Below are 68,626 nucleotides of genomic sequence, written 5' to 3' on the forward strand. Positions count from 1 at the left end.
ACGAGATTGAATATCGTTAAGTCTTTGGATATTCGAGGGTTAGATCATCTATCTCTTTGCACATATCTCATAGATTAGATCTTAGCTTTTCCATAGATTGGATCTTGGTTTTATTCGTCTTTGCGGTAGAAAATTTATGTTTTCTATGCAACGAACGCAACAGAGGGGCGGCGGTGCCTGATACGTCTCCAACGTACCTATAATTTCTGATGTTCCATGCTTGTTTTATGACAATACTTACATGTTTTGCTTGCACTTTATAATGTTTTTATGCATTTTTCGGAACTAACCTATTAACGAGATGCCGAAGGGCCGCTTGTCGTTTTCTGTTGTTTTTGGTTCCAGAAAGGCTGTTCGGGCAATATTCTTGGAATTTGACGAAACGAAGACCCAACATCTTATTTTTCCCGGAACCTTCCAGAAAGTCGGAGTGGGACCAGAGGGGAGCCCTGGGGGCCCCACACGTGGTGGCGGCGCGGCCCGCGGGGGGCGCGCCCCCTAGTGTGAGGAGGCCCCGTGGACCCTCCGACTCCGACTCTTCGCCTATTTAATCCTTCGTGACCTAAAACATCGATACGGATTGACGCAACACCAGAAAACCTTCCAGAGCCGCCGCCATCGCGAAACTCCAATTCGGGGGACAGAAGTCTCTGTTCCGGCACCCTGCCGGGACGGAGAAGTGCCCCCGGAAGCCATCTCCACCGCCATCTTCACCACCATCGCTGTCTCCATGATGAGGAGGGAGTAGTTCCCCCCCGAGGCTGAGGGCTCTACCGTAGCTATGTGGTTCATCTCTCTCTTTGTGATCTAGTTGAATATCATCTATGTGTTACTCTGGTGATGTTATTAAAGTAGTCTATTCCTCCTTCATGATGTAATGGTGACAGTGTGTGCATCATGTAGTTCTTGGCGTAGGTTATGATTGTAATCTCTTGTAGATTATGGAGTTAACTATTACTATGATAGTATTGATGTGATCTATTCCTCCTTTCATAGTGTGATGGTGACAGTGTGCATGCTATGTTAGTACTTGGTATAATTGCAATGATCTATTATGCACTCTAAGGTTATTTAAATATGAACATCGAATGTTGTGGCGCTTGTTAACTCCGGCTTGAGGGAGCTCCTGTAGCCCTACACAATTAATGGTGTTCATCATCCAACAAGAGAGTGTAGAGTGGTTTTATTATGTGATCAATGTTGAGAGTGTCCACTAGTGAAAGTATGATCCCTAGGCCTTGTTTCCAATACTGCAAACACCGCTTACTTACCGTTCCGCTACATGTTCGTTTATCGCATCTTTACTTCCTGCAATATTACCACCATCTATACCACCCGTATTTTACTATCTCTTCGCCGAACTAGTGCACCTATACATCCGACAAGTGTATTAGGTGTGTTGGGGACACAAGAGACTTCTTGTATCGTGATTGCAGGGTTGCTTGAGAGGGATATCTTTGACCTCTTCCTCCCTGAGTTCGATAAACCTTGGGTGATCCACTTAAGGGAAACTTGCTGCTGTTCTACAAACCTCTGGTCTTGGAGGCCCAACACTGTCTACAAGAATAGAAGCACCCGTAGACATCAAGCACTTTTCTGGCGCCGTTGCCGGGGACGAATCAAGACACTCCATCAAGCCCGTCAACCGCCATCAAACCTCCCACGTCAACCACGCGCCAGTTGTGGACCGTAAGTACTTTTCTGGCGCCGTTGCCAGGGAGGAAAGGTAAAAGGCACTCATACTCCGGTCCCAGGTAACTGAGTACTTTTCTGACGCCGTTGTGTGTGTGCTCGAAGCTATTTCCTTTAGATCCTGCAATTGCATCTTTTTGTTTCTTGTTTTTATTTTCACTAGTTAGGCATAATGGAAAACAACAAAAAAATTGGTGAGCTTTTTAATCTTTTTCCTGAGTTAGAATTGTTTGATGCGAAAATTAAAAAACCTATGGAACCTTATTTGCATACTAGTAGCAATGTTATTAGTATGAATGCAATTACTGCTAATGCTATGGAGAAGTCTAAGCTTGGGGAAGCTAGTTTTTGTGATATTTTTAGCTTCCCATCTTTAGGGGAGAAAATTTGCTCGATAATACTTTATCTCCCATATGCGATAACTCTAATGATGCTTGTGATATTTTAAATCCACCTACCGAAAGTATTCCATATAAAATACCTATGAAAATTATTGAACGTGTTATGGATAACCGCTATGAAGGGGATGGAACTGTCCATCCCGGAGATCATTTACTTGTTTTTGCATGAATTATGCGGGTTATTCAAGTGTGCGGTATCTCTATGGATGAAGTGAAGAAGAAATTATTCTCTATGTCGTTGTCCGGTAAAGCGGCGCATTGGTACAAACTGCTTGAAGGATGGGCATTCTCTTGATTGGAAGGATATTGTGCCTCTATTTTACTCTAAATTCTATCCTCCAAGTGAAATTCACGAAGACCGAAACCGCATATATAATTTCTGGCCTCATGATGGAGAGAGTATTGCTCAAGCATGGGAGAGATTGAAGTCTTTAATGCTCAAATGCCCCAATCATGAGCTTCCCGGTAATATCATCATTGATAATTTCTACGCAAGACTTTCTTTTCAAGATAAAACCTTGTCGGATATCGCTTGTTCCGGATCATTCACGCGCAATAAAGAAGAGTTTAAATGGGACCTTCTTAATCGGATTCAGGAGAACGCCGAAGATTGGGAGAACGACAAAGGTAAAGAGTCGGGTATAAATTATGATTATGAATGCATTGAAACTTTTATGGATACCGATACAATTCGAAATATGAGTGCTACTTATGGTCTTGACTCTCAAGTTGTTGCAAATCTTTATAAAGCTTTTGCCTCTCATTTTGAATTGCCTAGGAAGAATTTTGATAAGTATCATGAACCTTTCAAAGACACTTGCATGGAAAATGAAATTGTTGTTAATGATTGCAGTAAACATCCTCAAACTTTTGAGAATGCTATTTCTTATAAGCATGTTAATTTTTGTGGAATGCATAGACCCTGTGGAATTAATCAAATCGAAGATGAATATTGTATCCACCATATGAATGAAAAAACTAGAAAGTGGTCTAGGGCTCTAGATGATCTTGGTAAAAAAGTTTGTGCCCTCTATCCTTTTATTTGTGAACTTTGCCATAGAGCGGGTCATTTTAATTTTCAATGCTCCTCCAATGATAATTCGAACCCCATGAGTGCTGCAAATTTGTATTGTGATGATAAAATTACTCCTAATCAGCATGATGAACTTACTTTATTTTTGTGGTGTGAAGAGTTATCATGAAAAATCTCTTTGTTACATATGAGTGATCTTGATATTGATGATGTCCTGCATGGGTGTTTTTCTTATTGCATTGATAATTGCCATACAAATACTTACATACAAAATATTTTAGAAGATGACACTTTGGCCAAAATATGATAGGACCGTTGTGTGTTTTGAGCTTATTAATGAAAAGGAGGAATCCTCCCAAGTTTCTTCTATTGTTTTTGAAAATAAATCAGGTTCTGTGGAAAAGCCTCCCTTCAAGCCTCTCCCTCCTAAAGAAGGGAACGAGGAGAAGGAAAAGAAGAAGAAGAAGAAGAAGAAGAAGAAGGAAACGAAGAAGAAGAAGAAGAAGAGGGGGAATAAAAAGAAAGAGGTAACGACATATCCCCGCGTGTATGAGATAACGATAGGTAACCGCAAGTATGTTGCTCCTGATGATTATTATGATAATGAATCTGAGTACAATGATCTTCCTATGCCCTTTACCTACATTAGTGATCATGATTTGAAAGAGCACACTACTTTTGATATTGCAAATCTATGGGAAACTAATTCTGAAAATGATAATGTTAATAATTGCCATAGTATCAGTACTATCCATGCTTCCTCCCATAATGATATAGAAAGCTCTAAGCTTGGGGATGAGGTGTTTGAAAATCCTTTTGCTACTGATCATTATATGTTTGATACATCTCCTTCTAGTAACAATGATGGTATGGATACAGATGAACATACTGAGAAAGATAACTATTCTATTTCTTATGATGACACTGTGCCTCCAATCTTTGATGATTATTATAAAGAATGCTATGATATAGATTATAACTATCCTTATGAAACTTGTCATAGTTATGATTGGATTGCCAAAAACAATTCCCTTAGTATGCAAATTGTTTACCATGTTCAAATTCTTGATAATGATCCTGCTCCAATTACTATTAATGAGAAGAGTTTTTCTTATGCCAAAAATAATGATACTTTTATGCATATGAACCATGATAAGAATGTTTTAAGTGATGGATATATTGTGGATTTCATCAATGATGCTACTTAAAGTTATTATGAGAGAGGGAAACATGGTTATATGCATCTTAATAATATTAAGTTTCCCCTCTTTATGTTGAGAATTTTGAAGTTGCGCTTGTATTGCCTTCTTATGCTTGTCACTTTGTTCTTCATGAATTTATTTGTGTACAAGATTCCTTTTCATAGGAAGTGGGTTAAGCTTAAATGTGTTTTGAATTTGCTTCTTGATGCTCTCTTTTACTTCAACTCTTATTTCTTGTGCGAGCATCGTTAAAATTACTGAGCCCATCTTAATGGCTATAAAGAAAGCACTTCTTGGGAGATAACCCATGTGTTTATTTTACTACAGAAATTTTGTTTTATATTTGAGTCTTGGAAGTTGTTACTACTGTAGCAACCTCTCCTTATCTTTATTTTATTGCATTGTTGTGCCAAGTAAAGTCTTTGATAGCAAGGTTCATACTAGATTTGGATTATTGCGCAGAAACAGATTTCGTCCGTCACGAATTTGGGGAGGGTTCTCCGTAGGTAACTCGAAAAATCTGCCAATTTACGTGCGTGATCCTCGAATATGTACGCAACTTTCATTCAATTTGAGCATTTTCATCTGAGCAAGTCCAGGTGCCTCTAAAAATTCGTCTTTACGGATCGTTCTGTTTTGACAGATTCTGCCTTTTATTTCGCATTGCCTCTTTTGCTGTGTTGGATGGATTTCTTGTTCCATTGACTTCCAGTAGCTTTGGGCAATGTCCAGAAGTGTTAAGAATGATTGTGTCACCTCTGAACATGTGAAATTTTGATTATGCACTAACCCTCTAATGAGTTGTTTCGAGTTTGGTGTGGAGGAAGTTTTCAAGGGTCAAGAGAGGAGGATGATATATGATTAAGAAGAGTGAAAAGTCTAAGCTTGGGGATGCCCCCGTGGTTCATCCCTGCATATTTCAAGAAGACTCAAGCGTCTAAGCTTGGGGATGCCCAAGGTATCCCCTTCTTCATCAACTTATCAGGTTTCTTCTATTGAAACTATATTTTTATTCGGTCACATTGATGTCTACGTTCCCCCTCCTTTCCTGTAGACAGTGTTGGGCCTCCAAGAGCAGAGGTTTGTAGAACAGCAGCAAGTTTTCCCTTAAGTGGATCACCCAAGGTTTATCGAACTCAGGGAGGAAGAGGTCAAAGATATCCCTCTCATGCAACCCCGCAACCACAAAGCAAGAAGTCTCTTGTGTCCCCAACACACCTAATAGGTGCACTAGTTCGGCGAAGAGATAGTGAAATACAGGTGGTATGAATATATATGAGCAGTAGCAACGGTGCCAGAAAATAGCTTGCGGGCGTGTAGTTGATGGTGGTAGTATTGCAGCAGTAGTAACACAACAGTATTTAGGAACAAGGCCTAGGGATTACACTTTCACTAGTGGACACTCTCAACATTGATCACATAACGGAATAGATAAATACATACTCTACACTTTTGTTGGATGATGAACACATTGCGTAGGATTACACGAACCCTCAATGCCGGAGTTAACAAGCTCCACAATAATGCTCATATTTTAGTAACCTTTAGTGTAAGATAGATCAAAAAACTAAACCAAGTACTAACATAGCATGCACACTGTCACCTTCATGCATATGTAGGAGGAATAGATCACATCAATATTATCATAGCAATAGTTAACTTCGCAATCTACAAGAGATCATGATCATAGCATAAACCAAGTACTAACACGGTGCACACACCGTCACCTTTACACACGTGCAGGAGGAATAGAACTACTTTAATAACTTTGCTAGAGTAGCACATAGATAGTAGTGATACAAAACTCATATGAATCTCAATCATGTAAAGCAGCTCATGAGATCATTGTATTGAGGTACATAGGAGAGAGATTAACCACATAGCTACCGGTACAGCCCCGAGCCTCGATGGAGAACTACTCCCTCCTCATGGGAGCAACAGCGGTGATGAAGATGGCGGTGGAGATGGCAGCGGTGTCGATGGAGAAGCCTTCCGGGGGCACTTCCCCGCTCCGGCAGGGTGCCGGAACAGAGACTCCTGTCCCCCAGATCTTGGCTTCGCGATGGCGGCGGCTCTGGAAGGTTTTCCGTATCGTGGTTCTTCGCATCAGGGGTTTCGCGACGGAGGCTTTAAGTAGGCGGAAGGGCAGAGTCGGGGGCCAGACGAGGGGGCCACAGCATAGGGCGGCGCGGGCCCCCCTGGGCCGCGCCGCCACGTGGTGTCGCCACCTCGTGGCCCCACTTCGAATGTTCTCCGGTCTTCTGGAAGCTCCGTGGAAAAATAGGCCCCCGGGTCTTCGTTTCGTCCAATTCCGAGAATATTTCGTTACTAGGATTTCGAAACCAAAAACAGCAGAAAACAGAACCGGCACTTCGGCATCTTGTTAATAGGTTAGTTCCGTAAAATGCACGAATATGACATAAAGTGTGCATAAAACATGTAGGTATCATCAATAATATGGCATAGAACATAAGAAATTATCGATACGTCGGAGACGTATCAAGCATCCCCAAGCTTAGTTCGCTCGTCCCGAGCAGGTAAAACGATAACAAAGATAATTTCTCGAAGTGATATGCCATCATAACCTTGATCATACTATTTGTAAACATATGTAGTGGATGCAGCGATCAAAACAATGATAATGACATGAGTAAACAGGTGAATCATATAGCAAAGACTTTTCATGAATAGTACTTCAAGACAAGTATTAATAAGTCTTGCATAAGAGTTAACTCATAAAGCAATAAATCAAAGTAAAGGTATTGAAGCAACACAAAGGAAGATTAAGTTTCAGCGGTTGCTTTCAACTTGTAACATGTATATCTCATGGATAGTTGTCAACATAGAGTAATATAACAAGTACAATATGCAAGTATGTAGGAATCAATGCACGGTTCACACAAGTGTTTGCTTCTTGAGGTGGAGAGAAATAGGTGAACCGACTCAACATAAAAGTAAAGAGAATGGTCCTTCAAAGAGGAAAGCATCGATTGCTATATTTGTGCTAGAGCTTTTATTTTGAAAACATGAAACAATTTTGTCAACGGTAGTAATAAAGCATATGAGTTATGTACATTATATCTTACAAGTTGCAAGTCTCATGCATAGTATACTAATAGTGCCCGCACCTTGTCCTAATTAACTTAGACTACCGGATCTTTGCAATGCACATGTTTTGACCAAGTGTCACAATGGGGTACCTCCATGTCGCCTGTACAAAGGTCTAAGGAGAAAGCTCGCATTTTGGATTTCTCGCTTTTGATTATTCTCAACTTAAACATCCATACCGGGACAACATGGACAACAGATAATGGACTCCTCTTTAATGCATAAGCATGTGGCAACAATTATTATTCTCATATGAGATTGAGGATATATGTCCAAACCGAAACTTCCACCATGAATCATGGCTTTAGTTAGCGGCCCAAAGTTCTTCTCTAACAATATGCATGCTCCAACCATGAAGGTGGTAGATCTCTCTTGCTTCAGTACAAGACGGACATGCATAGCAACTCACATGATATCCAACAAAGAATAGTTGATGGCGTCCCCGTAAACATGGTTATCGCTCAACAAGCAACTTAATAAGAGATAAAGTGCATAAGTACATATTCAATACCACAATAGTTTTTAAGCTATTTATCCCATGAGCTATATATTGCAAAGGTGAATGATGGAATTTTAAAGGTAGCACTCAAGCAATTTACTTTGGAATGGCGGATAAATACCATGTAGTAGGTAGGTATGGTGGACACAAATGGCATAGTGGTTGGCTCAAGGATTTTGGATGCATGAGAAGTATTCCCTCTCGATACAAGGTTTAGGCTAGCAAGGTTATTTGAAACAAACACAAGGATGAACGGTACAGTAAAAACTCACATAAAAGACATATGGTAAACATTATAAGACTCCATACCGTCTTCCTTGTTGTTCAAAACTCAATACTAGATGTTATCTAGACTCTAGAGAAACCAAATATGCAAACCAAATTAGCAAGCTCTAAGTGTTTCTTCATTAATGGGTGCAAAGTATATGATGCAAGAGCTTAAACATGAGCACAACAATTGCCAAGTATCACATTATCCAAGACATTTTAGCAATTACTACATGTAGCATTTTCCAATTCCAACCATATAACAATTTAACGAAGAGGAAGCTTCGCCATGAACATTAAAAGCTAAGAACACATGTGTTCATACGAACCAGAGGAGCGTGTCTCTCTCCCACACAAGCATGATGTAATCCAATTTATTCAAACACAAACAAAAATAGAAACAAACAAACAGACGCTCCAAGTAAAGTACATAAGATGTGACGGAATAAAAATATAGTTTCAGGGGAGGAACCTGATAATGTTGTCGATGAAGAAGGGGATGCCCAAGGCATCCCCAAGCTTAGACGCTTGAGTCTTCTTGAAATATGCAGGGGTGAACCACCGGGGCATCCCCAAGCTTAGAGCTTTCACTCTCCTTGATCATAGTATATCATCCTCCTCTCTTGACCCTTGAAAACTTCTTCCACACCAAACTTTAAGCAAACTCATTAGAGGGTTAGTGCATAATCAAAAACTCACATGTTCAGAGGTGACACAATCATTCTTAACACTTCCGGACATTGCTCAAAGCTACTGGAAGGTAATGGAACAAAGAAATCCACCCAACACAGCGAAAGAAGCAATGCGAAATAAAAGGCAGAATCTGTCAAAAACAGAACAGTCCGTAAAGACGAATTTTAAAATGGCACCAGACTTGCTCAAATGGAAAAACTCAAAACTAATGAAAGTTGCGTACATATCTGAGGATCACTCACGTAAATTGGCATAATTTTCTGAGTTACCTACAGAGAATTAGACCCAGATTGGTGACAGACGAGCAATGCTGTTTCTGCGCAGCAATCCAAATCTAGCATCAACTTTACCATAGAGACTTTACTTGGCACAAAAACATGATAAGGAGAGGTTGCTACAGTAGTAAACAACTTCCAAGACACAAATATAAAACAAAGTACTGTAGCAAAATAAACACATGGGTTATCTCCCAAGAAGTTCTTTTCTTTATAGCCATTAAGATGGGCTCAGCAGTTTTAATGATGCACTCGCAAGAGATAGTGTGTGAAGCAAAAGAGAGCATCAAGAGGCAAATTCAAAACACATTTAAGCCTAACATGCTTCCTATGCATAGGAATCTTGTAAATAAACAAGTTCATGAAGAGCAAAGTAACAAGCATAGGAAGATAAAACAAGTGTAGCTTCAAAAATTTCAGCACATAGAGAGGCATTTTAGTAACATGAAAATTTCTACAACCATATTTTCCTCTCTCATAATAACTTTCAGTAGCATCATGAGCAAACTCAACAATATAACTATCACATAAAGCATTCTTATCATGAGTCTCATGCATAAAATTATTACTCTCCACATAAGCATAATCAATTTTATCGGTAATAGCGGGAGCAAATTCAACAAAGTAGCTATCATTATTATTCTCATCAAGTGTAGGAGGCATAGTATAATCACAACAAAATTTACTCTCCATAGTAGGTTGTACCAAAAGTCCAATATCATCATAAATAGGAGGCAAAGTATCATCAAAGTAAATTTTCTCCTCAATGCTTGGGGGACTAAAAAGATCATGAAAACCAGCTTCCCCAAGCTTAGAACTTTCTATATCATTATCAACAATGGTGTTCAAAGCGTTCATACTAATATTACTACCAAGCATGCAAATAAGATTCCATAGGTTTTTTAATTTTCGCATCAAACAATCCATGTTTTAAATCAGGAAATAGAATAAGAAGCTCATTGTTGTCCATTATGCCAAACTAGTGTAAACAAGAAACAAAAAGATGCAATTGCAGGATCTAAAGGAAATAGCTTCGAGCACAAACACAATGGCGCCGTAAAAGTACTCGTACTCGGAACCGGAGTATGAGTGCCTTTTACCTTTCCTCCCCGAGCAACGGCGCCAGTAAAATAGCTTGATGTCTACGTTCCCCTCCTTTCCCGTAGACGGTGTTGGGCCTCCAAGAGCGAGAGGTTTGTAGAACAGCAGCAAGTTTTCCCTTAAGTGGATCACCCAAGGTTTATCGAACTCAGGGAGGAAGAGGTCAAAGATATCCCTCTCATGCAACCCCGCAACCACAAAGCAAGAAGTCTCTTGTGTCCCCAACACACCTAATAGGTGCACTAGTTCGGCGAAGAGATAGTGAAATACAGGTGGTATGAATATATATGAGCAGTAGCAACGGTGCCGTAAAATAGCTTGCGGGCGTGTAGTTGATGGTGGTAGTATTGCAGCAGTAGTAACACAAGAAAAACAAGAAACAAGCAGTAGTAACGCAGCAGTATTTAGGAACAAGGCCTAGGGATTACACTTTCACTAGTGGACACTCTCAACATTGATCACATAACAGAATAGATAAATACATACTCTACACTTTTGTTGGATGATGAACACATTGCGTAGGATTACACGAACCCTCAATGCCGGAGTTAACAAGCTCCACAATAATGCTCATATTTTAGTAACCTTTAGTGTAAGATAGATCAAAAGACTAAACCAAGTACTAACATAGCATGCACACCGTCACCTTCATGCATATGTAGGAGGAATAGATCACATCAATATTATCATAGCAATAGTTAACTTCGCAATCTACAAGAGATCATGATCATAGCATAAACCAAGTACTAACACGGTGCACACACTCGTCACCTTTACACACGTGCAGGAGGAATAGAACTACTTTAATAACTTTGCTAGAGTAGCACATAGATAGTAGTGATACAAAACTCATATGAATCTCAATCATGTAAAGCAGACTCATGAGATCATTGTATTGAGGTACATAGGAGAGAGATTAACCACATAGCTACCGGTACAGCCCCGAGCCTCGATGGAGAACTACTCCCTCCTCATGGGAGCAAGCAGCGGTGATGAAGATGGCGGTGGAGATGGCAGCGGTGTCGATGGAGAAGCCTTCCGGGGCACTTCCCCGCTCCGGCGAGGTGCCGGAACAGAGACTCCGTCCCCGGATCTTGGCTTCGCGATGGCGGCGGCTCTGGAAGGTTTTCCGTATCGTGGTTCTTCGCATCAGGGGTTTCGCGACGGAGGCTTTAAGTAGGCGGAAGGGCAGAGTCGGGAGCCTGACGAGGGGGCCACACCATAGGGCGGCGCGGGCCCCCCCTGGGCCGCGCCGCCACGTGGTGTCGCCACCTCGTGGCCCCACTTCGAATGTTCTCCGGTCTTCTGGAAGCTCCGTGGAAAAATAGGCCCCCGGGTCTTCGTTTCGTCCAATTCCGAGAATATTTCGTTACTAGGATTTCGAAACCAAAAACAGCAGAAAACGTGAACCGGCACTTCGGCATCTTGTTAATAGGTTAGTTCCAGAAAATGCACGAATATGACATAAAGTGTGCATAAAACATGTAGGTATCATCAATAATATGGCATAGAACATAAGAAATTATCGATACGTCGGAGACGTATCACACATCTTATGTACTTTACTTGGAGCGTCTGTTGTTTTTGTTTTGTTTGAATAAATTCATGCTTGTGTGGGAGAGAGACACGCTCCGCTGTTGCGTATGAACACTAGTGTTCTTAGCTTTACTTTTAATGTTCATGGCGAAGGTGGAAACTGCTTCGTTCATTGTTATATGGTTGGAAACAGAAAATGCTGCATGTGGTAATTGGTATAATGTCTTGAATAATTTGATACTTGGCAATTGTTGTGCTCATATAGATCATGTTTAAGCTCTTGCATCATGTACTTTATACCCATTAATGAAGAACTACATAGACCTTGTTAAAATTTGGTTTGCATGATTGGTCTCTAGAGTCTAGATATTTTCTGGTTAAGGTGTTTGAACAACAAGGAGACGATGTAAAGTCTTATAATGCTTGCAATATGTTCATATGTGAGTCTTGCTGCACCGTTTTATACTTGAGTTTGCTGCAAACAACCTTGCTAGCCTAGCCTTGTATTGAGAGGAATTCTTCTCGTGCATCCAAATCCTTGAGCCAAAAACTATGCCATTTGTGTCCACCATACCTACCTACCACATGGTATTTCTCTGCCATTACAAAGTACATTACTTGAGTGCTACCTTTAAAATTCTATTCTTTGCCTTTACAATACATAGCTCACGGGAAAATAGCTGTAAAAACTATTGTGGTGAAGAATATGTACTTATGTATCTTATTTCTTAATAAGTTGCTTGTTGAGCGGTAACCATGTTTCTGGGGACGCCATCAACTTTTACACCTTTGTTGAATATCATGTGAGTTGCTATGCATGTTCGTCTTGTCCGAAGTAAGGGCGATTTTCATGATCAAATGGTTTGAGTATGCATATTGTTAGAGAAGAACATTGGGCCGCTAACTAAAGCCATGAATCATGGTGGAAGTTTCAGTTTGGACACAAATCCTCAATCTCTTATGAGAATATTATCTGTTGTTGAATATTTAAGCATTAAAAGAGGAGTCCATTATCTGTTGTCTATGTTGTCCCGGTATGGATGTCTAAGTTGAGAATAATCAAAAGCGAGAAATCCAATGCGAACTTTCTCCTTAGACCTTTGTACAGGCGGCATAGAGGTACCCCTTTGTGACACTTGGTTGAAACATATGTTATGCAATGATAATCCGTGTTAATCCAAGCTAATTAGGACAAGGTGCGGGCACTATTGGTAATCTATGCATGAGGCTTGCAACTTATAGGATATCTTATACATAACGCATATGCTTTATTACTACCGTTGACAAAATTGTTTCTATGTTTTCAAAATAAAAGCTCTAGCACAAAAATAGTAATCCATGCTTCCTCTCGCGAAGGGCCTATCTTCTACTTTATTGTTGAGTCGGCTTACCTATTCTTTCTATCTCGAAGCAAACACTTGTGTCAACTGTGTGCATTGATCCTTACATGTTTACCTATTGCACTTGTTATATTACTTTATGTTGACAACTATCCATGAGATATACATGTTACAAGTTGAAAGCAATTGCTGAAACTTAATCATCCTTTGTGTTGCTTCGAAACCTTTTACTTTGAATCTATTGCTTTATGAGTTAACTCTTATGCAAGACTTATTGATGCTTGTCTTGAAAGTACTATTCATGAAAAGTCTTTGCTATATGATTCAGTTGTTTACTCATTGTCTTCATCATTGCTTCGAATCGCTGCATTCATCTCATATGCTTTACAATAGTATTGATCAAGATTATGATAGCATGTCACTTCAGAAATTATCTTTGTTATCGTTTACCTACTCGAGGGCGAGTAGGAACTAAGCTTGGGGATGCCGATACGTCTCCAACGTACCTATAATTTCCGATGTTCCATGCTTGTTTTATGACAATACTTACATGTTTTGCTTGCACTTTATAATGTTTTTATGCATTCTCCGGAACTAACCTATTAACGAGATGCCGAAGGGCCGCTTGCTGTTTTTCGTTGTTTTTGGTTCCGTAAAGGTTGTTCGGGCAATATTCTCGGAATTCGACGAAACGAAGACCCAACATCTTATTTTTCCCGGAACCTTCCAGAAAGTCAGAGTGGGACCAGAGGGGAGCCCTGGGGGCCCCACACGTGGTGGCGGCGTGGCCCAGAGGGGGGGCGCGCCCCCCTAGTGTGAGGAGGCCCCGTGGCCCCTCCGACTCCGACTCTTCGCCTATTTAAGCCTTCGTGACCTAAAACATCGATACGGATTGACGAAACACCAGAAAACCTTCCAGAGCCGCCGCCATCGCGAAACTCCAATTCGGGGGGACAGAAGTCTCTGTTCCGGCACCCTGCCGGGACGGAGAAGTGCCCCCGGAAGCCATCTCCACCGCCATCTTCACCGCCATCGCTATCTCCATGATGAGAAGGGAGTAGTTCTCCCCCGAGGCTGAGGGCTCTACCGTAGCTATGTGGTTCATCTCTCTCTTTGTGATCTAGTTGAATATCTGAAGGAGATATGCCCTAGAGGCAATAATAAAGTGGTTATTATTTATATCTTTGTGTTTATGATAAATGTTTATATATCATGCTATAATTGTATTAACCGAAACATTAGTACATGTGTGATATGTAGACAACAAAGAAGTCCCTAGTATGTCTCTTAAACTAGCTTGTTGATTAATGGATGATTAGTTTCATAATCATGAACATTGGATGTTATTAATAACAAGGTTATATCATTGTATGAATGATGTAATGGACACACCCAATTAAGCATAGCATAAGATCACGTCATTGAGTTATTTGCTATAAGCTTTCGATACATAGTTACCTAGTCCTTATGACCATGAGATCATGTAAATCACTTATACCGGAAAGGTACTTTGATTACATCAAACGCCACTGCGTAAATGGGTGGTTATAAAGGTGGGATTAAGTATCCGGAAAGTATGAGTTGAGGCACATGGATCAACAATGGGATTTGTCCACCCCGATGACGGATAGATATACTCTGGGCCCTCTCGGTGGAATGTCGTCTAATGTCTTGCAAGCATATGAATAAAGTTCATAAGAGACCACATACCATGGTACGAGTAAAGAGTACTTGTCAGGAGACGAGGTTGAACAAGGTATAGAGTGATACCGATGATCAAACCTTGGACAAGTAAAATATCGCGTGACAAAGGGAATTGGTATCGTATGTGAATGGTTCATTCGATCACCGAAGTCATCGTTGAATATGTGGGAGCCATTATGGATCTCCAGATCCCGCTATTGGTTATTGGTCGGAGTGAGTACTCAACCATGTCCGCATAGTTCACGAACCGTAGGGTGACACACTTAAGGTTTGATGTTGAAATGGTAGAACTTGAATATGGAATGGAGTTCGAATATTTGTTCGGAGTCCCGGATGAGATCCCGGACATCACGAGGAGTTTCGGAATGGTCCGGAGAATAAGATTCATATATAGGAAGTCATATTCCAAGTTTGGAAATGATCCGGTGCATTTATGGCAGGTTCTAGAAGGTTCTAGAAAAGTCCGGAAGAAATCACCATGGAAAGTAGAGTCCCGGAGGGACTCCACCTTGCATGGCCAGCCAACCCAAAGGGGAGGAGTCCAAGGTGGACTCCTCTAGGGTGGCCGGCCAACCCACCACAAGGAAAGGTGGGAGTCCCACCTTGGGTAGGACTCCCTCCTTGAGTAGGTTTCCCACATATGGGAGGTTTTAGTGTTGGGGTCTTATTCGAAGACTTGGACTAGAACTCTTGGGTCTTCCACCTATATAATGAGGGGCATAGGAGAGGGGGCTGGCCACTTCAAGCCTCAGCCTTGGCCCCACCCCTTAGAGGGCCGGCGCCCAACCCCTCTCTCTCCCCAAACCCTAGCGGTCTCTCTCCTCCACCACATCCCGCACGCTTAAGCGAAGCTCCGCCGGATTTCTCCACCACCACCGACACCACGCCGTCGTGCTGTCGGATTCAAGAGGAGCTACTACTTCCGCTGCCCGCTGGAACGGGGAGGTGGACGTCGTCTTCATCAACAACCGAACGTGTGACCGAGTACGGAGGTGCCGCCCGTTCGTGGCGCCGGAAGCGATCGTGATCAAGATCTTCTACGCGCTTTTGCAAGCGGCAAGTGAACGTCTACCGCAGCAACAAGAGCCTCATCTTGTAGGCTTTGGAATCTCTTCAAGGGTGAGACTCGATACCCCCTCGTTGCTACCGTCTTCTAGATTGCATCTTGGCTTGGATTGCGTGTTCGCGGTAGGAATTTTTTTGTTTTCTATGCAACGTTATCCTACAATATCATCTATGTGTTACTCTGGTGATGTTATTAAAGTAGTCTATTCCTCCTTCATGATGTAATGGTGACAGTGTGTGCATCATGTAGTTCTTGGCGTAGGTTATGATTGTAATCTCTTGTAGATTATGGAATTAACTATTACTATGATAGTATTGATGTGATCTATTCCTCCTTTCATAGTGTGATGGTGACAGTGTGCATGCTATGTTAGTACTTGGTATAATTGCAATGATCTATTATGCACTCTAAGGTTATTTAAATATGAACTTCGAATGTTGTGGCGCTTGTTAACTCCGGCTTGAGGGAGCTCCTGTAGCCCTACACAATTAATGGTGTTCATCATCCAACAAGAGAGTGTAGAGTGGTTTTATTATGTGATCAATGTTGAGAGTGTCCACTAGTGAAAGTATGATCCCTAGGCCTTGTTTCCAATACTGCAAACACCGTTTACTTATCGTTCGCTACATGTTCGTTTATCGCATCTTTACTTCCTGCAATATTACCACCATCTATACCACTCGTATTTTACTATCTCTTCGCCGAACTAGTGCACCTATACATCCGACAAGTGTATTAGGTGTGTTGGGGACACAAGAGACTTCTTGTATCGTCATTGCGGGGTTGCTTGAGAGGGATATCTTTGACCTCTTCCTCCCTGAGTTCGATAAACCTTGGGTGATCCACTTAAGGGAAACTTGCTGCTGTTCTACAAACCTTTGCTCTTGGAGGCCCAACACTGTCTACAAGAATAGAAGCACCCGTAGACATCAATGCCGTCGTTGGCAGCGAAGCGATGCAGGTGGAGGTGCTAGGGCATGCTTGTTCGGCCCACATCTGGGCCCATAATGGGGCCCATTTGGGCTGGACGGGCCGTCTACCCCCGTCGCGTCGGCGATGCTCCCTGGAGGCAGAGAAGCGCGGCGGCGGTGGTTGGGTGGCGGCAGTGCTCCGGCCAACCTGCTGCAGTATGGCCGTGAGGACTTTGCGGGTATGTGAGGGCCCGGACGGGCCAGTGTGGGCCTAGTTTGACCTCGCTTCCATGTCCGGCCAGCGACCGCGAAGGCGGTGGAGGTAGTTCCCTCCCGCGTAGCTGAGGTGTTGCTACCCCCGACCTGGCTGCCTCTCTTCTCTACATCTAGGCCCTGCTCTGGTGTCCACATCGAGATGGCAAGGATGACTTCAAGACCGCGGTGGGGTGTGCTGGTGGGTGGCAAGTTAGGTGGAGCACGTCGAATCGTCCGGGTTTGTGGGTTTGGTGGGAGGGAGAAATCCTGGTCGACATGCCCGACACCGACACGGTGACGCTTGCGGGTGTCGTCCTACCTTCCTGAAGGGCGTTGGTTGTCCCTCTTCCCTAATCCGTTCCGTGTATCGGGGGAAACCCTAAGACTAGTCCGGGCAGCAGCGGCGTTATCGTCTCTTTCCTTGTTGAAGGTGTTGCCTGATATGCGGCGCTTCGACGTGCTTGGAGTGTGGTGGAATTCTCCGGAGGGCACAACAGGGGCGAGTCGCCTTTGTTCTTGTCGAGATGCCGGTGTTGGCATTGTTTTCTTTTTTTCTTTCTCTTTTGTTCTTTTGGTCTTTGGTTGTGCTGTGGCCCCAACGTGCTTGTTGTATCGGTTGGTTGCTATATTAATATAGCGGGGTGAAATCCTATTTCGAGGAGTATGGTTTTCCCAGCAACTAATTTTTTTGACACTTTGTCTTCTCCCTTTTCACTTTGAGGGGTCTCCAACCATCATCTTGGGCGTTATTCTCGAATAAATCTATATCACTTAAGCACATGCTTAGTGAACCCTAAGTTTACATAGGTTCTGTGAATGGGCGGTTTAATTTTTTTACGAGATGGGCTTAATAAATGTAAAATAAAACTAGCATTTAATTTGTCAAGCACAAAACCTATGTAAACTAGGGTTCACCTATGTGCAACAACAACTGATACTGAAAGACAAGGAACTATATGATATCAATATATATAATTTTAAGCATGAAAGCTATCACAAAGTAAAGTACATAAGTAAATATCCCGACTATACGAATAACCGATGGGACACGAAGACAACGATGTATCTAAAGTTCACTTACCAAAGTAAGCTAATCTTCGTTGCAGAGGTGTGCAAGCACAATGCCCTTCTAAGCGCTATGATAGCTCATCGTAATCTCCTGGCACTCCTTCACAATGCAAGATGCCACAATCCACTAGGGGATCCTTGAGGTATTCGCCAAACCCTTATAAGTGGAGCTTTCTCCATAACTTAATTGGAGACTCCCAAGTAATCAACTACAAAAGGCTTGAAGCGTGAGAAATCTTCACAACGTAATTGTAGGCCCCTAGTAAACCAAGGTCACAAGTTGTCTAGAATCCAAAGGCCCAAGAGGAACAAGCTCCGGGTACAAGCACCCAATAATAATTATCTCACACACTTTCACTTCCACTAATCACCGTGGAGAGCTCCAACCTATGCACCAAATGCAATGGAAAATCTTTCAGTCCAAAAATCCACCAAATCTACATAAGGTTCGAGGGATTAAGAAAGAAATACCAAAGGAGGAGAACACGAAATTTCTCCAAGATCTTGATTTAAAGGGTTCACATCGTAAAGAGAATGATTTGATTGGTGGAGATGAATATCTAGATCATCTCTCTCTTTACCCTCAAGTAGGTGAAAAAATCATGAAGGGATTGGGAAGAAGGAAAGCTCGCGATGGAAAACAATTGAGGCCAAAAACCTGCTCTAGAACTTTGGGACCGTTGGGGACGAAGACCCCCATAAATAGTCTCCACGAAATACAATCGTTATGGGAGAAAACGCGTAGGCCCATCCAGGATGGCCTAGGCAAGACCATTTCAACTGCCTACAGCAGTCCGCCCCTTGTCTTGGCTCAAGGCTATTTCAGGGCCAAATTCCGGCAAGAAATATAGAGAATATAAATAGGTTCAACTGGACCTGGCCCGGACTAGGGTCGGACCAATATGGCTAGGCAGACACCACAAACCAGAAAGACCGTCGTTTTCACATCTGGGCTTCGAATTTAATGATCTCAGACTCGTTGGAATCACAACAATGAGCTCTACAACATCATGCAGAGATACTTCATAGTACAACCATCGATCAAGATACCGAAATAGGAAAGGTTTGACTTAATTATAACACACTAGTATAGAAAAACCTACTAGGCGCGCACGAGTGGTATATCTCTAAAACCCATACTTCCTTGATTTTCAGAATACATATTTTCCACCGCGCAACCAGTCACATGGTTAAGTTTGAGACCTGATGTTGTCAATCAGATTCTTGAGCAAGATCGCCTTGTAAGAGCACTTGGCGCTCCCCACGGGCAAATCCGGGCTGAATTACCCCCGGATTGGATGAAAGTTTGGCGTGGGGAGCACCGAAATTCCAGCCGTCCCCCCAGCTAGGCGCCCGACGATCGACGTATTTGGCTTTATTTTCACAAATAAACTCACAGTTCAGCGTATTTGACAAATTTTGGCCAATATTTTGACCTATTTTTACAAATAAATGTTACAGTTCAACAAAGAAAGCAAATAATTTAACAAGTTTTGAAAGAAATAAAATGGAAACTATTTGGTGTTGCCTCGAAGCCTCCATATGTGCTCCACCTGATCATCCTGCAGCTGTTGATGCATTGAGGAGTCTCGAATCTCCTAACGCATAGCGATGAACGAAGCCCACGATGCCGACACCTGGTGATTAGGCTGTGCAAGAGGACACTCTCTGTCATATGGTGCAGCTTGCTCGCTCAGAGGAACTGGATACTTTCACTCATTCTTAATAATCATGTTGTGTAAGCACACATAACAGTTCATCACCTCCCACATCTGATCTTTGGACCAAGTCATAGTTGGGAACCAAACTACAGCAAATCTCTGCCGGAGGACACCAAATGCATGCTAGACGTCCTTTCGACAACCTTCTTGTTCCTTGAAAAACTTCGCATGCTTCGGGAGGATGGAGCTTGAGATAGTCTTCACAAATGTTACCCACTTTGGATAGATACCGTCTGCAAGATAGTATCCCTTATTGTAGTGCCGACCATTGATCACAAAGTTAACTGGGGAGCATGACCCTCGACAAGCTTGGAGAAGATCGACGAGCACTGCAAGACGTTGATGTCGTTGTTGGATCCCGGCATACCAAAGAAGGAGTGCCAAATCCAGAGATCCACTGCCTCAAGTACCATAGTGCAACCTTTTTGTGACCCTTGTACATTCCCTACCAGGCAAACATACAGTTTTTCTATTTCCAGTGCATGCAGTCAATGCTTCCAAGCATCCCCGGAAATCCTCGAGCTTCATTGGCAACGAGGATCCGGGCAGTGTCTTCGACAGTGGGTGATCTCAACTAAATGTCCCCGAACACTGCTATCACCGCCCCGCAGAACCAGTAGAAACAATCAAGGGCGGTGGACTCAGCCATCCGAAGATAGTCATCGGCAGCATCACCAGGAGCTCCATATCTCAGCATCCGCATAGCCACCATGCACTTTTGGAGGGGGGAAACCCCTGCCATGCCGGTGCAATCCACCTTGCATCTGAAGTAGGAGTGTAGTCTCGAAGGGCATACACAATTTCCAGGAAGAGCTTTCGGCTCATCCTGAAACGACGCCTAAAAACAGCCTCACCGTGCAATGGATTGTCGGCGAAGTAGTCGGCGTAGAGCATGCAGTAGCTCCCCATTCGCTGCCTCGGCTCGCACTTCCGACGACCTGGTGCCGACCCACCACGTCGACCAATTGCCTTCTCCGCGTACATACCTGACAAGCAAGGTAGGATCAACATGTGCTCCTCTTCTTGTGTGGCGGTTGCCATCTCTTCTTCAAAAAGCTCGGCGAACAGCTGCTCCTCCTTGTTGTCCGAGTCCATGTCCGCCCAGGCAAATGGACGAACACCTGACGGGCGTGGTCGACGCGAGGCGGGACGCGAGGAGTAGCCCGACGGCGGAATATAGGCAGACGGGAGGAGGTCAACGGAATATAGGCTGGTGGGAGGAGGGACGATGGAATATAGGCAACTAGCCGGCGGATTTGCGAGGGGTGGTGTCGGCGGCGAGAGAGCTACGAGAGGGGAGGGGGATTTGCGGCGAGAAAGTGGTGAAGTTCGCGTGTTTTCTCGCCGATAGAGCGGGCCAGTCTCTGCTTTTCTCTTGTCCGGACTCACCGAGCGCACCTCGGAAGACTGGGGATGGCCTGGGCTATGCGGATGGATTTAAGCCCTTTTCCGGAGGAAAACGAGGAACCGGGGGTGCGGCTAGGCCGAATAACGCCGTCCGGATGAAAAAAGGGGTGTCGGAGGCCTCGTCGGGGAGACGGCTGGAGGTAAGAGCATCTCCACTCGTCCCCCCGAACAGGCCCCCGGCGAGCCTTTTTTACATCCGGACGGCGTAAATCGGCCCAGTCGCGCCCCCGGTTCCTCGTTTTCGTCCGGATATGGCCCTTCATCCATCCGGCGAGCCCACGCCATCCCCGGTCTCCCGGGGCGCGCTCGGGGACTCCAGACGAAAGATTTTGGCGCGAAACGTCGTGTGGACCCGCGTAGTCGGCGGCAGGAAAACCAAATACTGTCGATTTTCCCTCCAATTTGCTTGCATATCCCCATTCCCTCCAATTTGCTTGCATATCCCCATTCTCTCCCGCCGAATTTGGCCATTCTCCTCGTCTTCCAGTTCCAGTTCCCGGCGGCGTCTTCTCGTCCACCACCACTCTCCTCCTCGTCCACCACAATGCCGCCGAAGGCGCCGGCGAGGAAGCCGCGGGCGAAGAAGACGAAGCCGCCGGGCATGTCGAACGCCGAGTGGGCGGCGGACGAGAAACGGCGCGACGTGGAAACAAGCGGCAGGGCGGAGAGGGTGAAAAAAGCCGCCGCCAAGAGGGCGGCGGCGGCCCAGGACGAACAAGCGAGGATGATCAGCATGGCCATGAGCGGCGGCGGCGGCATGTTCCCCGACCAATGGCCGACGCAAGGTACAACCAGTTCCCCGTCGTCCTTCTCCCCTTCGGCTGTACTCGCGTCGCCGCCGACCGCCGTGTTCCAAGAGGGCGCCTACGTCCAACCGTCCGGGTCCACGCCGTCGCCGCCCGAGCTTGACGTCGGCGGCGGCGGCCTGTTCGAGGGCACCTCGCCGGCCCTCGCGACGAGGGCCGCTCCCGTTCGGTGCGACGGCGGCGCCGAACGAAGAGGAGATCCACGAGATGATCACCTCCGGCTCCATGGCCGCCGCTGCGAGCCCGGGGTTCTTCATGGCCGCCGCCGCTGCGTGCCCGGGGTTCTTCACGCAAGAGGAGACGAGGGCGACGACAGCTGTGGCGGCGCGCAACGAGCATCGGGAGGATGTTGCCGACGGAAGCCAAGCCATCGAAGAAGAAGACGAGGAAGAAGAAGAGCCAACTCAAGCCGCCGCCAACCTGTCGAAGGGGAAGAAGAAGAGGAAGAAGGACTCGCCGCCCGCCGAACCGCGTATCAAATGGACGCCGAAGGAAGAGGAGTGCCTCGCCGAAGCTTGGATGACCGTGTCCACGAACGGCATAATCGGGGCCAATCGGTCGTTCGACACATGCGGCTTCGAGTGAGGCAGGCGTACGAGGAACGCAAACTCGTCGATCCCTACTTCAAGAAGACGAACATGAACGTGTACCGGGGAGACAAGGCAATGGCCACCCATTGGGGGATCATGCAGACGGCGTGCAACAAATGGCACGGCATACATGAGGAGGTCCACAAACGGCCGATCAGCGGCCACGACTTGGAGCAAAAGGTATGCTCTGTCGACCCTGCATCACCGAGGTGCATCGTCGTTACCTGACCCGTATCACCGTGCTCTTTACCAGCTGCGCGAGCTTTGGACATGTACACGGACGACACCGGCCTGCAGCTCAAGTTCCTCAACGTCTACGCCCGCCTCGAGAACCGGCGAGAAGTGGAAGGAAACTCGCACGACCCTCTCGAAGAGCAAGACCGAGCAAGTACAACCCCGACGCTCCGGCGGCTTGCGCGACGGAAGGGCGCCCGAACTCGGCCGAAGAAGCTCAAAGAGCTCAAACGGACGGACAATCCCGCCGACGGGATGCGGAGCGTCGATCGACAAGTGCTGGACCGACTTGAGGTCGCACGCCGACGGGAGGAACGACAAGTTCGACGGCAGGTGGCGGGAGATGCTCGCCAACCAAGGCGTCCGGATCGCCCTGATGAAGACGACGGCGGCGAAGAAGAGGAACACAGACTTGGCGTTCCTGATGGACGGCGGCGACATGGAACTGATGGACGAGGAGACGAGGAATTGGTACCAGGGCCACCGCAGGGACATCCTCCGAGCCACTCCGGCCAGTCCTTCGTCGTCTCCGCCGGCTCCTACCTCGGCTTCCTCACCATCTACCTCGTCGGCCGACGCGGCCGCTCGACGTCCACCGCCGCTGCTTCCTCGTCGGCTGCCGCAGCCGCTTCGGCCACGACGTGTGAGGAAACTGGTCCGTTGGACACCGCCGTGCCGGCCGGGACCGCCGACGAGCCCGTCTCCGTGTAATTTCCCTCCGATCGCCGATCCGTGGCCGATCCTTTTGCTCCTTTTGCCGATCAACTGGCCGTACTTGTAGCGCGGGACGGCGCTTTGTTTGAATTTAAACTATGTCCGCCGAACTCCGGATGGACGACTGGAAATACGGTACTCCCCACGACTTAATTTCGTCCAATCCAGCAATTCTTTCGTCCGGATTTGGGTGTGGGGAGCGCCAACGAGTGGGATGCTCTAACCCATTAGAGCTCACCCGCTTTCTTTTCTGAATTTCTGATCGCCCCTCTTTGACTCTTCCATCCTTTCCACACCCACGCCGTTTTCTCTCCACCCCTGTCAACCTTCGTCCGCCTCCTCACTCTCCCCTTTGACTGCGCCCTTCTCTCCGCCTCTCTCCTGGCCGCCGTCACCGCACGCGCACCCCGCCCGCGGTTGCACAAGCCTCCCCGGCGGGAGGAAGCAAGAACCCTACCCCGGGCGGCCCCAAGGTGAGGAGGCCTCTGCGCCGCCATTGTCTCCCCCTCCCCCTCTCTCGCGGCGCTTCTCTGGTTTCCCGACGCGTCCGCGGCGATTTCTCCGCCCGAAATGAGGCTTCTTCGGGTTACACGGTGCCGGGGGTAGGGTTTGGGGGCGGGTTTCTTGGCCTTCTCGGTGGGTTCCTCCGGGTCCCCCCTCCGGATTCCGCGGGCTCCGCGAGGTTTTTGTGGGGTTTCTTGATTTTTTTCCTTCTTGCGCCGGCGCTTGGGTTGGCGACATCTCGTTGGGTTCTCGCCCGTCTGGTTCCGTGTTCGCAGTGCTCAAGGGCTGGATTGGATCTTTGGGGGTTTAGATAAACCAAATTGCAAGTTCGATCCAAGATTACTCCGTTAGAACAGTTTATTACTTTCCGCAAGAACACGCATGAAAGAAATTGAGGAATTTACGTTCTTGTTTGGGGGTGGGGGCGAATTACGGAGTTCTAACAAAACCGGGTGATTTTGGCGGTGTGGGCTGCTGCCTGTTCGAAAGGATTATGGAGGGTGCAACAAGACCAGTGCGCTCTCGTTGTTGTTTTTATGTGTGGAGAATTATACTGTATTAAACCTAGTACGGAGTACCAGATCTTGTCGTCAAACGGAATTTACTGTCCACAATCTGAATGCTTCAGATTTTCTGAACATTCATAAATGTATGGTTGAAGTGACCCAAGGCATTGGGTGGGTGGGTCAGCAGTTGAGTTTATCAAAACGGCCCGTTGGATGCGATAATTCTTCTGGCGGGACTTGGTATTCTAGTCAGTATGGTCTAGTCTAGCCTATCTATGTTTCAGGAGCAACTTATGTTTACATTTGCTATCGAAGTGATTCAGTTTTCTTTCAGAGTATCACAAAAAGTACCCTGTATGTTTCTTGGTATTTTAGTCTTGACAAAAGTCTAGAAATTCGCCGCATACATCACTCTGATTGTTACTCGTTTGCTAGTGGTCTAAAATTGCAGCATACCATGACAAATCAGGCTCTAGTTTTTGTCACTGGTTTTTATCCTGTCTGGTTGTGACACAGATTGGTCTGCATTGTAATGTGTACAGCTTAAATGTGTCGGCCTGTTGGAGTCGCCCTTGTGGTGCATGATGTAGACATGTCTTAAATCATGATTGTTTTGACTTAAATTTACCTGAAACCTAGTTATATGCATGATCAACTCATCATATTGCAGATTGTTGAGCTACAATGGGAGTGGCAGGTCACAACGATCCTTTGTTAGGTGAAACAACGTGCGGATCTTTGCTGCAGAAGCTGCAGGTGCTTTGCTCCGCCCCCATTTAATATGCATTGTTTTTCTCCTGCGCTTTAGTAGAGCTAATTTGAACAATGGCAGTACAAGCACCATTTGAACTGATGGGTGTTATTTCAGCTGATATGGGATGAGGTTGGTGAGACCGACGATGATCGCGACAAGATGCTGCTTCAGCTTGAGCAGGAGTGCTTAGATGTTTATAGGAGAAAGGTTGATCAGGCTTCTACTTCCAGGGCACATCTCCTTCAACAACTAGCCAACTCTAGATCCGAGCTTACCAGGCTCCTCTCTTCACTGGGAGAGTTGTCTATTTCTGGTGTCATAATTGTAAGTATCTGGGAATAGCCAAGTCAAATCCATTCCATGTCAACCTAACTCCTGTGTATGCACACGAGTATACTTAGCTGGTACTTGATAGTTTGTCATAGTTCTGCTTTCGAATTTTGAGTTTCTGATAGACCTTTATCTTGAATATAATATATCTCTCCTCAAAAAAGAAAAAAATAATTATCTCTTCCACTTATATAGTGCATGTCTCCTTTCTGCCGATTTACAGCCTGACAAGACAACTGGTACAATCAAGGAACAACTAGCAGCGACATCACCATTCTTGGAACAGCTCTGCAGGAAAAAAGAGAAGAGGGTGAAAGAGTTTGCTGATGTACAACTCCAGATTCAAACAATACGTGGTGAAATTGCAGGGAGTCTACAAGTTGGTGATCACTTGGAAACACCCCATGTTGACGAGGATGATCTTTCAATGAAGAAATTAAATGAATTTCTCTTTGAACTACAGGCACTGCAAAAGGAAAAGGTGCGTATTGGATATTGATTCTGTAGTTTGCTTTGCACAATGTAAGAACCGGTTATTTTGCTGTTCATGTTCCAAGGTTCGAAACCTCAAAGCCTAGAGGAATTATAAGTTTAGCAGTGCACATGTAATTTGCATTTTTCTCAAGTTCTCTTCATATGCCAAGGCTATATATATATAATCTTAATAATCAACAACCCCTTGATGTTTGATGTATAACACCACAGTTATGTATCATTATTAGTGAGCAAAGCAATAGGCTACTGATATAGCTGCTGGCTGTTATTGCAATATATGTACTCTGGAATATGTAAAATATCCTGATTTGATATGGTGTTCTCATCTTCTGTATTGCAGAGTACTAGGCTGCACAAGATTCTCGACTTGGTGAGCTCAGTGCATGACCTTTGTTCTGTCCTTGGGATGGATTTCTTGAACACTGTTACTGAAGTTCACCCTAGCCTCAGTGACTCTGTTGGTGCTGATTCCAAGAGTATTAGTGATGAAACACTATCTAGGCTGTCTAAAATGGTGACTGAACTTAAAGAAGAAAAAGTAAAGAGGCTTGAAAAGGTAAATCCACAGTGAGCCTCTTGTTATTGTATATCTGGTTTTTAGGTGTCTTTGATATGTTTACATGATCCGATTTGATTTCTGATTAAATGCTATGTTCTCATAGATTCAAGCTCTAGCTTCCCAGCTAACTGACCTTTGGAACTTAATGGATACCACTGTGGAGGAACGACAACTTTTTGATCATGTCACTTGCAATATGTCCTCAGCATTGGACAGAGTGACAGCTCCAGGAGCTCTGGCTCTTGATGTAATTGAGCAGGTTAAGATTTCTTTTCTTCTCTCAGTGAGTTGGACTTATTGATGAAGTAACATACTATTGTTCACCAATGTCCTAACATATTTTTGCACTCTACAGGCTCAACTTGAAGTTGAAAGGCTGGATCAGCTAAAAGCCAGTAGGATGAAGGAAATTGCATTCAAAAGGCAGACTGAACTTGAAGATATCTATGCCCAGGCTCATATTGCAATAGATACTAGTGCTGCAAGAGATAGGATACTGGCTGTTATTGATTCTAGTATGTTTGAGCCTTCAGAACTACTGGCCGATATGGAGAGCCAGATACTTAAAGCAAAAGAGGAGGCCTTGAGCAGAAAGGACATACTGGAGAAGGTTGACAGGTGGATGTTAGCATGTGAAGAAGAGAGCTGGCTTGAAGACTATAGCCGGGTATGCAAAATGTGTTACCTTAACTGTTCTCTGTCTTGGTTTTAATGGCTGAAATGGAGAATTTCGTGTTCCTTTAGCATTGTTCTTCTGATTATATTCTGCAATCAACTAGCATTGTTTATCCAGCACTTTTTTTTTTTTACCGTGGACGATTAAATTGATGTTCTCTTATTGGCAGGATGATAACAGATACAGTGCAACTAGAGGCGCACATCTGAACCTTAAACGTGCAGAAAAAGCTCGTCTTTTGGTTAATAAAATTCCAGGTATGTTCTCAAAACTGTTTCTCCATGGGAATTGTATCACATTACATGTGGCGCTCGTAGCTTCCATGATAGTCGATGGGAAGTCAATGCTATTCCTAACATGATTTAACTTTTCATGAACATTGGTGACTGTTTGCTGCAGCTATTGTTGACATGCTGGTGGTGAAGACCCAGGCTTGGGAACAAGAGCACCGCACAGCGTTCACCTACGATGGTGTCGCTCTTCTTGCAATGCTGGATGAGTACAGAATCCTGAGACAGGAAAAAGAGGAAGAGAAGCGGAGAATGAGGGTATTCCTTTATGCCATTCCTTTGTCTTGTATGATAGTTGGTTTTGGTAATAATCTCCACAAATCCCATACTCAACCTTTCTATCTGCCATTCCAGGACCAGAAGAAGATAAACGACCAGCTAGCTGCCGAGCAGGAGAAGCTGTTCGGCTCGAAACCGAGCCCAGCCCGGCCCCAGTCGGCGAAGAAGTTGCCTGGGCCTCGGGCGAACGGCGGCGCGGTGAATGGCACGCCAAACCGGAGGCTATCGGTGCTGCAGAGCGGTGGTAGGTCGGCGAGCCGGGATGGGCGGAGGGAGACAGTCAGGCCGTCGGCGCCTGTGAACTATGTCTCCCTCGCCAAGGATGATGTGGCTTCGCAGGCTTCTTCAACTTGACACACGGCTTCTCGGTGCCAATGTGGCAGAAATATATTTGTGCAGTAGCTGGAAAATTATAGAGCTTAGCTTAGCTTTAGCTGGGTGGAGCGAGTGGAATGATATAGTCGTGGCGGGATTCGCCGTGGTTTGACTGGATGGATGTTCGTCTTGTGTTGTAGATCGAATGCTATGGAAAACTGGGATTGTGCCATATATCTCCTTGCTTTCTGATCTGCATACTTTATTTCGCATCTACATAGTAACTTTTACATTTTACTAGCAATCATCGAAATTTTTAACACCAGGCAACTGGAAAGAAGAGAAAAATCATGGAAACACAAGCGCACACAGCAATCTAGATTTGGATTAAGCTATGTACTGTACATCATTCGTCGAGTGTCTGGGTTTCAGTAATCCGTTGGAGGTTGGCGGGGGTCGTACACATTGGCCTCGGCTTGATGATCCTTCTGCAGCTGCTTCTGCTCTCTCTGCCGCGCCTTCTTGCTCACCTTGATTGATTGATCATGGCACAACGTTTCGCAGTTCTTGGATCAGTACAGGATAATGCTGATCATGGTTGTAAATTTAGGGAATTTGATCGTTACCTTGTGTGATCTCGCTTGGAGACCGTGGTCTGACGCGGCCGCGGCCACCTTCCGGCGCGGCAGGTTCCGGGCACCCCTGGGCCGGTTGTTCTTGCCGGGCCTGTAGCAGCTCAGGCTACCGCTCCGGCCGCCGGCGCTGGAGCCGTCGAAGCTGACGGCGGCGGACACGCTGTTGGACCCGCAGCTCTCCTTCTCCTCGACGGCGGCGACGTCCTGCCGCCTCCTCACCGGCACCACAACCCGCCGCCCGGCCACCGCCGACCCGGCGTCCGTCGCGTTCTTGCTCGCAGAGTCGTCGGCGCCTGGCTCGGCCTGCCGCGTCGCCATCCACCGCTCCAGCCAGCTCCACCCCACGTTGAAGTCCCCCTGCTCCGACCGCGACGACCGCTTCTTCGTGCCGCCGCCGCTCCTCAGCTAGTTGCGACCAAGACGTAGGACACAGATCACCACTAGGCTATGAAACTGAAATTTACACCAGTCGGCCGTCGCCTGATAATTCAGAGCTCCGCCAGTGCAATGTGCGTACCTGCTGGGAGAAGGCGTACGCGAGGGCTCGCTCCCGCCGCGTGGTGGCCTCCATCCTGCTCTGGATCCTCATCCGCAGCACGTTGGAGCTCAGCGTGCTGTCGTCCCACTCCTCCTGCAACGATCAACAAACCAAGTGTCACCACGCTGAACTTGATCTGTGTTGCGACAAACAGCAGTTGTGCGGTACCTTGGCTCTGAAGACCTGCGGTGGCCGCGACTTCTGGCTGGCCCGGTGCTGCGCCGACGGCGTCGGCGACGCGCCGCCGTCGTCGCTCAGCCGGAGGTTGCTGAGGGACTCCCCTACCTGGACCTCCACCGACGCCGCAATGGACGCCGAGGCGGGGGTCGCGGGCTCCTCTTCAGCGTAGCAGCCCTCCTGCCCCGAGCTCCTTCTCAGCACCTCCTGCAACAGCCGCCTCCTTGCCTGCCGACAAGTGGCAAAACGATGAGCAGCTCGACGCAGTTCGTGCTATGAGTGCACAGTTTATTCAGGAACGCACCATGAATCTCCTGAACGCAGACTGGATCAGCCTCGCCGCCTCCTCCTCGCCGACAGGCCTCGTCGACACGCCGTCCTCCACGGCGTGTCCCACAATCCGATGCCGAGGCTCTTCAGGATTGCTGCTGTCCGCACCGACACCGACGTGCTGATCTGCCACCGGAGCTCGAGTCATCGGGCAAGTCTCGAAGCTTCCGGCGGAGACAACCGTCCCGTCATCGTCGTCGTCGTCCTCCTCCTGGTCGACGGCCGCCGCGCCGGCCTCGTCGCCGCAGAGGTACAGCCGGAGAGAGCTCCACCTCCTCTTGCGGTCTCCAGGGCTCCTTTCCTGCAAGAAATTGTTCGCGTGCAACGCCATTGTTGTCATTTCAGGAAATGCAAACCCCAGAAGCTGCTGCCGAGAATGCACTCACGCCGTGGGCGGCGCCGCCGCCCGAGCTACAGGGGCTCTTGGAGAGGACCCTCCGGACAATGCCGCCGGCGAGGCCCATCTCTTGCAGCGTGGCACGCCGCGTCACACTGACAAGGTCGTCACACGCTCACCGGCTGATCCACAGGACGGCGCGTGAGCTGAGCTGTGGCCGTCCCCTTATAGCGAGACTGCGACAGCGGCCGTGGACTGAGCTGAGCAGTTGGGGTAAATCCAAAACAGGCAAAGCTCTCTCTCTGCTGCGTGCTTTGGTCCGGTGCAGCTTTGTGTAAAGGCGCGGGCATTTGATTGGCGGATCCGTGGGGAAGACGAGGGGGAGCACACGCCGCGGTGCGGTGGCCTTGATGATGGCCATCGACGGACCCATGTGTTGGGTTTCTTTTGGGTCTGGCAGAGGAGGCCGAGGCTTTAGAGCTGGAGCCGAGAGCGTCTTGCTCCACAATGCTCTCCCCTTGTTCTAAAAATGTTGATCTAATTAACTCGGGAAGGAAGAGGTTACCAAAAGAAACGGGGTTCCGCTACGGTCACAGATCAGCTTGCATCCTAGATCATCAGTATGCATCGCTATACATTATTGTGCAATATAAGGATGTCGGCAACTAGGGTTCCCCTGCCTCCCGCCGGCGCAGCCACCAACCTACCTCGTCTCCGGTGGCATTGGATCTAAGAAGGTGTGGTGGATCCCGGTCCTTGTCGGCGGGAGGGATCTATTTTTGGTTGTTTTGATTTCCTTGGTTCGTTTAGGGTTTGTATCCTAATCAGAAATGCGTGGCGATGGCGACTCCCTGAAGATGGAATAAAACCCTCCCCGTCTAACCTTCGCGTTTCAGTGATGCGTCTAGCTTCGTAGGAGGTAATATGTGGACTCTATGGTTGCATTTATGCTAAGGACTAAATTGGGGTCAATCTTTCTAACGAACCTGATGGTTATACATGGATCATGACAACGAGTCCACGACCACGGGTCATTTTACTGTTAAGTCCGTGTACAAGGTGTTACTTAACCCACATTCATAATAAATGTTGAAAACTTAGTATAAAAATTGTTCTAACTCATTACAAAATTCTTAACACTTATTACGGATTGAAGGGAGTACAATTTTTTTTGTTGCTAAAATAAATTGGCAAGGCTGTAAAAGAAATGTTTTTTGTGACTCTGAGGAGACCATTGAGCATTTGCTTCTTAGTTGCCCTTTCGCTCGTATTGTATGGCGTATTGTGTATGATAACTACAACATCACACCTCTAACTAACATTACCAATGTGCTTTGGAATTGGTTAAATGGTGCTGATAAGAATGATAAGGCTAGAATGGGCATTGGTGTTTCAGCTCTATGTTCTATCTATTTGGACATGTAGAGACAACACTACTTTTTATTTTTAACAAGATGAAAGTACCAAGAATGATATCTTCAACAACATTGTTTCATCCATCTGTTTGCAAAATTTCGCTGGGGTCAATCGACCCCAACACTTGTTAATACGGCCATCCAGATGTTAAGAGTTGGAAACCCCACCTCCGTTCGCATTGACTGACTGCAACTATCAGTTGATTTATGATCATGGAATTACAGAACTGACAGTCGAACCACCTTTGTCGACTTCTGCACCGATGATGCTCGTGGTCGCGGTGCATGGTGAGGAGGTCGGTGGTGCTGTCGACGTGGTCGCAGAGATGATACTCGTGGAAGAGGAGGTAGAAGTACGTCTTCCAGGCGTGATAGTTGGCCTCGCCGTGGGAGAGCTTGATGGGAACGTGGTCGAAGATGGGGATGGGCTAGGTTAGGGGTGGAGGAATCGGAAGCAGAGGAGGCGAAAGGGGTTGCTGGAGTTGGAGGACATGGCGGCGCGGCTGGGGAAGGGCTACGGCACAACTAGGAGGAAGAAGAGGCAGCGGCAGGCTGGGGGGAGAAGAGGCGGCGGTCAGCTAGGGTTAGGATCGAAGGAAGGCTGATACCACGTAGATTAGGATGCAACTCATGATGTATTGATCAGGTGCATATGCACGCATATATATATATATATAGGTACAGAGATAGCCACACCTCATCTATACATGGAACCACACCCCATCTATACATGGAAGGAGGGCTACAGGAAATAATACACATGCAATATATATACTTAACAGTTAACACAGCCATCCAGATGTTAAGAGTAGGAAACCAGTAACTAGACAATCATCCATCACCTCCGTTCGCATCGACTGACTGCCACTATCAGTCGATTTATGATCAGGGAAGTACAGAACAGACAGTCGAACCACCTCGGTCGACTTCTGCACCAGTGATGCTCGTACACGGTTCAGGTGCACAAATCTGTCGGCAGGGGGTTGCAGCCGCGAGTGAGCTTAGCGTTCTGAGAAGAAAATTACCAGGAAAGAATGTCGGATGGGTCCGGAAATAAAGGTTCACACTTTTTAACTGGATCGGCACATGGCATGCTCGCCTCATCCAAACCTAATCTTGGCCTTTGCTTGCTACCACGGGCAGGTATATTCCTCGCTGTCAGTCACTCTAGCTCACTCTCAACTGAGCTGAAATCTCAACTCCATCATGCTGCAGATCTCACTAGGTTCTGTAGTCTGTACCTGCCTGGTGCCTGCCGACAGTATCTCAGAGCCCAGCCCAGGACCAGACTCTCATAACTCTGGAGTCTCAACTCCACTCTCCTGTGCCCATGGCATGAACACTGTAGCATCGGTCTCCGTTTCCCAGAGTCAATTCGAGACAGTATCGGCACAAGTCCAAATCGGCACAGCCTCACGTTGAGATGTACTGACGCTACAACTTTCTTGATCTGTTATGGAATTGTAGGCACTGGATGTGCGGGGAGTTCTCATCGGTTTTGGCTTCATCCGAAAGGCCAGAGCAACTGAAATTTTACCATTCTGGCTGGATCCAGCACCCAAGCTGATGAAATGGAGAAAACCAAGCAGAAATGAAGTCAGGACGTAAATGAGCAGGCAAACACATGACTGGATGTAGCTAACTAGCCGTTATAGTAAACAAGAAGTTATGATTGCCAGAGATTTACTTGAAAAACTAGAGGAGTGCACGTCTAACAGCCAGAGGCCTGGACTAAACCTAAGATGATGAACCATCGACATAGGTAGGGCCATGTATGTCTCTTAGTTGTCCCTTCTAGTACATCTGACTTATTCCATCTACAGAAAAGTACATGCATACTACAGAGGATTTAATTATGAAAATGAGGTAGGGTCATCAAATCATCATATTAGTACTTACCAATAGCCCCACTTATTCAATGTTTGTGCTACACCAGTCGCGATAGGTCACAGGTGACGCAGGGTAAGAGTTCTCTCTCCTAGCATAGAGCATCGTCCTCCTATCTGTCATATACACGAGTGATGCAATCAGGTCAAGCTCCGCAGAGCTCATAGTGCTAGAGAGCCTGGAAGATTGAAAAATTAAGCTCACGACCAAGCTCTCAACTCTGACGTCCCAACTCTACTGTTCTGTGCCCATGGCCTGAACGCTGCAGTACCAGTCTCCGCTTCCCAAGGTCAACTCAACCTAGTTGAGGCAAGTCCAATCGGCAACTCAGTTCGAAATGTACTGATGGTAGAACATTCTTGATCTGTTCAGAAATTGTAGGCACTGGATGGGCGGGGAGTTCTCTGTCGGTTTGGCTTCATCTTTAAGGTGAGAGCAGCTGAAATTTTACCATGCTTCTGGCTGAACCCAGCATGTAGCACCAGCTGGTGGCTGATGAAATGGAGCAACCCACTCATAGATCAGGTTTCCTGTGCCTATGGCAGGAACACTGCAGCATCGGTCTCCGTTTCCCAGAATCAACCGGAGCCAGTTGAGGCACAAGTCCAAATCGGCACAGCCTCACGTTGAAATGTACTAACGCTGGAACTTTCTTGATCTGTTATGGAATTGTAGGAACTGGATGTGCGGGGAGTTCTCATCGGTTTCGGCTTCATCCGAAAGGCGAGAGAAGCTGAAATTTTACCATGCTTCTGCTTGGATCCAGCACCCAGGCTGATTCCTGATGAAAAATGGAGAAACCCAAGCAGAAATGAAGTCAGGACGTAAATGAGCAGGCAAACATAGTACTGGATGTAGCTAGCAAGCCGTTATAGCAAACAAGAAGCTATGTTTGCAACAGATTTACTACAAAAACTAGGAGTGCACATTTAACAGCTAGAGGCCTGGACTAAACCTAAGATGAAGCATCGACATAGGTAGGCCATGTATATCTCTCAGTTGTCCCTTCTAGTACATATGACATATTCCGTCTACAGAAAAGTACATGCATGCTACAGAAGATTAATTATGCAAATGAGTACTTACCAATAAGGGCGACGCAGGGTAAGAGTTCTCTCTCCTAGCATAGAGCATCGTCCTCTGTCATATACACGATTGATGTGATCAGGTCAAGCTCTGCAGAGCTCAGAGCGCTAGAGAGCCCGGAAGATGGAGAAATTAAGCTCAGGACAGAGCTCTCAACTCTGAAGTCTCAACTCCACTGCCCTGTGCCCATGGCCTGAATACTGCAGCACCGGTCTCGGTTTGCCATAGTCAACTCGACCCAATTGAGGCACAAGTCCAAATCAGCAGACTCAGGTCGAAATATACCAACAGTAGAACTTTCTTGTTCTGTTCAGAAATTTTAGGCACTGGATGGGCGGGGAGTTATTGTCAGTTCGGCTTCATCTTTAAGGTGAGAGCAGCTGAATTTTACCATGGTTCTGGTTGAATCCAGCACGTAGCACCAACTGGTGGCTGATGAAATGGAGCAACCCAAGCGAAAATCAAGTCAGGACCTAAATGAGCAGGCAAACATAGGACTAGATGTAGCTCGCTATTCGTTGTAGCAAACCACAAGTTCTGATTGCCAGAGATTTACTATGAAAACTAGAAGTTTAACAGCTGGAGCCTGGACTAAACCTAAGACAAAGCATAGACATAGGTAGGCCATGTATGTCCCTGAGTTGTACCTTCTAGTACACCTGACATATTCCGTCTAATAAAAGTACATCTGACATATCCATGCTACAGAAGATTAATTATGCAAATGAAGTAGGTAAGGTCATCAATCATCATATTAGTACTTACCAATAAGCTCCACTTATTCAATATTTCTGCTACACCAGTTGCGACTGGCCGCAGGGTAAGAGTTCTCTCTCCTAGCATAGATCATGTTCTCTGTCATATACACAAGTGATGTGATCAGGTCAAGCTCCACAGAGCTCATCGTGCTAGAGAGCCTGGAAGATGGGGAAATTAAGCAAAAACAAAACAAAACAAATATTCTTGATGACAATGAGCTAAACATCACTTCTTTCATCTCTGGTTCAGACAAGTTCTATTAGAATCCTAAGAAATTCAGCCAGCAGGCATTATCTGAATCCATCTATATCACTAGAATTAAGTGCAAAAATCGAGAAGTAAAAACACATCGATCAAGAACTTGTGCATTAGCATATGTCCATATGCTTCAATTCATGTCATTCTTAAGTATTATTAAGCTTTCTTTCTCAAACTGTCAAACACATGTCAGTTGTATTAGAAGTTCACCAAATTGTGTGATCTAAGGCTAAACCTTAACATTTTCTTTGTGTCATGGAAGAGAGTTGTGATGCCAAACAATACAACCTTTTGTTTTTTGAACTGCCAGACAATACAACCTTGATATTATGTACATGCGTTAATCATTGTTATTTGCTATGACCAACAATAGTATTCACTTCACTTCAGTACCATGAATACTAGCAAACACTGGCTACTATTTCACAATATCACCAAAAGGAGCCTGTCAATGAACAACAAACTATATCGAAAAAAGTTGCAATATCAAAAAACAAGATTGCGTTCAAACCAAGCGTAAAACGCAGAAGCTGATTTGAGATTATTGTATATGTCATGCATGTCGAAGATGAATTCAAGCTCAAGACACACAGATGCCTCTGAAGAAAGTACACAAAGCAATCCCAAAAGCCTTTGCAGCTGGATTAATAACAGGTTAAATGCTACTAACTATGCTATCCGCAAGTACTGGAAGCAAGCATTTCATCTCTGTAAGCAGATATCAGGGGAGAAAAAGTGGCCAACATGTGGACAGCTTGCCTGACAGTTCCACTTTTGTGTTCATGCTGGCTGAGGCCAACCCATACATCCAAGCCTGGCCTTTCTAACAAGTCTCTGGCACTGCACTCATAAAAACCATATGCCGCCAAGCACACAAGACTATATTCGCTGAGCAAATTATTCACGATTTCAATCAATTTACAGGCTGGACTTTGTAAGATGCCACCTGGTGTCAATTTTCACCCCTGCAAGTAGAGCCTTTTGGGAACACTGCTTAAATTCATCCCAAAATCTGGCTCAGAATGACTCATGAGCACCAATCAGAGGACATCATCGCCAACAAACCAAAAACACATAACAATGTTATGGGCTTCTGTCATCTGTGATGATGTCCTCAGAGGCAACAAGTTCTGAAGGTGCGCCTTTACCATTCCATACATGTAATTTACTTCTGTTTACATCAATCCAGCTCGTCCCGGGTTCCTTTTTCACCTTTCTTGATTGCATCAACTTCCTTATCTCTGAAGCATCTTCCCACCGTCCAACTGTTCTGTACACATTTTCAAGAAGAACGTAGCTCAAGTGGTACTGAGGCTCTAGCTCCATCATTTTCTTGGCAACCCTTTCTGCTACATCTGGGTTAGAATGTGTGGCAGAAGCGCCAAGGATTGCTGCCCACAAGGAGGAATCATCTCTGAAGGGTGACTTATTTATCAGATCTTCAGCCTCTTCCAGCAGTTCTACTCTGCTGAGAAGATCAACAATGCAATTGTAGTGTTCGATTCCAGGGGCAATGCCATAGTCCTTGCTCATAGAGTTGAAGTAGTTCCGTCCTTGTTCAACCATTCCAGTATGACTACATGCAAAAAGAACACCAATGAAACTGATGTAGTCAGGCCTGGCTCCTTCCCTGACCATCCGATTGAACAGATTGATCGCTCCCTCGGCATGGCCATTCTGAGCGAAGCCGCAAATCATGGCATTCCAAGTAATCGTATTACGGACACTGCTCGCCTCGAAGATTCTGTAAGCGTAGTCTAGAGCGCCACATTTTGCATATAGGTCTACAAGTGCGGACTCAACAACCACGTCTCTCCAGCCACCGTTCCTCAGAAACCGGCAATGGATCTCTTTTCCCGGCTTCACAGAAGATAGACCAGCACATGCCCTCAGAACAGTCCCCAAACTATACAAGTCATCGTACTCCTTATCCATCTGCCGAAATAGCGCGAGAACCTTCTGGTACTCCGCGTTCTGGCAGTACCCACCGAGCAACGCACACCATGAAACCGCATTCCTGACCTGCATCCTGTCAAACACCTTGCGCGCCTCCGGCATCATCCGGCACTTGGCGTACATGTCCAGCGTGCTGCTCTCCACGATCACATTATTACCACATAGGCCACGGGTGACTACCTGGGCATGCGCCTCGCGGCCTTGACTGATTCTCCTCAGGTTCCCCAGCGCCGTCATCATCGAACCAAACGTGCAGCCATCCGGCTCGACCCCACGCGTCATGACCATAGTCCGGAACCACCTCACGGCCTCCTCGAACCAATCGTTCCGCACGAACGCTGATATCAGTGAGGTGTAGCATATCCCGTCCGGGGCGCGCATTTCCTCGAACGCCTTCCGCGCGTCTCCTGGTGAGAGGGTGTGGCCATACATGTCCACTAGCGCGCTCAGCACGATGTCGTCGTCGCTGAATCCCCGGACAAGGATGCTCCCGTGGAGGCAGGCGCCCGCGTTGCGGTCGCGGAGCATGGCGCAGGCCTTGACGGCGGCCGAGAACGCGTGGGCGCTGGGGGAGACGCCGTCCGCGCCGGCGACCATGGACCTGAGGGAGTGGAGCGCGCGCCGGGGAAGCCCCGCGCGCAGGAACGCGGCGAGGATGGAGGAGTGCGCGACGACGTCGCGGCGAGGCAGGTCGTCGAACGCCCTGAGCGCGTGCGGGAGGTGGCGCGGGAGGCGGAGGTAGAAGGCGAGGAGGGCGTTGGCGACGTAGCGGTCGGCGAGGACGCCCGCGCGCGCGGCGCGGGCGTGGAGGCAGTATCCGAGGCGGGGCGGCGGGTGGCGGAGCAGGACGGCGGCGAGGGAGACGGGGGACGAGGGGTGCGCGGCCGCCAGGCGCGCCGCGGCGGGGAGGTCGTGGGAGTCGAGGAGGCGGATGACTTGGTGGTGAGGCGCCGTGAAGCTGGTCCTCGGCGGGGGCATCGGAGGGCGGCGCTCCAGCCGCCGGCGCCGGGGAGTGGCAGTGGCGCGACGTCCCGTCTAGTGTTCGTTTCCGCGGAGGAAAGCGATGCGCAAGACTTAAATTTCATCGCCGACTGATATGGGAACAGTGTGGTAGAGATATTCATGCTCTTTTCAGCAATTACAAAATAAAGTTTTAAAAAATATGAAACCAAAAATCTGTAAATACTGAAAACAGTTTTTATAATTTCAACTTAAACCGCAATGCCAAGACGATGTACACGCGTACATCTTTTTTTTAGAGCAACCACATATTTTATTAATAGAAATCAAGTTACATGACTAAACAAACGTGGTTTCCTGAAAACAAACTATCTTTACTATTATAAATCTGGATTGGACTGGTACGTCGTACGTCGTCTCCTTCCCGCAACGTAAAAAACGGCTGAAAAAACTTGTCCCTCGTCCAGCAACGTGAAAAAAACCAGGGACGAGAAAAACAGAAACCTTCTGCACGACAGCAGGCACGACCCGCTCCTGGCGAACTATCCTGAGAAGAGCACGCACGCGTTATTTCTCCGCCGCCGCGGGCCTCGATCCGGCGAGGGACCAACCAGCCCGGCCGATGCGTTTTCTCGTGCGGCGCAGTGCCCAGGCAATTGGCTTCCTTGACGGCCTCCTGACGGCCGCCGCTCGCAGCCTTGGTGCTCTCGCGCTGGTGCACTGAGGGCACATCACGCGTTCGCCGGTGCTCGACGCGTTTTGCGATGGCAGCAGGTCTATGTGGGGCTGCGTCGCGGCGAGGGCAGCATGTCTGGCGGCGCCGCGCCTTCATGCCAGCGCGTACCTGAGATTACGGGCGGCGCAAGATGAGCTGACTGCCCTGGTAATCGTTAATGATGTTGATACCAGTGAGAGGGACCTGGTGGCTGCCCCGATCTTCATCGGTGGTCTCGCGCTGCTGTTGCTCCTTCGCTTGCATGGCTGATATAGCGGATCGAAAAACATGAAGATTAAGGTCAGGTTCATCTCTATCTGCTCCTTAACTAGGCTGTTAGCTATCAATTTTATTTTGCTGTTTGGAAAGGCAATTTAATCGAAACTGTTAATCTCCAGTGCATGGAGACACATATCTGGACAATTTACATTACATTATGTACAATCAGGGGGAGACTTGTATAGGATCTCTCCATTAGGTAGGATCATAGGATCAACCTAGAAAAAACATACTTTGAACAGGCGAAAAAATCTGAAAATAATAAACAGCATGCATATAGGTTGTATCTACAACTCCAAGAAATTTCAGCCTAAAATCTGATCTACACTTGGAGAAAAAAAGACAAATTCTATTGTGAATAGTGTCAGATCTGCTTGAGTAGTATTTCACACTATTCACACTCAGATTTATCTTTTTTGTCTCTCCAAATGTATGTCGAATTTAAAGTTGCAAATTTTTGGCGTTGCATATATAACATAGATGTGTGTTGTGATTTTTTTTCAGATTTTTTCAACATGTTGTGTCTTTGCAAAAAAATTGATCTCATAGATCCTATCTAAGACCTGATCCTACCCAAGTCTTCCCCGTACAATCAAGGCCAGTGTAGTTTGTGTTGACTAGATGGACGACAGTAAAAGCACTACCTTAGGAGGAGTTAAGATCAAGAGTTTATATATAGCTATTCAGCCACAGTAGTGCAATACCTGAATTGATAGGCATTTGTGATCTTTTGAGGGATGATCTTTATACCTACACTCTTGATGCATCTGTGATCCTAAATAACTACTCACCCAATTTTGTTGTCCTAAAGCTCTAGATCAGTCTAAAGAGAAATGCTTGTACCGCTCCGTTCCGAATTCCGATCGGCGCGAGAGTGGTGGTGACACGAGCGAGTATGTACGTTCGTGCTGTCCGTTCAATGGCCAGAACCGAGAAACCCAGTCCGTTCGCGTCGATTAAATCGTAGTCATTGCCTGATACAGTGTGCTCCAATACCAGTCTTCCGTGCTGCACGGGCATCATCAGAAACGCCGCACGATGGCCATGCTTGCCGCGCGCCACGGGCTGCTCTGCTGCACAGCACCTTTGCGTGGACCCCTACAACGTTGGTGTCGCCTCCTCTGCTGATGCCATCCGGCTCGTTCTAAGGACAGTAGGACACACGACCTCGTGTTCGCTGATCGGCCTTGCACCTTGGCCTGCGAACACGCCATATAGATGGTTCGTTTGCATGCCGCGTCAAGTTGTCGACATCAAGTGCTTCTATCACCATTAACAGAGAATCTGTGAGGCTTGCATGTAATTTGGCTATGGTTCTCGCTGGTTTCTGATTTTCGGTTACAGGCTTGTAATGTTGTACTGCTGCCAAGATCTCTCTAGACTCTAGGATCTGCACACCTGTGGATTCTGCTGTGCCCAACGAGGGCAGAGAAAATGCAAGTTCGCGGTCAATGCAAGCAGCTACCGATCAAGGTGTTACTTCACCCAAAAAACATGCATCCAAGCCTGCAACTTCCAGACACATCACACATGTAATTTTTTTTGCTGGGTCATCACACATGTAATTGGAATGATCTCTATTTAGGGAATGTGATGGATTGATATTGCGTGACTGGATCCACATACTTTCTTAATTAACTCCTGCTGACCACGGTAGGAAATTCAGGACACCTAGGTAACACATTATATTGTATCGAAAAATTGAACTGAGAAGAGGCGACGAGAAGGGATAGCTCACAGGTCCAACTCAGATACGGTCCACGTGAGCTGCCAAGTAAAGTATAACGGGTATATGTGTTTTTCTATCCTGACTAAATATGTATTCCAGAGCAAACTCGGAAAATGCATTAGAAGGGTGGAGAAGTAGTTGCATGGATTGAAATGTAACATAAGGTTTTTAACAAGTTGCTGAAGAAGCACATTTATCTTTATTATTTCGCGGCAACGCGCGGGCACTTAGCTAGTCCATAGTATTTCCTGCACTAGTCGAAGCTATTGGGTGCAGCCAAACTCCCACACCATCTAGATGCATATTGGAAGAGACGCCGAGCCTCCACCCAGATCTAAAAGAGCACCACCGAAATAGTTAATCAACATTGGTAGGAGACCAACACCAACATGCTTGGGGAAAGCAATCAAACAGCTTGGTCGACGTGGCTGGTGATTTGAGAGTGTGAATTACCATCGCTGAGGGTGTATCAGTCATGAAATATTTTAAGGACAATCTTCCTCGCAACAACCATGAGAAAGAAAAATCCAAAATTAACATGAAGCAAGATTTGAAGACATATACCTAGAATATTATAATCTTCAAGCACAACCGTTGACATCGTGAAGGATCTCGTCGTTGAATGAAGAACCCAAGATCACTTATTGTATACAATGCAATCTCTAGTTAGGTGGATGCTAGAAAGAAGACGACTAACAAAATCTAAAAAAAAATACTATTTTTTATTAAAAACTCTATACATATAACGGCTTTTCTAAGAGCATCTCCAGTCACGTCCCCGAAAGCATCTCCCAAAGGGATTTGGGGCACGCCGGACAAAAAGAAACGTTCCCAACAGCGTCCCCCAAAGCCGTTTTTTGTCCGGCGCGCCCCGATACGGTGTCCGGCGCCGCGAGCCCGTCCCCATCCCACAGGGGACGAACTGGGGACGTCGGACGCACCGAAAAGTGAGGCGGGGAGTGGCGGAGCCGACCCGTCAGCGGCACATTGAATTTTAACCTAACCGTCGCCTACCTCGCGACGGAAGTTATTGGCGCGCATCGACGGTGCAGTTCCCGCAGAGGCGCAGCGAAGCGTCTCGTCACGCCTAGCTCTGCGTGCCAGCGTTAATGAGTGCCACCGCTCCCCCGCCTCCCTCCGGCCTATAAAAAAAGGGCCGCCTCTCATCGTCCCTCTCACACACAAACCCTAGCGCCTCTCTCCCCAACCCTAGCCGCCACCATCTCAAGAGTCGACGCCATGGCTGATAGAGGCGGAGGCCGAGCTCGCGGCCGTGGTCGTGGCCGCGGCCGCGGCAGAGCTGCACGCTCGCCATCGCCTGCGACGCCGTCGTCGTCCTCATCGTCAGACAGGCAGGACGAGGAGGTGCCCGTGCTGTTCGAGTTCATCGTCGTCCTCAAGGGCGACCCACACGGCATCCATAGGCTGCCGGACGACTTCGCCGACTTCGTCGCCGACGACGAGCGCCCGGGCTCGCTGCATCTGCGGGAGGATGACTGCCACTGCTGCCGGTGGATCGTCGACGTGATCTACGACGCGCGCGGCAAGATGTACCTCCACATCGGGTGGGAGAAGTTCGCGCGCTACCACCGCCTCGAAGCCGGCTTCATGCTCGTGTTCTCCTACTTCGGCGACACGGACGCGAGCGTCAAGGTGTTCGACGAGATACGTTGCCGCCGGAACTACCACGGCGACAACGCCGAGGAGTACGACGACTGAAGAGTGTTGTTTCTTCGCAGCGAAAAAATACACGGAGGTTTCTGGTTGTTCTTCCTCGGACGAACCAACAGGGGCACCCTCACTAGCTGGATTTTCCAGTTTGGGTGACTGGGTGTGCCCTCGAGTGTTCTTTCTTGGCAGCGAACACACAAAACCTTCGATGCACGGCCTAGTTAGGTTTAATTTTTTTGCAATATTTTATATTTGTGTCAACCATGGTTCAAACTATGTATTAGTTTGTGGAAAACCATGTTCCAAATTATGTCTTCGTGTAAATCACGTTCCCAATTATGTATTAGTTTGTGGAAAAAAAAGACTATTATAGTGTTTGGGGCGGCGTTTGGGGGACGCGGATGGGGAGCGACGTCCCCCAAACGCAGCACGAACGAAACACGTCCTCCAAACGCTCAATTCGGTGCCGTTTAAGGGACGCTTTGGGAAACGCGACTGGAGATGCTTTAATCCTCCTAAGAGCATCTCCAGCCGCGTCCCCCAAACCGTCCCCCAAAGGGATTTGGGGCGCGCCGGACAGAAAATGCGTTCCAGCCGCGTCCCCCAAAGCCCTTTTTTGTCCGGCGCGGCCCGATACGGTGTCCGGCGCCCCGAGCCCGTCCCCGTCCCACAGGGGACGCACCGGGGACGCCGGACACAACGAAAAGCGAGGCGAACCGACGCGGGGCCGGACCCGTCGGCGGCACGGGGAAGGCTAAAACCCCGTCGCCTACCTTTGGTCAAGCGACGTTAATGGCGTCCCTGTTTTCCCCAGGCGACGCGAGGACGCGGTCTCGTCGTGCATGGCCGCGTGGCCGTCCGGCGCCGGAGTTATTGTGTGCAACCACCGCGGCCGCCGCTGTTTTAAGGCGCCCGCAGTTCTCGCCGCTCATAATCCTTCTCGTCGCCGCCGCCTCCCCTCCTGAGATCTTCTCCTCGCCGCTCAAAAAATGTCGAGCCCGTTCTCCCACAAGATCGCCGCGGCGAAACGGCTTCGGCCGCGGCAGCCTCATCGTGGCGGAGGCGTGGGCGCTGTACCACGCCCGGTATCCAGTCCCGCCGGACATGCGGCACGCCTAGCAGCCGGCGGCCGGAAGATGGCGCGTGAACGGCATTGGCGTTCCGCCGCCGCCGAGCCGCGCACGGAGCAATGGTGCGATCGCCGTCAAGGCCCGTCGGGCTCAACTCACCGCCCAGGAGCGGTTGGATCCCGACGTGGGCGGTCGACAACAACGACGCTGGTGGACGAGCGGTGACGCGTACTCCAAGGCGAAGTACGACATCGAGATGCACAGCGACCGACAACCTCGTCGGCGGCCCCAATAGCTGGAACAAGGACGGCCGCGCCACTGTTCCGGGGGCGTTCCGGGCGCACCCTCGACAACGTCATCCGCGGCATCCGCAACGGCGGCTCCAAGGCCGGAGATGCCGTCGTCGCCGCCGCCGTCTCCTCAATGGCAGCCGAGGAGGACGACGTACTCGTCCTCCTCGCACTCTTCTTCCTCGGGACCGGCGCGATTGACGCCGTCCTCGTCGTACCGGTCGGCGCCGTACACCGTCCCCAAACGGGAGGTGAAGGAGGAGCCGGCGACGGCCGCCAACACGAGGCGTGGCAGCAGCGGCAGCCGGCGGCAGCAAGGGAGGCGCGGCGGCGCCCTCCTCATCCCGGCCGGAGGTGAAGGAGGAGCCGGAGGAAGCGTCGCGGGCGCGCGCTGCGCGGCGGAGTACGAGCGGCAGCAGCCGGCTCATCGCCCGGCGGTGGACGACCCCGAGGACTGCCCAGGCTGCGGGCGGCGTTCTTGGCGTCCATGGACGACAAGGACGCTCGGAGAGGCGACTGGACGCGGCGATCGCCATGTCCATCCGCGACTCGGCAAGCCGGCAGTGGACCTCACCGACGACGGCGAGGCAGGACCAAGCGGCTTGGTGAAGGACGAGCCCGTCGACGAGCGCGTCGGGAGGAGGTCGTCACCGAGGAGATGTACAACTTCCGGCAGTACTACGACGCCTCCGGCCGCCGCAAGTGGTTCTAGATTAGGTTTAGTTTAAAGTTAGTCAAATTTCGTTCGAATCTATGTAAGTTTGGACGAATCTAATCGAATCTAGTTAAGTTTAAAATTTGCGAAATTTTGTTTGGGGGACGCGACTGGGAAGCGACGTCCCCAAGCGGCAACTGAACTGAAACACGTCCTGACGCCAACTCAATCCGTGCGCGTTTGGGGAGCAGTCGGTTGAGGCTTGTGCGAGATGCTCTGACACCGACGAAGGCTAGCTCGGAGGAGGGAAGCCAACCTATGAATAAAGCGGAGGTAGAGGCGGCCCTACAGTTTTTCTCTTGCTCCGTTTCGTGCGGTGATAACTTAAAAAAGGCTCCCTTTTCACAACACGACACGATTTTATTGTAGGCAATACACTTACATGACAGTAATATGGATCGACTGGACTCTTGGATTACAACCTTAAACCTGACCAAATTCACTACTCAGCACCTTTTACCGTTCCTTATTGACTTGGATAAACTAACACCGACAAAGCAAAGCAAAGCGCAACGCAACGACACCCTACTACTCCTCGTGAGCCTTCTCCTCACATGCATCTTCCTTGCCATTTTTGGTCACTTCCTCCTCGGCTGCCTCCGCCGCCTCTTCAGGAGCGACAGATGCTGCCACCGGAGCCTGGTCATCTGCGGGCGCAACAACCTCATCGTCAATCTCGTCGTCGATGGGGATGACCGCCGTTTTCTCGGTCTTCTTTACCCCTTCGGGCGCAGCGACGTCATCGTCGGTATCGTCGTCGACGGGAACGATCGCCCCCTTGGCCTTGGCGGCTGCTTTGTCTGTCTTCTTCGCCCCACGGCCGGATCGTCCTTCCTTGGTGTGCTCAGCTTCTGCTTCTGCAGGGCCGTTCTGGATGGCGAGCTTGGCTGCGACCTCCTGTGCTATGCCCTGACCCTCATCGGTGTTGGTGTCGGTGGCGGCGACTTCCAGCTCGCCCTTGCCCTCCTCGTCCTTGCAGCCCCCATTATCGTCGTGTACCTTGGCATGAGAAGCTGGTTCTTTCACCTCGGCGCAGGGCGTGTCTTGGATGATCTGGTGGTTCTTCTCTTCCTCCTTTACGCAGCTGTTGTCGTGCGCAGGTGCCGCCACGACTTGCTGAACCTATGATCCAAAAGACAGAAACAAAAGTGACTAAAACACGCCACGCAAGTAATATGTTGATTTACGCTTATATATGCATGGTACAATTGAGGCTCATTGCCATTCAGGTATGCCGAGACTGTGAGACAACATGAGAAATCAAGGAAGCACTACTAGCTAGCTATTTGGTTTAAACCTGAGCCGTCGCCATTGTGCAGGAGGAAAGACAGTGCTGCCGACGTTTGGGTGAGAGAGGCAGAGAGAAGAGTAAGCTAGCTTGGATTGGATGGCTTTCGTCTTCGCGGATCAAGGTGCTTTATATAGAGGGATGGGCATGCATGTCCTGATGGTTGGCCACCAAATGCAGTTAAATCAGCAGATATACACGTATGGAGCATTGGAGCTACGAGGTTCTTGGATCAATCAAAAAATTCAGTTGGGATTTCAAAACGCCTCCAGCTGCCTCTCTCGCACGACGCGCAGCCTCATCCATGGCAGCTCAGTGATCCATACCTACGGGGAGATGCCCTGCACAGAGGGGACACGAGATCGTCAGATGGATGGATCGGGCTCGATCGATGTGTGCACGGCCGGCGCCGTGTGCTCGCCGGCGGCCTCGTGCTGCGCGGTGCAGAGCCTATGGGCGACAGGCGCAGTCACACAGTGCGGTGTAGCGCCGCTTGTCTGGGAGAACGGCGACGGCCGCGCGCGATGCCGCCTCGGCCGGGACGAAGGCTTTGGGGTGTGAGCGAATGGGTCGAGCGGGAGGCCCGGGGAGAACTACCGGCTAGAGGCTTGCCACGCCTCGAGCCCACTGTAAAATATTGGGCGGGATATCGCGCGAACTGTCTCCGTGGCGGTGCGATCGGGAGCACACGTTTATTATTTGGGCGACGGTGATTTCTTGAAAAGGATATTGAAGAGGAAGATCTATCGGAGGCCTGGACTCGTGATCTGGCCAGAGTGTTGAGTTCCGGAAGGCTCCGCCGGCGAATGTAACAGTGCTTTTTTGCCTGGAGTTTGCTAGATCGGTGGTATTCGATCGTGCGCACCCATGATTTTATTCCGACCGATTGGTTCTGGAGGGAGCGGCGGGAAGCTCTTTTTCTGTGTTGACATCAAGTGACTATGGATGCATGATGAAAGTCGGAAGAAGAGAAGTTCATGAATGCCGGAGGGAAGGACTAGCTAAGGGAGATTCAAGTTTTCGCGCTGTTGAAGGACTTGCTTGGTGTTCCGGGCTTCACAGCAGCGGTATGAAAGTGGGGGCGACAACACAGGTGAAGTTCAGAGTCCTACCTTTCAGTGTGAAAACCCAAGGTCTGGCCTTAATTGATTGTGGCTGACAATGACCTTGTTAGAGGCATTGTTTTGAGAGAGGGGACTATCTTCAGGGTGAAAACCTAAGATCCTTGATCGGGCGACGGCGGTGTTAGAGCACTGTTTCCTTCTTGGAGGCGTCATTTTTGGAGAGTCTGTATTTCAGGTGTTGTCTTGGCGGTGGATGTATTGCTGTTGTTAGGCCCGAGATACTGTAGCGGGACTTTTGTTTCTTAGTTTTTCTTTTCCATTTTTTTGTTGTGTGCATCCGTAGTGCCATTAGGGTGGTGCGTTGTTGCAGAGGCTGGGTGTAATTGGTATCTTTTTGATATTAATATATTCCCTTTATCGAAAAAATCAAATGCTTCATAATAGCACACGAAATCAACCCAGAAACAACATAGAGTTCATCAAATATAACGACATGACATAGAGATAATAATTCCACCTCCACTACTCCTCCATGAAATCTTTTGTAGATCCACCATGGTTGCGCCTCTTCCGTATTTTATTCAAATGCAACAACAAAACAATACCCACAATCTCTTCCTCCTCTTCCATTTCAAACTACTCATCGGATGTGGTGTAGTCGTTCAAAACCATCTAAAAAAAATACATATTACAAACTATTTCTACAATTAAAAATAGAAAAAAATAAAGTTAAAATAAATTACCTTTGATACTTTGTGTCAAACACGTTGGCCACGCGTAGTTGATAATCGATGGTGGTCACGACATGGTCAAGGAATTGCCGCTAGTGTGGGAGAAAATATTATCCTACCCTGCAGTACCTCGGAGGACAGGGGAGGGGACACCAAATCGCTGGCGGAAGGGCCGCAGTCAGCGGGGGGAGTAGGTCGGCGGGCGACGGGTCAGCCAAGCTTGGACAACTACCTCCAGAACCTGTAGGTTGGGTGGCGTCTTGGCGGTGCAATAGAGATCCAACAGATGATTCTCATTTATTGTATCGTTGTGCACATTGAGCACAACCTTGACACCATTTTTAATACCCACCGGGCACCCCTTTCTGAAAAAGATCGAAGATTTATCGCCGTTGATCGATCCTCTGTCCTAAGGCCATGCAATAGAGATCCAAGATATGTTGAACTCTACTCGCACTCTCCGTATCTGCCTTGAATAGCAACAAGCTGTCATCGACGAAAAGGAGGTGACTAACCGTCGGAGCCGATGGCACCTCTATTAATCTATGGAGCTCTGATGATAAAATGTGGTGTTTTAAATGGAACAAAAGACCCTCTACTGCTAATAAGAAAAGATATGGTGATATCGGATCACCAAGACGGACCCCCTGGAGGGTAAGAAATGCTGCAACCTTATGGCCATTCATAATGACCTAAGAAGATACCGTGGTGACCAGGTGCATACTGATTGCTGCTCATTTGTTGCTCGTTTGAGCCTCTGGCCGCTTTTCTTTTGGTAAGTCCACAAGTTGGCTAATTTCCCCCTTCGATCAAATCGAATCTCTCTACGGACTTTCTAGGACGTCGGCCGTCGCTAGCTGGTGTTTCCCCTCTTCACCCGCCAGATGATAGGAAGGTACTCAGATCAGGTGCCATCAAGTCCGTCGATCCCGATCAACTCAAGTGTTTTGTTTTTTAGTTACTGCCGGTAACTAATTCGGTATTGATGGACTAATTAATTACGTCCTAGCAGTATAGTCCATTCGTACACCAGCATAAGCAATGTATCTGTTTATTAATGAGATGTTTCTTACATTTTTTTATCTGCTAGCCCTCTATTTCCTATATTCCTTTGTTGTTGATTCAGTTGAAGTGTTCATTAATGAAAGAACACTTTTCTTCAGCAGTTTCATTCAAGAAAAGAATATATAATCATAATTGATGGTCCAAAATATGGTTAACTGGCAATCGGTGTTGAATTAGCCTCCATATGTATAGAAATGTAGATGTCTCACGTGAAGTCGTGAAGACTACTTGAAATTGCTTGACAAGGTCTATTTTTTCATAAATATTCTCACAAACTTTACACAGTTCGACTTTAGCCAAACCTAAAACGCGGTGTAATTGTGATCGGAAGGAGAAGTGTATGAAAAGCCGATACTCTGATCAATGTAAAAATGAATTTTGTTGTTGTCAGCACAAGAATCAAAATCAATCAACGACCTTGCCTTTGGCTGGCTCTGAGCCGGCACATACATTAATTTTCTTAACAAAAGAAGAATGATCAAACCCAGGAAGAAATTAAACTAATAGATGATCTCCTGGAGCGGTCTGTGTCTCTTCTTTCTTGTTGTAAAAAAGAAAAAATAAAAAAGATGCAAATTAATTTACGTGGTAGATTACAAATACGAAGAAAGAAATCACGTCCTTGATAGTCACGCCCTTGCACTCGTGGCAACGATCCCCAGGATGCACGCGTGGTCTGGTGGTTAATTATCTCTTCAAAAATGGCTTATGTCGGATGCCAGACGGTGTGGAAGAATGGCTCACGCGTCACAGCTGTTAGCCTTGTCGACACCCTTAGCGGTGACCTTGGCGTTGGTGCAAACAGCCATGGTCTTGTTGTTCTTGCCGGTGTACTCAATCTTGACGTCGTTCATGGTGACACCTTCACACGGCTTCTTGTCGGAGCAAAGCAGGCTGACGGCCTCGGGGGTGGAAGAGGTGCCGGTGATGTTGGTGAATGTGACGTCCTTGACGGTGACCCTGGCGGAGTCTCCCTTGGAGGGGCAGATCTTGTTGGGGCAGTACTTCTGGTCGATGATGATGGGGTAGCCGACGTCGTCCATCTGGACGTTCTCGTAGTGGAAGTTGGACGCTACGACCGGCGACTTGGCGTCTTCGTACGACTTGATCCGGAGGCCGTTGGTGGAGCCCTTGAGCACGCAGTTCTTGACGGTGATGTCTGTCACGTCCTTCTCGTCCTTGTACCGTCCGAGGCTGCCCACGCTGATGCCGTGGCCTGGACCGCAGGTGACGCCGCTGATGTTGACCTCCTTGCTGCCGGGGCCGATGGAGATGCAGTCGTCGCCGACGCCGATCTTGGTGTCGATGATTGAGACCTTGGAGGAGTCGCCCATGTGGATGCCGTCGGTGTTGGGGCTGTCCCCAGGCGCGCTGACGATCACGTCCTTGATAGTCACGCCCTTGCACTCGTAGATGTTGAGGTGGAAGAACTTGGAGTTGAGGATGGTGATGCCTTCGATGAGCGCGTCGTCACAGAAGTCCAGCACCAGTGACTGCACCGCCACATTGTTAGACAAATATATAAGATGAATGAGATTTTTGCAGCCAAGAACATAGGCGTAGGCGTACGTTGGGCAGGATCTTGCAGTCGTAGCTCTTGGCGCAGCTGTTCTTGGTCCAGACGGCCTTGCCCTGGCCGTCGAGCGTGCCTTTGCCCGTGATGGCGAGGTTCTTGACGCGCATGATCTCGATCCAGTTAGACTTGTACTTGGCCAGGTCGTTGGAGGCCAGAAGGTTGCCCTCTAGCTTGATGGTCACGCTCGTCCCCCTTACATGGTCCGGTGAAATTCAGGAGGTCCAGTCAGGAAATCCCCCTTTGGGATGACGATCGTCTGTTTCCCGGTGCCACCGCATGCCGAAGCCCATGCCTCCTCCACCTCCTGCCATCGCATCCCACCACGACCACATGATCAGTTATCGTAACTCATCGTCACCCATGCATATCATCGTCGTTTCTTGATTGCGTACCTTGGTGCAGTCTGTCTTGCCATCGTCTTTGGCGCCGAGCTTGGTGATGTCGTAGGTCCCGTCAGCCTCGGACTTTGCGCCCTCCGTCTTCTCATCCTTCTTCTCATCCTTCTTCTCCTCCTTGTCTTTGGCGTACGCCGCGCTCACCACCAACAAGAGGAAGAAGACTCTGATCGCAACATCCCTGAACGCCATTTTATTTGTCCAAGTTCTCTGGTCCTTGATTCTGTGAGAAGCTCGAGTGGTGAAGCTTTATATACATCTCGGTTCGGGGGACAAGTGTTCGCTATGTTTATGGCATGCCCATTTGCTATTTTCTGGTTGTGGCTGCCGGTTAAGCAGGGTTGCTTGTCCACTAGTTATTTTTAGTTCACCTCTGTGAGATCAGTCATCAGAGTAGGTTCTAATTTGGGTAAGACCTAGCTAGGCACTTTGAGTTTGCACATTTCTGATGCTAAAAACATCAAAATAAGTAAATGCTACGCTTGCTTCTAAGATTAACTGTGATGTGCTATTTTTTCTTACAATTTTGTAACAAAAAGTAATAGAAAACAAGACTCGTTAAATGAAGTTAAAACTTAATTATTATATCCATCTGTATAGCAATCAGAGAAACGATAAACATGAATCAGGATAACATGGTTATAAAAACTGAACCCTATCCTTGCTATTCACCTTGTGTACAAAAAATAGTAGAAGGATATGTGAAATGCATAGAAATATACCGCAGGAACTAGAAATTTCACTTCCCGGCCTCTGCAACAACTAGGGATGCACACAACTATTTGGCATGAGTACTAAGATTTTTAATCTTGCTTAAGATTAAAACATAGTTCTCAATATAAATTGCATGAGTACCAGGACTAGCCTGGGCCTCAAGTATAAATAGGAACCTAAATTCGCATCCGTTCTGTGTTGACACCAATCGACAACTGATGCATGGTGAAGTCAGAAGAAGAGAATATCATGAACGCCGAATTTAGAGGACTAGCTAATGGAGGTTCAAGTCTTTGCGCTGAGGGGCTAGCTTGGTGTTTCGGACTTCGAAACAGTGTTATGAAAGTGGGGGCGGCGACGACATGTGAAGTTCGGATTCTTACCTTTCAGAGTGAAAACCCAAGGTCTGGCCTTAACTGGTTGTGCCTGCAATGTCCTTGTTGAAGGCATTGTTTTGAGAGCGGAGACTATCTTCAGGGTGAAAACCTAAGATCTTTGATCGGGCGACGACGGCGTTGGTGCATTGTTCCCTTCTTGGAGGCATTGGTTTTGAAGAGTCCGAATTTCAGGTATTGTCTTGGTGGTGGATGTATTACTGTTGCTAGGGCTGGGATACTGTAGCGGCACTTTTATTTATTAGTTTTCTTTTTCTCTTTTTTGGCTGTGTGCATCCGTAATGTTATTAGGACATTGTGTTATTGCAGAGGGTGGGTGTAATTGGTATCTTTTGATATTAATATATTCACTTTATCGAAAAATATTTGATATCAAGCTACTAGTTATCAGTTCGCTATAGACGCTGTAAGTTTTACATGCATGGTGGTCTCCAGGTCACCGCTACAAAAATCTTGGCCCAGCGGCTGTAAAGACAGGAACCATCAGCCGCTTCCTTAAATGTCCGATTTATTTAAGCGAGCGCTCTTGCGCATCTGATCATGGGAGTACAAAAATAGTTATTATGTATCAAAAAAATTCAGTGTGTGTAACGCTGGTCTTCAATAACTTTTCCTATAGTCCGTCAAGTCACATAAATAGGGTGCGAAAAATATTCTAATGGTACAAAATAATCTCACATGTAACATTTTACACCACGTATGTAACAAATGTTAGTCCCTACTGAGGTTTTACTTTAAATGGATGATAAATCTACTGCTATTCTTATTGGTATATGGTAAGATGTTACTATCATGATTGCTAATTTGCAAATTCCTACGGATTTTGTGATATTAGAAATGGCTGAAGATGATAACTTATCTATTATTATTGGTATATCTTTTCTAAATACTACAGGAGCTGTGATAAATTGTACTGAAAGCAATGTCACCTTCCATGTAAAAGGTAAAGAGCACACTATACATTTTCCAAAGAAAAATTGTGTTGAATTAGCCAACAAAAGTGTTAATGCTATTAAACCAAGGGTTCTTAAAATTGGAAGATTTGAAATACCAATTCCTCCTCCAACACCCAAGTACCAAACATTAATGGTTGGAACAATTCCAATTCATTATGAGGTACCCTGAAAATTTCCTTCATTTTTATTATTGAATCATTGTTTCTATCTTTATCATAGTGATAATGAGACTTCATCAACCTCATTCTTAACATGATAATGATTCTCATTAAATTATTGTTGCATTAGTAGCAAAGTTATTTGAATTCTTTTAATTAATGTTGAGTTTCTTTAATTATTTTCTGCCGTATTTTGACTGTTTTTGAGTTCTGAAATATTTTACACAGAAAAAGTTCTCCAAAAATCGCCAAAAAACTCCCGAGTCATTTTTCGCGGGGGATCCACCAGGCGAAAAGACAAGGGGAAATAGCAAACATGGGAGAAAATAGCACTGCTGGTGCGCCCACCCATGCAAGGTGTGCCAGCTGGCCTTGTGGGCCCCACATGGGGAGTTAGGTGAGGACCAAGCTCCTAGGCTCTTGTTAAGGATGTAGTTGTTGATTACATTACGCACCATACTTAATGCAATTGTCTGTTGTTTTGCAACTTAATACTGGAAGGGGTTCGGATGATAACCTGAAAGTGGACTTTTTAGGCATAGATGCATGCCGGATAGCGGTCTATGTACTTTGTCGTAATGCCCAATTAAATCTCACTATATTTATCATGACATGTATGTGCATTGTTATGCCCTCTCTATTTGTCAATTGCCCGACTGTAATTTGTTCACCCAACATGCTTTTATCTTATGGGAGAGTGTAACGTCCCGGAAAATATTCCAAATTAAATTTGTTTATTGTTTTGTTTTTCACGTTAGCATGATGTCATCTGCATATTTTTCTACCATATTTTCAACCGTGAAAATTATTTTCCGAAAAACCCTATTTTGTTTTATTAAAATGCCCCGGCGATTTATAAAGCGACCCCGCTCTTTTCTTAATTTTGAAAATCAAAACAAATAATATTTTCCGGTCCGTTACTTTAAATAAAATGTTATGCTAAAATTATTTTATCGTTTGCTAAATAAAAGTGGGCAAAAGCCTGACAAAATTTTGGTCCAAAACTAGCCCAAGCCCACCTAACCCTTTGGCCTATTTAAGGACAGCTCTCCCCCCTTCTTCCTTCTCCCCAAACCCTAGCCTCCAAATCAGATCTGAGATCCCCTTCTTTTGCTCCAAAAATCCCCACCAAAAATCCTCCCCTTTCTTCCCCAAATCTCTGTCAAAATATGGTTCCATTTCTGCGCCGGTCGCCGTCCTTGCTCAGCTTCCTGTGCGCGCCGTACGCCGCAGCGTTTTCCGCCCGGCCGACCGCCTCGGTCGCCGCGCGCGTGCCGCTCACCACCGCATCGCGCGCCCGCTCCTGCCTCGCCTCGGGCCGGCCGCCGCGCCAGGCCACACGCCGGCGCGCGCATGCAGCGCCGACCGTACCCGCCCTTGCCTCGCTCGCCGCGCCTCCTTTCCCACCTCCCGCTCGCAAGCAGTAGCTGCAGCTGCGCGCGCCCAAGCCAGCAGCCGCCCCGCTTCCAAGCCGCGCGCCAGCAGGGCAGCAGCTACTGCAGTGGCACAGCAGGCCAGGCTACTTTCACCTCCACGCTGCATCTCCACAACACCAACCAGTTCCTTGTTTTTTTTTAATCGAGCACATCTCTTTGATCAAACAGCAGTTCAGCAGCAGCAGTGCACGGGCGCACTCTTTTGTCCAGATTTTTGTCCCGTGTTTTGGCCAGTCCGTGCTCGACAAAATACCCGTATGATTTTGACCTCCGTTCTTTCCGGCGACCGTGTCCGTTTATTCCTATCCGGCGTGACCGCTACCCTTTCACCGACGCCGTCTCTCCGACAAGTGCTTTTCCGATCTCGGCGACGATTCAAGTTCGGCATCGACAACCGCGCCGAGTTCGCCGACGTCTCACCGCCCAGGTCTACTTCCCGGCGTCCGACGCATCGACTACTTCCGCTACGACACGGAGACGACGACATGGACCGAAGACCCCGGCTTCGACTACTTCCTCGACGTCGGCGACTTCCGCCACTTCCACTCCGCCCCGGCGACCACTTTTGTTCCGGTACCGTGAGACCCCGACCATAAGCCCTATTTTCTAAATGTGCTATTTTGATCTTGTTGCATCTTTCTTACATGTGCATCTATCTTGTTGCATTGCATCCCATCACATAGGTGGGTTTGGGTAAATAGCGAAACACCTAACAATTAAATATGGAATTGTGCGAGATTGTTATCTTATCCCGGTTCCATTTAATTTTGCGTAGCGCACCTATGCCATGTTTATGCCATGCTAATGACATTTAATATGCGGGGTAGATAAACAACTCGAATCTAATAATTGTTTGTCGGAATTCCAATTCCGTTTAAATTGGATATAAGTTGCATCGCCGCATCATGTTTGCCATGCCATGCATGCGTACCATATCATGAGCATGCCGATTCTTTATCCGTAGTAGTAAGACTTGCATGCGTTGTGTGTTCCAGCTTTTGCTTCTTCCCGGATAGGATCACGAAGTGTTGATGTGAGATACGACAAGTTCTTCTACAGCTTTTCACAGGCGAGCCCTCTCTCTTCACCTATTTACTCTCTCCCTCGCACTGCTATCCTTATGTTGCGATTCTTTATCGAGTCACGTGTCCTATCCACTTGTTTACCATAATAATCCTATATGCACCATTCCTTATCCATAGCCGTTGCTTGATGTTTGAGCCTTGCGAGTCGTAGGCGTGTTTAGGCTCGGTTGTTTATCTCGATCTGATATCGGGACATGTTGGGTTATTAGGAGGTTATCACATGCTATATCAGTTGTTGGAGATACACATGCTTTACTTATTTGTTAACAACTAAAATTGTAAGCAGAGGCATCTGTGAGCCCCTTTGCGAAAGCATCGGAACTTTGACTCGCTAATGTCCCCTAGGACCCGAGTTCTTGTTATACTGATTCCGAGATTGAGCGCTCTACCCATGCGTGGGGACGATTATTGGGACCCCCCTCACTCATTACCTTTTCTCAAGTCAGTTGAAAAGGGGGCCACAACCTTGGTTTTATTTGCCTATGCCATGTATGCCATGCTTTACTTACTGTTGCCTTCGGGTGTTTACTTACTGTTGCCTTCGGGTGTTTACTTCTGTACTGTACCCCGCGGGACGTTTAGCGAAAGCGTGTGGTTCGCACGTCTAGCCGCCGTCGCAAACCCTGAGTCCGCTTCGGAGTACGGCCGGACTTCGTTACGGGTAGCTTAGTCGGGTGGCCCCCCTAGACTTTCTTGTTGAGCTGGGAACGGTCTTGTTGTGAGACATCCACCTGTCGTAAGTGGGTCGAGCATGCGTATGGTTACATTTGGGCAACCCCGCAGGGTGTACATCTTATCGATAAGCCGTGTCCGCGGTTATGGACGACTTGGAATTGTATAGCTTGATCATAGAACAACTTACCTTGTTATCTTGTTGCTAATAATTCTGTTAATAACTTGCGTAGTAATGTAGCATTACTACAACCGATACCTAATAAAACTTGTCCACCGTTGAGTGCCTTTTACATTGCCTCTTCGCAATTGTTGAAGGGGATATGTGTATTTGGTCGGCTTATGTTTGTGTAGTATTATCTCGTTACCTTATGCGCTCTCTTATCTTCTCCGAGTAGACGGATGTTGTAGCGTGTCTCTATTGGTTATAGTTTTGCTGCCGCTAAACCTACCATATAGCCCCGGGCGATATATATATATATACTCGCCGCGCGAGCATAGCCATTTCTAGTCTCGCTAAGTACGTGCCGGAGTTCGTTCCTTGGTACTTACTCTCGCCTTTTCCCTTTCTCTTTTGCTTCCTCCCTTTTGTCGGCAGCCGATGGCCCGACTTTGACAGGTACGAGATGACGACGTTAGCAAGGTTACCCTTCCGGCTTGGCCTGGGCAGGGTTATGGACGCCACTGGTTATCTTCAGGACTCTTAGTCCAATTTGTATCTTGCCCGTACTCGGACGCATTCGATCTTCTGTATGATTTGGATCTTTGTATTGTATATTTGTATCTTGACTCGTTGGAGTCGTTGTTGTAATATATGTATCTTGTGGGCTCTATTGTAATCCTGTTGTAATGTTACCGCTCGTGTTAATTCATCTGGCATCACCTGTGTGATTCGTCGCGCACGTCGTGTCGGAGGGCGTCCCTGAATCGATATCGTGCGGATTTCGGTGGGATCGCTGGAATCCTCAGGGTACCGGTTCCGGGGCGTCACAAGTTGGTATCAGAGCTCAGGTTGCGGTACCCCACTAGTCCAGCTTGTAGGATAACCTTGCCAACGGTCGTTGAGTTTAGTGTGTCAAAATCTATTTTCTAAAACCCGTTGGATAGATCTGATTAGCTCTGTTTTTCTCCTTATCTATATTCTTTCTCCTCTTACCTATACGAGCTTTGAGTCTTCTATCTTTTCTGAGTTTTTCCGAGTCTTAAGTTTCGACGTGGGTTGGACGATCTCTGCCTTAACCTAATAGGACCGATCTCTGAAGACCTTCCGGCAGAAGAACATTACCGGCGGCTAACCTTCGTCTTCTCCATTGATGTCATCTATATCTCTCTGATCTTTCTACAATTCTTTGTTCTTGGCTCCGCCGAATCTTCGCTGACAATGCTTGTCGATATCGTCAATCAGAATTCTGGGAACTGTTACACGACTCTCCTATTCATGTACAGAGTAATACTTTGAGTGCGGGATGGAGTCATGACCATACCGACTACTCTTATTATTCGCTCTTGTTACGATGAATTGGTGGATCCGTGTGACTGTTACTTCTTCCTTCGTTTCTCCGGAGTAATCATCATCAGCGGGGACAACGACTTCTTGATGGTGGTGTCGCCGACCAACGTGGGGCACGACTTCTTGTTAGTGGTGTCGAGGAGATCGACACGTCGCCTGAAGACCCGATAGTTCACCTCTCTCCCCCGTACCTTGAGGTGGAACCTCGGGGCGAGGTTCCTTGTTAGTGGTGTCGTTTGTAACGTCCCGGAAAATATTCCAAATTAAATTTGTTTATTGTTTTGTTTTTCACGTTAGCATGACGTCATCTGCATATTTTTCTACCATATTTTCAACCGTGAAAATTATTTTCCGAAAAACCCTATTTTGTTTTATTAAAATGCCCCGGCGATTTATAAAGCGACCCCGCTCTTTTCTTAATTTTGAAAATCAAAACAAATAATATTTTCCGGTCCGTTACTTTAAATAAAATGTTATGCTAAAATTATTTTATCGTTTGCTAAATAAAAGTGGGCAAAAGCCTGACAAAATTTTAGTCAAGACCAGCCTGTCTGCTTAACCCTTGGCTCCATTTAAGGACAGCTCTCCCCCCTTCTTCCTTCTCCCCAAACCCTAGCCTCCAAATCAGATCTGAGATCCCCTTCTTTTGCTCCAAAAATCCCCACCAAAAATCCTCCCCTTTCTTCCCCAAATCTCTGTCAAAATATGGTTCCATTTCTGCGCCGGTCGCCGTCCTTGCTCAGCTTCCTGTGCGCGCCGTACGCCGCAGCGTTTTTCCGCCCGGCCGACCGCCTCGGTCGCCGCGCGCGTGCCGCTCACCACCGCATCGCGCGCCCGCTCCTGCCTCGCCTCGGGCCGGCCGCCGCGCCAGGCCACACGCCGGCGCGCGCATGCAGCGCCGACCGTACCCGCCCTTGCCTCGCTCGCCGCGCCTCCTTTCCCACCTCCCGCTCGCAAGCAGTAGCTGCAGCTGCGCGCGCCCAAGCCAGCAACCGCCCCGCTTCCAAGCCGCGCGCCAGCAGCGCAGCAGCTACTGCAGTGGCACAGCAGGCCAGGCTACTTTCAAGTTTCAACTCCACGCTGCATCTCCACAACACCAACCAGTTCCTTGTTTTTTTTAATCGAGCACATCTCTTTGATCAAACAGCAGTTCAGCAGCAGCAGTGCACGGGCGCACTCTTTTGTCCAGATTTTTGTCCCGTGTTTTGGCCAGTCCGTGCTCGACAAAATACCCGCATGATTTTGACCTCCGTTCTTTCCGGCGACCGTGTCCGTTTATTCCTATCCGGCGCAACCGCTACCCTTTCACCGACGCCGTCTCTCCGACAAGTGCTTTTCCGATCTCGGCGACGATTCAAGTTCGGCATCGACAACCGCGCCGAGTTCGCCGACGTCTCACCGCCCAGGTCTACTTCCCGGCGTCCGACGCATCGACTACTTCCGCTACGACACGGAGACGACGACATGGACCGAAGACCCGGCTCGACTACTTCCTCGACGTCGGCGACTTCCGCCACTTCCACTCCGCCCGGCGACCACTTTTGTTCCGGTACCGTGAGACCCCGACCATAAGCCCTATTTTCTAAATGTGCTATTTTGATCTTGTTGCATCTTTCTTACATGTGCATCTATCTTGTTGCATTGCATCCCATCACATAGGTGGGTTTGGGTAAATAGCGAAACACCTAACAATTAAATATGGAATTGTGCGGGATTGTTATCTTATCCCGGTTCCATTTAATTTTGCGTAGCGCACCTATGCCATGTTTATGCCATGCTAATGACATTTAATATGCGGGGTAGATAAACAACTCGAATCTAATAATTGTTTGTCGGAATTCCAATTCCGTTTAAATTGGATATAAGTTGCATCGCCGCATCATGTTTGCCATGCCATGCATGCGTACCATATCATGAGCATGCCGATTCTTTATCCGTAGTAGTAAGACTTGCATGCGTTATGTGTTTTAGCTTTTGCTTCTTCCCGGATAGGATCACGAAGTGTTGATGTGAGATACGACAAGTTCTTCTACAGCTTTTCACAGGCGAGCCCTCTCTCTTCACCTATTTAGTCTCTCCCTCGCACTGCTATCCTTATGTTACGATTCTTTATCGAGTCACGTGTCCTATCCACTTGTTTACCATAATAATCCTATATGCACCATTCCTTATCCATAGCCGTTGCTTGATGTTTGAGCCTTGCGAGTCGTAGGCGTGTTTAGGCTCGGTTGTTTATCTCGATCTGATATCGGGACATGTTGGGTTATTGGGAGGTTATCACATGCTATATCAGTTGTTGGAGATACACATGCTTTACTTATTTGTTAACAACTAAAATTGTAAGCAGAGGCATGCAGTGAGCCCCTTTGCGAAAGCATCGGAACTTTGACTCGCTAATGTCCCCTAGGACCCGAGTTCTTGTTATACGTTCCGAGATTGAGCGCTCTACCCATGCGTGGGGACGATTATTGGGACCCCCTCACCCATTACCTTTTCTCAAGTCGGTTGAAAAGGGGGCCACAACCTTGGTTTTATTTGCCTATGCCATGTATGCCATGCTTTACTTACTCGTTGCCTTCGGGTGTTTACTTACCTGTTGCCTTCGGGTGTTTACTTCGTACTGTACCCCGCGGGACGTTTAGCGAAAGCGTGTGGTTCGCACGCCTAGCCGCCGTCGCAAACCACGAGTCCGCTTCGGAGTGCGGCGGGACTTCGTTACGGGTAGCTTAGTCGGGTGGCCCCCCTAGACTTTCTTGTTGAGCTGGGAACGGTCTTGTTGTGAGACATCCACCTGTCGTAAGTGGGTCGAGCATGCGTATGGTTACATTTGGGCAACCCCTGCAGGGTGTACATCTTATCGATAAGCCGTGTCCGCGGTTATGGACGACTTGGAATTGTATAGCTTGATCATAGAACAACTTACACTGTTATCTTCTTGCTAATAATCTGTTAATAACTTGCGTAGTAATGTAGCATTACTACAACCGATACCTAATAAAACTTGTCCACCGTTGAGTGCCTTTTACATTGCCTCTTCGCAATTGTTGAAGGGGATATGTGTATTTGGTCGGGTTATGTTTGTGTAGTATTATCTCGTTACCTTATGCGCTCTCTTATCTTCTCCGAGTAGACGGATGTTGTAGCGTGTCTCTATTGGTTATAGTTTTGTCGCCGCTAAACCTACCATATAGCCCCAGGCGATATATATATATACTCGCCGGCGAGCACGGCCATTTCTAGTCTCGCTAAGTACGTGCCGGAGTTCGTTCCTTGGTACTTACTCTCGCCTTTTCCCTTTCTCTTTGCTTCCTCCCTTTTGTCGGCAACCGATGGCCCGACTTTGACAGGTACGAGATGACGACGTTAGCAAGGTTACCCTTCCGGCTTGGCACTGGGCGAGGGTTATGGACGCCATCGGTTATCTTCGGGACTCTTAGTCCAATTTGTATCTTGCCCGTACTCGGACGCATTCGATCTTCTGTATGATTTGGATCTTTGTATTGTATATTTGTATCTTGACTCGTTGGAGTCGTTGTTGTAATATATGTATCTTGTGGGCTCTATTGTAATCCTGTTGTAATGTTACCGCTCGTGTTAATTCCTCTGGCATCACGTGTGTGATTCGTCGCGCACGTCGTGTCGGAGGGCGTCCCTGAATCGATATCGTGCGGATTTCGGTGGGATCGCTGGAATCCTCAGGGTACCGGTTCCGGGGCGTCACAGAGAGACACCTCTAGTGAACTGTGGACCCCGGTCCATTCTTTTATACTGAAATACAAATCTGCTGCAATACTTATTCTTTACTGTTTTCTTGCAAACAATCATCTTCCACACAATACGGTTAATCCTTTGTTACGAGCAAGTCGGTGAGATTGACAACCTCACTGTTTCGTTGGGGCAAAGTACTTTGGTTGTGTTGTGCGAGGTTCCACGTTGGCGCCGAATCTCGGTGTTGCGCCGCACTACATCCCGCCGCCATCAACCTTCAACGTGCTTCTTGACTCCTACTGGGTTCGATTAAACCTTGGTTTCTAAGCGAGGGAAACTTGCCGCTGTGCGCATCACACCTTCCTCTTGGGGTTCCCAATGGACGTGTCAACTACACGCATCAAGCAAATTTACGGCGCCGTTGCTGGGGAGATCAAGACACGCTGCAAGGGGAGTCTCCACTTCCCAATCTCTTTACTTTGTTTTTGTCTTGCTTTATTTTATTTACTACTTTGTTTGCTGCATTATATCAAAACACAAAAAAATTAGTTGCTAGCTTTACTCTATTTATTGTCTTGCACTCTATATCAAAAACACAAAAAAATTAGTTACTTGCATTTATTTTATCTAGTTTGTTTTATTTACTACTGCTAAAATGAGTAATCCTGAAGTTGAAGTTCGTTCGTTTAAGCAACAAGGGGGACAATGTTTAAAAGATGCTTGGTATAGAATTAGTGATGCCCATAATAGGTCCACTAAGAAACACTCCACCACTATCCTACTCAGGAATTTTTATGTTGGTATCTCTAGCTGGAATAGGTATGTTCTTGATTGTCTCGCGGGAGGTAACTTCCTAGGCGCCCTGCTTTAGAAGCTAGTTGCATTATTGAGAGTTTATTTGGAATACCACCTGTTAATGAAGTTAAAATTGAAGCCTCTCTTGAAGATGTCATGAAAAAGTTGGAAACCATAGAGCAAAACCTTCCAATTATTGATACTACTTTGAAAGCATTACTTGATAGCACTGATAAACTTGATAAATCTCTAGGTGGAATTAATGAGAGAATCGCCATCTTACAATCTTGTGCTATTCATGATAATCAAACCCAAAGGATTAGTGAACTTGAAGAGGCTATGGGAATATTGGGTTCAACCTTTTCATCTATAAAGTTTAGAGAGAAAGCTTATGTGGGAAAGGAGCAAAGGTTCATGTATATCTCTAAGAGGCCTAAACCAAAAAGCTATTATAGGCCTAAAATTGATAAAGCTCTTAAAACCACTATAGATAAGGGAGCATCTAAGATACCCAATGGGATAAATTGTGAAAATAATGTCGATGCTCCATCTCTTGATAACACTTGATACACACTTTCTGCGCCTAGCTGAAAGGCGTTAAAGAAAAGCGCTTATGGGAGACAACCCATGTTTTTAATACAATATTTTTTGTTTTATATTTGAGTCTTGGAAGTTGTTTACTACTGTAGCAACCTCTCCTTATCTTAGTTTTGAGTTTTTTTGTGCCAAGTAAAGTCTTTGATAGTAAAGTGAATACTAGATTTGGATTCTGCGCGGAAACAGATTTCTTTGCTTTGTCACGAATCTGGGTCTAATTCTCTGTAGGTAACTCGAGAAAATTAAGCCAATTTTACGTGAGTGATCCTCGGATATGTACGCAACTTTCATTCAATTTGGGAATTTTCATTTGAGCAAGTCCGGTGCCTCAATAAAATCCATCTTTACGGACTGTTCTGTTTTGACAGATTCTGCCTTTTATTTCGCATTGCCTCTTTTGCTATGTTGGATGAATTTCTTTGATCCATTAATGTCCGGTAGCTTTATGCAATGTCCGGAAGTGTTAAGAATGATTGTGTCACCTCACGAACATGTTAATTTTTATTGTCCACTAACCCTCTAATGAGTTGTTTCGAGTTTGGTGTGGAGGAAGTTTTCAAGGATCAAGAGAGGAGTATGATACAATATGATCAAGGAGAGTGAAAGCTCTAAGCTTGGGAATGCCCCGGTGGTTCACCCCTGCATATTCTAAGAAGACTCAAGCGTCTAAGCTTGGGGATGCCCAAGGCATCCCCTTCTTCATCGACAACATTATCAGGTTCCTCCCCTGAGACTATATTTTTATTCGGCCACATCTTATGTGCTTTGCTTGGAGCGTCGGTTTGTTTTTGTTTTTTTTTGTTTTGTTTGAATAAAATGGATCCTAGCATTCACTTTGTGGGAGAGAGACACGCTCCGCTGTAGCATATGGACAAGTATGTCCTTAGGCTTTACTCATAAGTATTCATGGCGAAGTTTCTTCTTCGTTAAATTGTTATATGGTTGGAATTGGAAAATGCTACATGTAGTAATTCTAAAATGTCTTGGATAATTTGATACTTGGCAATTGTTGTGCTCATGTTTAAGCTCTTGCATCATATACTTTGCACCCATCTATTATATACTAAAAGCAAAATAAGGTGGATTAATAGAGCCACCACATTAATCCACATCATTTATATTAATATTGATAGTTAGATATAAAATGTATGGCTAGGATTTAATAAAGGATTAATAGTAACGTAACATATTTGACACAGTTTATGTTGAAAATGTCACGTCTCTCAGATCTGCACTCATATAATTGAGCGACATGTGCCGTAAATAGATGTGTCCGTTTGGTTGGAACATAAAACAAACTAGAGAAAGACCCAGCTGTATAAGCAACTAAGATATGGAAAGTTTGAAATAAAAAATTCAGCCGTGTACGCAACTAAACTTTGGTGATTGAAAACGTGATATCTTCAAAGAAAAGAAGAAAAGAAAGACCTTGCCACAACGTGTTAGCAACCGGACATGTACTTTTTTTTTTGCTGAACGCGCTAGGTAGCATGTCTAATTCTTTTTCCGGACTTATGACTTTCATTTAATCAGTTATTGGAATCTACGGTGCAAACGATTTATCAGTCTTTGTCTTTTATTTACACTGCATTTAGGGTTTAGTTAAAATAATTGTAAAGTTTTTCAATTATAGAGTATGAAGAATATTAATTATTACTATATACTAAAAGCAAAATAAAGGTGTTTTTCGAGCCACCATGTTAGTACACATATGTTAAAAATATATAAACCGATTATTTTAATTTTAACGTATGAGATTCAAAGATAATAGGTGTTCCGTACAATAATATAGGTGTACAAAAGTGATGTTTACCGTGTCAAGTTGTATACCTGTAGAACTCTAGCTACAAAATCTACGAGATAGGATGTAAAACTAACCCAAATGGCTAGGACACAATTCGATACTACATATGGTAAAACTCAATCAATCAACCTGATAAATAAATCTTTGAAAACTCAATTGGTTTGTATGATGGAAGTGTACATGCCCAGTACCTAAGGAATCTCCCAGGGCTGATTGATCATATACAGAAAGAAAAGATAATTGATATATTTAAATACATGGAAAGAAAAGATAGTTGATAGATTTAACTTCACCGCTAGGTATATTTGTCCGTTCAAAAACCGGAAGAGATTTGATCAGGCTGGGTTCATTGGTTCAACGAACTAAAAGAATGATTATCCTAGGACCTGTTCATATCAAAAAAAATGGAGAAATATTTTAATAGGCTGGTGAGCTATGTACTAAAAAAGCAAGCCAAATCTTACTAAGACCCTACAAGGTGATATATAGAATTTGAATCCGGACGCATACACGTTGAGTTTCTTTCTCATTATTTTAACCCCTGGCTAGCGTTAAAAAGGCTAACATCGTTGACTAACTAAAGAAAATACTAACATCGTTGTGTTGACCTGAAATTGTATATCCCTCCATTGGCTCATAGTCCTACAATATCCCTCCATGGGCTCATAAATTCAACAATTTTTTTAAGAAAAAGTTTAACATCAATTTAGTTATACATAGAGCGGGGCTTTGCACACTGATTATGGAAGATGTTGTCACAAATGATACACTAAAAATATAACTGCATGTATTTAGATAAATACATGTGTTGTCGATTAGCAGTAATAGGTATGCGAAGCACAAAAATATCCTCACATGGAATACTAACTTCAGTGACAAAGTCATGCCAATATCTAAACAAATAAAACGGGTAGGCATCCGGGGAAAAATATATGCACAAATGAGTTTTTAGACTTTTTAACCCAATGAAGATGATGCCCTCGCATTGCGAGGGCCACCATGCTAGTTAATGAAGAAACACTTAGAGCTTGCTAATTTGGTTTGCATATTTGGTTTCTCTAGAGTCTAGATAATATCTAGTATTGAGTTTTGAACAACAAGGAAGACAGTGTAGAGTCTTATAATGTTTACAATATGTCTTTTATGTGAGTTTTGCTGTACCGTTCATCCTTGTGTTTGTTTCAAATAACCTTGCTAGCCTAAACCTTGTATCGAGAGGGAATACTTCTCATGCATCCAAAATCCTTGAGCCAACCACTATGCCATTTGTGTCCACCATACCTACCTACTACATGGTATTTCTCCGCCATTCCAAAGTAAATTGCTTGAGTGCTACCTTTAAAATTCCATCATTCACCTTTGCAATATATAGCTCATGGGACAAATAGCCTAAAAACTATTGTGGTATTGAATATGTACTTATGCACTTTATCTCTTATTAAGTTGCTTGTTGTGCGATAACCATGTTTCAAGGACGCCATCAACTATTCTTTGTTGAATATCATGTGAGTTGCTATGCATGTCCGTCTTGTACGAAGTAAGAGAAATCTACCACCTTAATGGTTGGAGCATGCATATTGTTAGAGAAGAACATTGGGCCGCTAACTAAAGCCATGATTCATGGTGGAAGTTTCGATTTTGGACATATATCCTCAATCTCATATGAGAACACTAATTGTTGCCACATGCTTATGCATTAAAGAGGAGTCCATTATCTGTTGTCCATGTTGTCCCGGTATGGATGTCTAAGTTGAGAATAATCAAAAGCGAGAAATCCAAAATGCGAGCTTTCTCCTTAGACCTTTGTACATGCGGCATGGAGGTACCCCATTGTGACACTTGGTTAAAACATGTGTATTGCGATGATCCAGGTAGTCCAAGCTAATTAGGACAAGGTGCGGGCACTATTAGTATACTATGCATGAGGCTTGCAACTTGTAAGATATAATTTTCATAACTCATATGCTTTATTACTACCGTTGACAAAATTGTTTCATGTTTTCAAAATAAAAGCTCTAGCACAAATATAGAAATCGATGCTTTCCTCTTTGAAGGACCATTCTTTTTACTTTTATGTTGAGGTCAGTTCACCTATTTCTCTCCACCTCAAGAAGCAAACACTTGTGTGAACTATGCATTGATTCCTACATACTTGCATATTGCACTTGTTATATTACTCTATGTTGACAATTATCCATGAGATATACATGTTACAAGTTGAAAGCAACCGCTGAAACTTAATCTTCCTTTGTGTTGCTTCAATACATTTACTTTGATTTATTGCTTTATGAGTTAACTCTTATGCAAGACTTATTGATGCTTGTCTTGAAGTACTATTCATGAAAAGTCTTTGCTTTATGATTCACTTGTTTACTCATGTCATTACCATTGTTTTGATCGCTGCATTCATTACATATGTTTACAAATAGTATGATCAAGGTTATGATGGCATGTCACTTCAGAAATTATCTTTGTTATCGTTTTACCTGCTCGGGACAAGCAGAACTAAGCTTGGGGATGCTAATACGTCTCCGACGTATCGATAATTTCTTATGTTCCATGCCACATTATTGATGATATCTACATGTTTTATGCACACTTTATGTCATATTCGTGCATTTTACGGAACTAACCTATTAACAAGATGCCGAAGAGCCGATTCTTTGTTTTACTGCTGTTTTTGGTTTCAGAAATCCTAGTAACGAAATATTCTCGGAATTGGACGAAATCAACGCCCGGGGTCCTATTTTGCCACGAAGCTTCCGAGAAGACCGAAGAGGAGTCGAAGTGGGGCCACGAGGCGCCGCCACACTAGGGCGGCGCGGCCCGGGCCCCGGCCGCGCCGACCTGTGGTGTGGGGCCCTCGTGTGGCCCCCGCGTTGCCCTTCCGCCTACTTAAAGCCTCCGTCGCGAAACCCCCGATGCCGAGAGCCACGATACGGAAAACCTTCGCGAGACGCCGCCGCCGCCAATCCCATCTCGGGGGATTACGGGAGATCTCCTCCGGCACCCTGTCTGGAGAGGGATTCATCTCCTGGAGGACTCTTTACCGCCATGGTCGCCTCCGGGAGTGATGAGTGAGTAGTTCACCCACTGGACTATGGGTCCATAGCGATAGCTAGATGGTTGTCTTCTCCTCATTGTGCTTCATTGTTGGATCTTGTGAGCTGCCTAACATGATCAAGATCATCTATACTGTAATACTATATGTTGTGTTTGTCGGGATCCGATGGATAGAGAATACTATGTTATGTTAATTATCAAGTTATTACCTATGTGTTGTTTATGATCTTGCATGCTCTCCGTTATTAGTAGAGGCTACTGGCCAAGTTTTTGCTTTTAACTCCAAGAGGGAGTATTTATGCTCGATAGTGGGTTCATGCCTCCATTGATATACGGGACGGTGACGAGAAAGTTCTAAGGTTGTGGATGTCTTTGTTGCCACTAGGGATAAAACATTGATGCTATGTCTAAGGATGTAGTTGTTGATTACATTACGCACCATACTTAATGCAATTGTACGATGTTTTGCAACTTAA

General features: G+C 46.6%; 3 protein-coding genes, 1 long non-coding RNA gene and 1 pseudogene across 4 annotated transcripts; 1 reads left to right on the plus strand and 4 right to left on the minus strand.

The window, feature by feature from the left end:
- Positions 1–24,038: 24,038 nt before the first annotated feature.
- LOC124683921 (65-kDa microtubule-associated protein 1-like) lies at positions 24,039–28,580 on the plus strand. Its single transcript, XM_047218338.1, has 10 exons — positions 24,039–24,096; positions 25,304–25,389; positions 25,502–25,711; positions 25,941–26,198; positions 26,553–26,768; positions 26,875–27,030; positions 27,127–27,438; positions 27,617–27,704; positions 27,847–27,995; positions 28,092–28,580. The coding sequence occupies exons 2-10, from the start codon at positions 25,318–25,320 to the stop codon at positions 28,368–28,370; spliced, it is 1,740 nt and encodes a 579-aa protein (XP_047074294.1). The 5' UTR covers positions 24,039–24,096; positions 25,304–25,317; the 3' UTR covers positions 28,371–28,580.
- A 179-nt stretch (positions 28,581–28,759) lies between these two features.
- LOC124660150 (protein IQ-DOMAIN 33-like) lies at positions 28,760–30,475 on the minus strand. The gene is made up of 6 exons (XM_047197946.1): positions 30,398–30,475; positions 29,986–30,312; positions 29,673–29,909; positions 29,484–29,597; positions 28,958–29,371; positions 28,760–28,861 (listed from the first exon to the last, which is right to left on the minus strand). The coding sequence occupies exons 1-6, from the start codon at positions 30,473–30,475 to the stop codon at positions 28,760–28,762; spliced, it is 1,272 nt and encodes a 423-aa protein (XP_047053902.1).
- Positions 30,476–33,494: 3,019 nt separating this feature from the next.
- LOC124683922 lies at positions 33,495–35,588 on the minus strand. The gene is made up of 4 exons (XR_006996862.1): positions 35,502–35,588; positions 34,737–35,168; positions 33,663–34,431; positions 33,495–33,580 (listed from the first exon to the last, which is right to left on the minus strand). It is a non-coding gene; the product is annotated as an uncharacterized LOC124683922 (long non-coding RNA).
- A 1-nt stretch (position 35,589) lies between these two features.
- On the minus strand, positions 35,590–38,687 carry LOC124660158 (pentatricopeptide repeat-containing protein At1g03540-like). Its single transcript, XM_047197958.1, has 2 exons — positions 36,265–38,687; positions 35,590–35,653 (listed from the first exon to the last, which is right to left on the minus strand). Exon 1 carries the CDS (start codon positions 38,685–38,687, stop codon positions 36,837–36,839), a length of 1,851 nt encoding a protein of 616 aa, XP_047053914.1. The 3' UTR covers positions 35,590–35,653; positions 36,265–36,836.
- Positions 38,688–50,026: 11,339 nt separating this feature from the next.
- On the minus strand, positions 50,027–51,449 carry LOC124683923 (annotated as a pseudogene).
- Positions 51,450–68,626: the final 17,177 nt, after the last annotated feature.

This window comes from Lolium rigidum, chromosome 1, assembly GCF_022539505.1.
Source record: "Lolium rigidum isolate FL_2022 chromosome 1, APGP_CSIRO_Lrig_0.1, whole genome shotgun sequence".
NCBI lineage: Eukaryota > Viridiplantae > Streptophyta > Magnoliopsida > Poales > Poaceae > Lolium > Lolium rigidum.

Excerpts from the sequence above, each read along its gene's own strand:
- LOC124660150 (XM_047197946.1), bottom strand. The coding sequence starts at position 30,475 with ATGGGCCTCGCCGGCGGCATTGTCCGGAGGGTCCTCTCCAAGAGCCCC. Across the intron at positions 29,598-29,672 it reads CGCAGGTCTTCAGAGCCAAG|GAGGAGTGGGACGACAGCAC; the intron begins GTACCGCACAAC and ends TGATCGTTGCAG. Across the intron at positions 29,372-29,483 it reads CGTACGCCTTCTCCCAGCAG|CTGAGGAGCGGCGGCGGCAC; the intron begins GTACGCACATTG and ends GGTCGCAACTAG.
- LOC124660158 (XM_047197958.1), bottom strand. The coding sequence starts at position 38,687 with ATGCCCCCGCCGAGGACCAGCTTCACGGCGCCTCACCACCAAGTCATC.
- LOC124683921 (XM_047218338.1), top strand. The coding sequence starts at position 25,318 with ATGGGAGTGGCAGGTCACAACGATCCTTTGTTAGGTGAAACAACGTGC. Across the intron at positions 26,769-26,874 it reads AAGTAAAGAGGCTTGAAAAG|ATTCAAGCTCTAGCTTCCCA; the intron begins GTAAATCCACAG and ends ATGTTCTCATAG. Across the intron at positions 27,996-28,091 it reads AAGAGAAGCGGAGAATGAGG|GACCAGAAGAAGATAAACGA; the intron begins GTATTCCTTTAT and ends CTGCCATTCCAG.